A 71,148-nucleotide genomic window follows, 5' to 3' on the forward strand; every position below is an offset into this window, starting at 1 on the left:
AAGATCTACCAATTGAGTAAATAATTTTTGTAAGGTAAGTATATATATTTTTTTATTAATCAACTTATACTTCATCTTCTTCTATCAATTTTTTTTCTTTTGCTTGGCCTGAAGCCAAATTTCCAACCTAAAAGTATCCTTCTGCTCCTGAAGTGGCGGTGGATATTTGGAAATCCTTCTAATTAATTTAAGAATTCATTTGTTTTGCAAGAATTATGGCAAATATTGAAAAGCCCAAATTCCACATCCTCGAAGTGAGTGGAAATAATTATCTATCCTGGTGCCTTGACATGGAAACGCACCTCCAAGGGCAAGATTTTGCTAATGCAATTACAGAAGACGGAACCTCAAATGCAAAAGATAAAGCAAATGCACTGATTTTTATTCGTCGTCATTTGCATGAGAGCCTGCAGACTCAATATTTATCCGTTCGAGACCCTCAGACCTTGTGGAAGAGGTTGAAGGATAGGTATGATCATACCAAGACTGTTATCCTTCCTCAAGCACAATATGACTGGCAAAATCTCAGACTACAAGATTTTAAATCAGTGTCTGACTATAACTCCGCTTTATTTGATATTGTTTCTCGGCTTGAGTTATGCGGTATCAAGCTCACTGATGCGGAACTGTTAGAGAAAACTTTCTCCACCTTCCATGCTTTGAATATTGTATTGCAACAGCAATACCGGCAGCGTCAATTTGACACATACTCTGAATTAATTTCTGTGCTCCTCACTACTGAGCAAACTAATGAATTGCTGCTCAAAAATCATGATCTTAGACCTGCTGGCTCAAAAGCATTGCCTGAAGCACATGCTAACTCTGAGAAAATTACTGGCCATTTTAAGGGCTACAAGCGCAGGCAAGAATATAATCCTCGAAGGGGTGGTAGAAAATTTAACCGTCCTAGGAAATCTAACTTTGGCCCGAATCATGACAAAGAAAAGAAGCCAAAGAAGGTGACTAATGAAAGTATTTGCCATCGTTGTGGCATGACTGGGCATTGGTTACGTACTTGTCGTACGCCAAAGCACTTTGTTGATCTATACCAGGCATCTTTAAAAAATACGGGCAAACGTGGTGAATCTCACGCCATTGAAATTAATCCTGCTGCCATAACCACTGTTGAGGCCAACAATATCTCTGTTGGTGGGACTCCTCTTGCTCCTGAAGTAGCAAATGCATCCCTGGATGTCTTTGATTTCTTTGAGGACCTCTGATTACTTTGATGAAGCATCAGACTGGTGGATGACATCTTAGACTTCGAATTTTATGATTCTAATAATTTCTTTTCTAGTTGTTTTTCTTTAAATGTATTACCTTTTATTGTTCTTTAATATGGTTATGCAATGAAATGCTTATGAACTTGACATAATATTTATTATTTTGAAATTTTATTTGACCCTATAACTAATATGAAAATTTTATGATACTTGACACCTGAAGTTGTCAACATAAATGCAAATGGAAAACACCGAGAAAAAGGAAGATGTTTGTTTGCTTGATAGTGCATCAACGCATACCATATTTCGTAGTAGACACTTTTTCTCGAGTATGACATTGCGTAAGACACATGTCCATACAATATCTGGTCCTATTCCGATTATTGATGGTTTTGGGAATGCCACAATTGTTTTGCCAAAAGGCACCATCCTGCATATTAAGAATACATTTCTAAGCAGTAGATCAAAAAGGAATCTGCTTAGCTTCAAAGATGTACGCCGTAATGGGTACCATGTTGAGACTATTTATGAGCAAAATAAAAAATATATTGGCATTACCTCTTATAAGATGGGCCTGAAGACCATCCATGAGAAGCTAGAAGCTTCTTCTATGGGTTTGTATTGTGTCATGATTAAGGCCGTTGAAACCTACTCCACCATATCCTGGAGATTGGTAAACCCTGATCAGTTTGGATTATGGCATGATCGCCTTAGTCACCCTGGCGTTTCAATGATGCGTAGAATAATTCAAAATACAAAAGGGCACCCTTTAAACGATACAAAGGTATTATTGTCCAAAGATTATAATTGTGAAGCTTGTTCACAAGGAAAACTCATTATCAAACCTTCTATAACAAAGGTTGATCTTGAATCCCCTTTATTCCTGCAAAGAATTCAGGGTGATATTTGTGGACCAATACAACCACCAAGTGGACCGTTTCGATATTTTATGGTACTAGTGGACGCATCCTGTAGATGGTCCCATGTTTGTCTATTATCTACGCGCAATGTCACCTTTGCACGTTTACTTGCGCAGATTATAAAGCTCCGGGCACAATTCCCTGATTATCCAATTAAAAGCATAAGGATGGATAATGCTGGTGAATTTACATCAAAGAGTTTTGATACGTATTGTACTTCACTCGGAATCGAGGTCGAGCACCCGGTCGCATATGTTCATACTCAAAATGGATTGGCAGAATCATTGATTAAATATATCCAAATCATTGCCCGCACTCTATTATTGAGAACGAATCTCAACGATACAGCATGGGGTCATGCAGTTTTGCATGCGGCAGCCCTAATAAGATTGCGCCCCACTACTAGTCTCTTACAATCTCCCCTTCAAATGGTTCTTGGTTATGAACCTGATATTTCACATTTACGCACCTTTGGTTGTGCAGTGCAGGTGCCTGTAGCACCGCCAAAAAGAATGAAAATGGGTCCCCAACGCCGTTTGGGCATTTATGTTGGGTTTAATTCACCGTCCATCATTAGGTTCTTGGAACCAACTACGGTGATCTTTTTTACCGCGATTCTGATTGTCATTTCAATGAGACTATGTTTCCATCGATTGGGACACCTAAAACTGACATGGCTGCGAAACAAAAACCAGTTAAGGTTTTCTCCTGGAATGAGAAAAAATTATCTCAATTAGACCCAAGAACTCCTGAGTGTGAAAATGAGGTGCAGCGCATAATCCATTTACAGGCTATAGCCAATAGACTTCCTGACGCATTTAATGATGCTACTAAAGTAACGAAGTCTCATATTCCAGCTGCAAATGCTCCAGCTAGGATAGCTGTTCCCGAAGGACAAGCTAAAATGGATCAAAATCCCCCACATTTGAAGCGTGGTAGACCGATAGGATCAAAAGACACTGTTCCTCGAAAACGAAGGGGAAAGAATCAGGAATCCGCTCAAGAAGAGCCCGGTGTTGTGCTTACTCCTAAAGAGCTTAATGCCCCTGAAGAGGCACAAACCCCTGAAGAGGCACAAACCCATGAAAAGATCACCAACCCTAGGAATATTGAGAATTCCATTACATATTGTAATGAGATTTGGGATCGGAATGAAATCATCATTGATGATGTTTTTGCATTCTCAGTTGCTCATAAAATTATGGATGATGATTGTGAGCCGCAATCTATTATTGAATGCCGTCAAAGGCAAGATTGGTCTAAGTGGGAGGAAGCAATTAAGGCTGAATTAGCTTCCCTAGCTAAACGAGAGGTTTTTGGACCCATAACTCGCATCCCCGATAATGTAAAGCCCGTTGGATATAAATGGGTATTTATCAGGAAACGAAATGAGAAAAACGAGGTTGTCAGGTATAAAGCCCGACTCGTTGCCCAAGGATTCTCCCAGAGACCTGGGATTGATTATGATGAGACATATTCACCTGTGATGGATATGATTACATTTCGTTTTCTCATTAGTCTGGTACTCTCTGAAAGATTGGAAATGCGTCTTATGGACGTTGTGACGGCATATCTATATGGCTCATTAGACTCGGATATTTATATGAAAATTCCCGAGGGATTCAAAATGCCTGATGCATGCACTCCCCGCAACTTATTCTCAATAAAATTGCAAAGATCTTTGTACGGGTTAAAGCAATCCGGTCGCATGTGGTATCAACGCCTAAGTGAGTACCTAATTAAGGAAATGTACAAGAATGATCCTATCTGCCCATGCGTGTTTGTTAAGAAATCAGAAACCGGATTTGCTATTGTAGCAGTTTATGTCAACGATATAAATTTAATTGGAACTCCAGAAGAGTTAGCTAAAACTGCTGAGTATTTGAAAAAGGAATTTGAAGTTAAAGATTTGGGTAAAACCAAACTTTGTCTTGGTCTAGAGCTTGAGCATAAAGTAAATGGAATAATCGTCCATCAATCAGCATACATTGAAAGATTACTTAAACGCTTCAACATGGACAATGCTCACCCATTGAGCACTCCTATGGTTGTAAGGTCTCTAGATCCTCAAAAGGATCCGTTTCGTCCTGGAGAATCTGATGAAGAGATACTTGGTCCTGAAGTACCATATCTCCATGCAATTGGGGCTTTGATGTACTTGGCACAATGTACGAGACCAGATATCGCTTTTGCGGTAAATTTATTGGCACGTTTTAGTTCTGAGCCAACTCGGAGACACTGGAATGGAGTTAAACATATTTTTCGTTATCTTCGAGGAACCATAGATTTGGGATTATATTATTCCAAGAATTTCACTACCTCTGGTTCAGTTGGATATGCTGATGCTGGATATAGATCTGATCCACATAAAGCTCGCTCTCAAACTGGTTATTTATTTTGTTATAATGGCACCGCCATTTCTTGGCGTTCTACGAAGCAATCGCTAGTAGCTACATCTTCCAACCACTTTGAGATTATTGATTTATATGAAGCTGGAAGAGAGTGAGTTTGGTTAAGATCCGTTATAACACATATTCACAATTCTTGTTGCTTAACACCGGTTACAAATTCTCCCACTATAATTTATGAAGATAATGATGCTTGTGTTGCACAAGTTAGGGGAGGATATATCAAAGGTGATAGGACCAAGCATATCTCGCCGAAATTTTTCTATACTCACGAACTCCAAGAAAGTCGACAAATTGATATTAAGCAGATTCAATCCATAAACAATCTTGCAGATCTTTTTACCAAATCATTGCCAACGTCAACTTTTGAGAAATTAGTATATGGCATTGGTATGCGGCGAGTTCATAAGATGCAAGATTAACTAGCCCCAGCAGTGGCTATATAGCTCAAATTGAGGGGGAGATATTGTGAACTATGCATTGCACTCTTTTTCCCTTTTGTCCGGTTTTTGTCCCACTGGGTTTTTCCGGCTTAAGGTTTTTAATGAGGCAATTAATGCATCCATAAAAGGGAGAGATCATAAAATTTGTGCCCTGTACTCTTTTTCCCTTTTGTCTGGTTTTTGTCCCACTGGGTTTTTCCGGCTTAAGGTTTTTAATGAGGCAGTATCATTCAATGCACATTCATGAATACAATGAATATTCAAGGGGGAGTGTTATGAAATACATGAATGAATATTCATTATATTCAATGTACCTATTATGGCACATTCGTAACCTACATACATGAATGAATATTCAATGTACCTATTATGGCACATTTGTAACCTACATTCTACGTATGAATGCCCATCTCCCTATTCAATGTATAAATTCAATACATTGACATTAATGATATGTGCATCCTTGTTTCCTTATAAATAGGAGCTTATTTTTGGTCATTGGGTAAGAAATCAGATCAGAAGAAGAGAATGAAAGAGGAAAATATACAGTGAAAATAAAATTTCTCCTCTAACTTTCTCTACCATATTTGGTGTTTATCTACTTTCTCTACTTAATCTCTCTCTATTCTCTCTATTATATTCTTGCAACGCCCATTTATTTTGACAAGTCTGGCATTATTCTTTTTAGATCGTGAGACAGTTATAGAGTTCCCCACGAAAGAAGTTCATCTGCTGCACAATTGCATCCGAGCCAATAGATCAAAATTGATCGTCAAACTTTTACGCGTATTTGATCTCATGCTACCCATTAGATTTATATTTATGGCTATTGAATTGGCAAAGAAGTCTCCATAACCTCAAATGGGCCCGGCTTGTGTTGCAGAGAATAGTTGGACATCTAAAGGAAGTTTTAGACACTCGACAATGGACGTGAAACCGCTTTCCACAATCATTCGCTTGAAGTGTCACTCTTAAGTCTCTCTGTTCTTGAACACCACACTTGAAACACAACCCTCTCCAGAGCCCAAAAATTAACCTAAAATGAAGCCAATTGATTTGCAGTCGGGAGGCAACATAGATGCTGGCACAAAGACTAAACGTCAAAAGCTTGCCGGGAAGTCTGTGCTTCCTACAAATCACCGGGACTTGAAGGTGTCTGCCAGCTGCAAAGTTGGGAAGAAGTTTCGGGTGTGACCCAGAACTCTTCAAGGAGATGGGCGACAAGGATCCGTGACTTGAAGCGACGTGTACGTCAATGGTTGGGCACATACGATACGGCTGAGGAGGTCGGGCGTACAACAAAGCATCGAGAGAGCTGCACGGAATGGATGCGATCACCAACTTCCTCTCCGACCAATAAGAGCATCACATGATGCTTTTATTAGTTAATGATTGCAAATTCAAAAGACTCCTTATCTTCTTGATATATCTAGTACATTAACTCCTAAACAAATATAATCCATTTTCTTGCTAATTACAAGACTATAATGTGATGCAATTTAAATATTTAACTCGTGCAACATACGTGCATTGCATGAGTCTTCGTGTGAACATCCCCTCCGAGCACTATCAGCATCACATGATGCTTTTATTAGTTAATGATTGGGAATTCGGAAGGCTCCTTTTAACTTCTCAATAAATCTAGTACATTAACTCCTTAACAAATATAATCCCCTTCTCTTACTAATTACAAGACTATGACATGATGCAATTTAAATATCTAACTCGTGCAACACACATGCATTGTATGGGTCTTCTAGTGCAACACACGTGTAATGCATGGGTAGATTAACCGTGGCTCCCTACGCCTACGGGACTTTCCGCATAGTGACAGCGCATTTGGACCAAAATGCAAGCCACTTGAAGTCAAAGAGATTTCGCCGACACTAGGGAAATATTGGATGTGTTTCTATGAAAGTCGGCCTTGTCTAGCCTTTTGAATTAAATTACTTTGCTTTTATTAAACTACGATGTTTGATCAGAAATTACTATTATATTTTCTGGTTAGAAGAACAATAGTAGTTACTAAGTGCGCCCATCATTATGAATGTTTTCTATTTGACCAAAAATTTTCTGTTTTACTCTCTCTCTTACATTTATAGTAGCCTCGGAATTGACCACATGTATAATCTCGAATTTTAAACCTTCATTTCAAGAAATAGCAAAAAAAAATCATTCAAGAAGACTTTGTATTTAAAATATGGGTCTATTATGCATATGTCACGAGTGAGAGGTTTTCGTGTGCCAAAGACCATGCAACATCAATAAGGACACGTCCAAACCCTAATGGAGCTTGCGGAACATTTTCAGGGACGGGCGAAATAGTAATTGCGCCGGGTTCTAGAGAGTTCTCGGCATAAATGCCGGTGATTGGTGAACGGGAAGGTGCGATCTCGGGCACCCGTTTAAAAATCGATCAATGGTTGTAATCCGAGACCCTCTACTATATAAAGGGATGTCCTCTTTCTCATTTGATCATCCAAACAATAAGAAGCATTTTCCCAAGTTTCCCAATGGAATATGCTGTGGGGCCGGCAATGCTCCTACCAACCCAAACCCTCCGGCAGCGGCTAGGCTGCCGCGCAAATAGCAGCCGCCTCCCGCTCTTCCTCCTGGTTTAGTTATCTATTGCTTCCTCCTCTACTAGTTATCTATTGCTTTTTCTAAATAAGGCTCACTACCGGTGCCACCGCCGTTGCCTCCACCACTGCCATCTCCACCTCCGCCTCCGCCATCTCCCCTCCGCCATCTCCGCGTGCGGCATGCGCCATACGATGATTTCTTTTCCAACGATCCAAAGAAGCCTAAGTTGCCGCACAGATCATTCCCAAACTATCGGCCCGTGACACATGCATGCACATGTACCTGTACAAATGTGATACCCCTTGTCCCTCTATCCCTTTCTCTCTCCACCTTCAAAGCAAATGTCACGAAATCAGAAAAATTGTGTATGATCAAGACCACCAATCCAAAACTTCTTCACGAACCCTCTCTCCTATCTCTCTACCAATTTTGGATATACCATTCTTGAAGAAATGGCCATGTCACACCTTACCAAAAAAAAAAAAAAGAAATGGCCATGTGAGAGAGATGGACTGCTCGCTCCCTTTTGAGCAATTTCACTGCGCTTGAAGGGTTCTTTCTCTCAGTTCCTTGAACACCACACTTGAGACATAATCCTCTTCATAGCCCAAAAGCTAACCTAAAATGAACCTTAGTCAAGTGTCAACGGATGCAGGCGCGAAGACTAAATGCCAGAAGCCTGCTAGAAGTCCGCGCTTCTCGTGAGTTGCCGTGACTTGAAGGTGTTTGCCAGTTGCTGTGGCTGGAAGAAGTTCCGAGGTGTGAGTCAAAACCCGTTAGGGAGATGGGCGGCAATAATTCAAGACTCAAAGCGACACGTATGGTAGTGGCTGGGCACATACGATACAGCTGACGAGATCACGAGGGTGTACGACAAAGCAGCAAGAGAGTTGCACGGAACGGACGCGATTACCAACTTCCCCTCTTAGCGCTAAGAGCTATCACATGGTGCTTTTATTAGTTTATGATTGCGAATTTGAAAGGCTCTTTTAATTTCTTGACAAATCTAGTACATTAACTCCTTAACAAATACTTAACTTGTGTATACGGGTAGGTTAATCTCACGGCTCTTCTTGTGCAACACGCGTGCAATGCACGTGCAAGTCACGTGTAATGCACAAATTGATTAATCTCTCCGTATCTCCTAGGCTTGCAAGACTTTCCATGAGAAATGATAGCGCATTTGGACCAAAATGCCAGACACTTGAAGCTCTTCTTTGGTGCCAATAGGCATGCGGCCTTGTTGGTAAAGAGATTAGAGGTGGGGACGTTAGTATCACAGGTACAACATGCGGCCCTGCTGGAAAAGGGAGAGATTGGGAGTGAGAACGCTACTATCACAAGTGCGGAGTTCGACTCTTGCGCTATGTAAGAGGCAAGGCAAAAGTCTGATAGTGAGGAAAACTAGAGATAGGACAGATCAAAAAAAAAAAAGAAGAAGCTCTTCCGTGGTCGTTTCTGCCACGGCTTCTTTCTTCTTCTTTTTCTGAGTGATTCAAGCGGACCAAAATGCCAGCCATTGGAGAGAGTTTGGTTTGGCAAAGAGACAGTGAGTGGGAAGGCGGGAGAGAGAATAGAGCCGATGTTTTATTTAGGTTCTTCACTTTTTCGTTTTGAGGATTTTTTTTTGCTCTTTTTCCTTATAATCCCTTCTCTTGTTTACCAAGACCGATCACCATTTTCGAATGGTCTTGCAATTACCATCCAAAGAAGTGACGCAATTTAAATTAAGGCCATTTGGTGTCAGGTGGGACTTGACGGAATTTTTTTGTTTTTCACTTGAGACTTCTTTTTCTGATCATAATGTTGCCGAAGAATGGACACTAATAAGACCGTCTTGTTTTAGGAGGAGGATGGGTTGAAATTAAGGCAATTTGGTGTTAATTGGGATTTGATTAAGAAAGCGGGCGATTCGTGGTTAGCATATTTATTTTATTAGGGCCTCATTCACAAATCTTCTACGCTAAACATTTATATAGTGCCTTTGATCACACTAGCGATCGATATTTTGGCACCGTGCATGAGGTTTAGAGAGTCCTTTGCACAACAAATAAAGCTAAAAAAATAACAACAAAAGATGACTAATTTTAACAAGTTGCCCTTGAATTTTGATAGCCGAGATATTGCAATGATCATTCATATTTATGAGCAAAAAAATGAGATATTGATGGAACTAATGGTAAACAATGAGATATTTACGGCTCAAGGGGATTATGATTTTCTGGGCATATTTTGATACTAGAGCAGATTTTACCTTTCCTCGCATGTGAAGGATGTAACCGAATAGATCCTAAAAAATTTAGGGTAATTTTTAGGGTTAATACTACAAAAAATCCTAAATCGGTGCACATATGATAAATTTACCCCAAATTAATTTTTTGGCCATAAAAAATCCAAAACTGGTATTCCTGTGATAAATTTATCCTCCGTTAAATTTTCTTGTCAAATTGCCGAGTTGATTGATACGTGACAGCTGACAAGTGTACCAGTTTAGAATTTTACCCCTCCATTTGTCACAGATTTACCAATTTATGATTTTTTATGGCATTAATCCAATTTAACGGATGATAAATTTGCCACATGTGTACACCCGTTTGGGATTTTCGGTAGTCAAAAAATTAGTTTTGGGTAAATTTGTCACAGGTATATCGATTTGAGGTTTTTCGTAGTTAAAAAATTAGTTCGAAGTAAATTTGTCACATGCAAACCAGTTTGTGGTTTTTTGTGGTATTAACCCTAATTTTAACATAGAATATCTCTAAATTAGGCAAATAAGTTTGAGACTATATTGCTCTTGGAAATAAGTTAATGAAGTGGGCTCACTTGGGGAACAAACTCAGATAATGGCTACCCCAGAAAAGAAATGTCTGCATTCTTGGCCTTGACATGCTTAATCAAGGAATTGGAAGTAGATTAAGTTTAGGATAAGAACAAGGGTGGGTGAGATTAAGTTTGTTCAAGCATTCTCACATCTTATGTTGCATCCGAATGAAGAATATCATTGAATTAGAGCTTATATTAATTAAGTTATAAAGTACCCAAATAGGACCAACTAGATTCTAATTGCTGGCGCTCCTTAAAAAATTCGATCCTTAATGCAGATTCTCTTGGATTATGAGAGACAATCAATAATGGGACTTTTGTTGGTTGGGCCCCCCCCCCAAAAAAAAAAAGAATGAGAGAGAAAAGATAGTGATTCTTTGAACAAAACCTGTATTTTAATGGCCTAATTCCTTAGAAAATCCCCAACTTTAGATCAAGTCCCAAATTTATCTCGAACTTCTTTTTTTCAACAAAAATCCCAAATTTTAGGTCCAGTCCCAATCTGCCTTGAACATCTTTTTGTCTCAGAAAAAACTCCAAACTTTAAGTCTAGTCCAAAATCTATCATGAATTTTATTTTGTGTAAAAAAAATTACCAAAATTCAATTTATTTTAAAAAATATACCTCCGTGATCCAATCTCAATCAGATGTGGCACTTCCACATCGATAACAAATCCACATCAACAAAATAATGGGCTTTTTTTTAGACAAAGAAAAGTTCGGAGCAAATTTGGACTGAACAAAAAAATTAGGTTTCGTTTTAAATTAAAAAAAGTTTTTTGAGGTGGATTTGTTATCGTTCCTAACTTTCATATCATAGAATGATTTTTATTTTGGAGAATTTCAACAATTTTTATTGGGTTGAATTTGTTATCGAAGTGAAAATACAACGTCGGTATGTACCTATCGCCCCATTACTTTGTTGATGTGGATTTGTTATCGACATGGAAGTGCTACATCAAGTTGAGACTGGATCACGGGGGTATATTTTTGAAAATAAATTGAAAATTGCTGATTTTTTCTACACAAAACAAAATTCAAGGTAGATTTGGGACTAAACTGAAAGTTTGGGGTTTTTTCTGAGACAAAAAAAAGTTCGGGGTAGATTTGGGACTTGACCTAAAGTTGGAGTTTTTTTAAGAAATTCACCCGTATTTTAATTGAAACTTGAAGAGAGCAATTAAGATCTTCAATTGCCCAAAAAGAGAAAGTAATTAGCAGCAACTTCTGCCATTAATGATCCTTTCTAGAGAGTAATCCTTTCTTTTAATCCTTTTTGGACCAGCAAGATAGTTATTAGAGTTTTGTATGAAAGAAGTTTGTTCTGAGTCAATCCATCAAAATCGATCGTCAAACTTTTACACGTACTTGATCTCACATGAACCATACAGTCTACATTTCTGGCCGTCGAATTGGCAAAAAAGCCTCGCAATACCTCAAATCGGCACGGCAAGTGTCGTGGAAATCGCCAGACATCAAAAGCAAGTTTCAGATGCTCGACAACCGATCAATGTCGGTTGAATTCTCCAAATGGTTTTGGTTCCAACTTGCAGTGAGCACACAGCTTCTAAACCAGTGTCTTATGATTGTGATATTTGGCTAAAGCTCGAGGGAAGCAATTAGATATTCTAAAGTTGCCTAAATATCCAGCATGAAGATGACAACGATCTCTTTCTTTAAAATAAATAAATAAATTAGTGCGCAAAGACAATATACTTAACTTAGCGTGGGCTCCACCGACCAACGAGTGGTAAACTAGCATTTGGTGTAGAGGGCCCCACCAAAAGACCTTGCTGACGACGTCGTATGCGATTCCATTCTTGTTGAGACATTATTCTCGTGTACGGTTTCCCTAAAGCTATGCGAAAGACAAATTGTTTATAGTCTTCGAAATAGAATAAAAAAAAAAATCAAATACATTGTATTTGTTTTGTCGGTAGGCCAAGTATATCTTCTGATTGCCATGAGCATCAAAGTCGTAAATTCACTGTCGTAAAGTATTTCATCAATCATATTTTGTACAATGACAATTTGGAAACGTCTCGAGTTATTTTACAGAAAATCGATGATTTAGAAAATTCTGCGGGACAGTTGAAAAACCGGGAAATAGATGTAGATCTTGCCCATAGATTACAGGCGGGACAGATGAAGGGATAAGATTAAAAACGAAACTAACAAAAGAGAATAATAGTCGTTACTCCAATTGTGGATAAGACGGCCGTCTGAGATAATTTGACCATATTGAACGAAAGCCTTCAAATGTCTCAGTGAAACGATGTGAACGTGAATTGGACATGTTAGTCAAAAAGGATGGGGGGGCTAGAAAAGATCAGGGAAGGAAACCGTAAGAAACTATACGGAACATTTAAAACTCATGTAAAAAACCTCACAAAGGATCAAGTCCAATGGCACGGTAATACTCATACAACCGATTTGATTTAGCATAATAAGCTTTGATTGTTGTTGTTATTGTTGCTGCCGCCACCGCCGTGATTAATCCCCAAAGTTCCATTTTTTGCCTTCTCAACTCGAACGCGCCCTAAATTTGCACCCTCGACAGTCGCTCTCGGCTCGTCCAAACGCAAGAAATGCGCCAAGAAGTAGAAGATTCTAACAAGCCTACGACTAGGGGTGAGCGGTTCCCGGTCCGGTCCGGTTCCGAGGTGGAACGAGGAGCTTAGGACCGAGAAAACCCGGTTCCCAATTTTGGGAAGCGGGTGAGCAGGTTAGTTCTAGGACCGAGCGGACCGGGCCGTTCTAGGACCGATGGAGCCAGGTTACTTAGAGTTTAGGATTTTTTTTTTGTCAAACACTTAAGGTTTGGTTCACATTTTATTTTATGTCAATGAAGTTCACTTAGGGTTTAATTTACATTTTACTATTTTTTATCAATGAATTTATGATAATGAAGTTCACCCAGAGTTTAGTTCACATTTTATTAATTTTTTTAAAGAAAAAAATTACAAAAATATATATTAAATAGTCGGTCAGGTCAGGTCAGGTTCCCTGGATGAAGGAGACCGACCTGGAACTGTTCCGCTTTTAGGAGCAGGGAACCTGACCGATAGTCCCAAGAACCGGACCAAACTCGTCGGTCCGATCCGGTCCTGTCCGGTCCCGGTTTGGGCGGTCCAAGTTGCTCACCCCTACCTACGACATGAACAAAAAGAAGAGACAAAAACAAGCCCATGACATTTCACATCACAAACTCAACCACTCCCCTGCACTCTCGCCAGCATCTTTCCACGTCCCAAAACGTGAATCGACTACCCACAACATTGAAATCGAAAAATCCTCTTGTCCCTTTCCGGGCGAAGATTTTTCCTCAACGGTAATACGGCTTGCCCCCCCAAAAAAACACACACGCCTGCTTAATGATGATGGAAAGGCGGGTGGTTGCAATAGCTCGAGTCAAATTGATCTGACCACCTTTAATGATGGGGGGGGGGGGGGGGGGTGGCCTAATTGCCCTAGTGGAAAATGCAAGTCACCCAACACTTTGTCCTAATCATTCAATGTTTCCTCAAAGCCACCGATGGCATCCGATGCAATGCAAATCGCGACACATGTCCAACTTCTCCCCGTCCTTGATGATCAGTAAAACGGGTCTTTTTCAGCTAGTATTGCGTATGACATTTGAGTCGGCAAATCATACTAATTATATACGGAACGGGGAAACAATGCGTTAAAAATCGAGTCTTTCGTTGCTTGAACGTTCGAATCGCCCTCTATTGTCCAAGTTTAGTCATGATACATCATCATGAATATGCTCGAGATTTTTAACAAGCACGCTTTGCTCTCGATCGATGAAAGAACGAGCCGCGTAATTACCAGAGTCTCTCGAACTGTGACGAAGGAGTGGTGTGGGACAGATTCCAAAAGGTCCCATCAATGCCAGCTTTGCTCCCTTTCTCCTGGTACTTCCCCCTCCCCCTCACTCTCTCCTCCGTCATGGCTTCATCTTCGCTCCCTCTCTTCTCCTGAGCCTCTCGCTCCCATGCAAGTCCCTCCCTCCTCCGCCGCCGTTCTTGAACCCGACCCACCTCGCGCTATCCCTCCGCCGCGTGACCGCCGGGAGGCGGGTGCCGCCGCCGCCGAGCTCGAACCCATGAGCGACCAGGTGTCCAAGGCCACCACCTCCGTCTTCGGGCTCAACCTATGGGTGGTGGTCGGCATCTGCGTCGGCGTCGCCATCGTCCTCCTCCTCTTCTTCATCTCCCTCTGGCTCACCTCCCGGAAATCAAGAACCGCCCGCCCGACGCCCGGCAACCTCACCTCCATCCCGGTCGTCTCCAAGGAGATCCAAGAAATCCAAATCCCGCACTCCCAGGTCCAGCCCGACCCGTTCCCCGACCCGGAACCGCTGCCCGAGGAGGAGAGCCTAATTGGGTACAACCGGATTCACATTGAGATCGGCAAGGACCACCGGATATCGTACCCGGAGAGGTACTACGGGTCGTCCTCGCACGGGAGTGGCGGGGACGGCTGTCCGAGGAGTGGCGACCAGGCGGCGGCGGTCGTGCCGGAGGTCTCGCACTTGGGCTGGGGGCATTGGTATACTCTCAGAGAGCTCAAGGCCTCTACGAACGAGTTCGCTGATGAAAATGTGATTGGTGAAGGAGGGTATGGGATTGTATACTATGGTCTTTTGGAGGACAAAGCTCAGGTTGCTGTCAAGAACTTGCTTAATAACAGGTGCATTTTAATTTTATCTCTGTTAGTTTTTTTTTATGTGAAATTCGATCTTGCCTTTGGGGCAGTTGTGTTGTTTGTGGAATCGTGGGGTTTGGGTTTTTGCTGGGGAAATGCGGATGTTTTGTCTTGTTTTTGAACGTCAGAGGAAGTGGTTGATCCTGGACTTTTGTGTGTGCGTGTGTTCCTATGTTAGGGGGCAAGCTGAGAAGGAGTTCAAAGTCGAAGTTGAAGCGATCGGCCGCGTTCGGCATAAGAACTTAGTCAGGTTGCTTGGCTACTGTGCTGAAGGAGCTCATAGGTATATTGCGCTCCCTTTGTTTCCTTTGGTTAAATTGTTCGCGTTGAGCACAAGAAAATGTGCCGCAATAGCGGGGTTCGGCGTGTGCGTTCATTGTTGAACGTATTTGATTTGTTATTATTCGAACTTTGGTGCGAGGTTCCCAAGTAATTTTCAAATAACATCTTGGTTCTTGTCATACAGGATGCTTGTGTATGAGTATGTCAATAATGGGAATTTAGAGCAGTGGCTTCATGGGGATGTCGGTCCTCGTAGTCCTTTGACTTGGGAGATACGGATGAAAATTATCTTGGGAACTGCCAAAGGGTAAGCTTCATCAGCATACACAATTTGTTTAGCATCTGTCTCGTCCGCACTCCTGGTTCTAACGATTTACTCTCCTCTTGCTACGGATACAGGTTGACTTACCTTCACGAGGGACTTGAACCGAAAGTGGTACACCGTGATATTAAATCGAGTAATATATTACTCGACAAGCAGTGGAATCCTAAAGTCTCAGACTTTGGCCTTGCCAAGCTGCTCTGTTCAGATAGTAGTTATATCACAACTCGTGTGATGGGAACATTCGGGTCTGTATAACTTCTCACACTCTTTTACCAACCTTTCTATCTCTCTCTTGAAGCCAAAATGAACTCAATGTCATTATTGCTGGTTTTGCAGCTACGTAGCCCCTGAATATGCGAGTACGGGCATGCTCAATGAAAGAAGTGATATATACAGTTTTGGTATTCTGATCATGGAGATAATTTCTGGGAGAAACCCTGTTGATTATAGCCGCCCTCCGGAAGAGGTATGCATTATCTTGTGACTTATCTTTATCTAGTTCCCATCGAACAAAAAAAACTTCTGTGAAAATCTTTTCTTTTTGCCAGTTAACTAGACTTCATCCATTTCCCACCCTCTCTCTTTTGCTAAAAGTTGAAAGAAATTGACAGGTGAATTTAGTTGATTGGCTCAAGAAGATGGTTACCGACAAGAACCTAGAGGGAGTGTTGGACCCCAAGTTGCCTGAGAAGCCTATTTCAAGGGCATTGAAGCGGGTACTTCTTGTAGCTCTAAAATGCGTTGACCCTACTGCACAGAAGCGCCCGAAGATGGGGCACATAGTGCACATGCTTGAAGCTGAGGAGTCTCCTTTCAAAGATGTATGTCTCGGTTTCATTGGAATATTTGGCTTTTCTCACATGTGCATATGCTAACATACATGAATTAGCTTTTTGTTGTTTTCCCAGTCTTCAGAATTTACTCTAGTTTTCACAATAAGGTGGGGGTAATGCTGAGTGATGTCTTAGTGTATAATTGAGTAGCACAAGATTGATGATCCATGTAGGTGGGGTAACTGTTGTTGTTCCCTCGTGTTTGTGTCAGATGATAAGGTCGACAGCCCAAATAGTTTGTTACAAATACTCAATAATTATGATTGATCTGATAATGCTGGTGGTTTCTAACTTCCCCTTGGTCGATTTGTTTTCTGTTATCTCTTCATGGGTCTGCGAGATTTACTTTAGATTTGCACTCTTAATTTGTACTCCCAAGATTTGACACTTGATCTTCACTTAAAGCATTTCCTATCTAGCTATGCTCATCTTACTTTACATGCTTTGTTAATAATTCTCTTAACATTTACTCAGGATCGTAGAGCTGGAAGGGACGCGGGACGTGTAAATGGCGACAGGTCGCAGGTTGGGTCGATAGAGACTAAAGCGACAGAAACAGGTGGCAGTGACCAAGAAAATGTTACTTCTACTAATGAGGAGCCTACACATCAAGAATCTGAAGAGCAGAACCTGTAAATTCCAATGTCCTTCCGAAGAAAAATTCTTGTGGTTAATATAATAATGCTCCATTCAGAAGATGTCATTCTTTGGTGACGGGGGCTTTCAGATAAGTTCATATACAATCGTGTTTCAATCCATTACGTTTTATATAGTCAGTTTTCATGTAAGCCCTTCCGATCGAAGCTATCATAGTAGCTTCAGCATGTATTATATACAATGTAGCGGCTGAGCTTGATTAAATTTTTTCTTCTCACGCAATATCTATCGAATACTGCAATTGCAGCAATTGCTGTTGCTGCAGAGAATTACCTGCAACTGTCTTGAATTTGAGAGAATGTCTTGTAGATGATTATTACAATAGTGAAACGGTACCCCAAAGGAACAGAGGAGGGACCAAGTTTTCAATGATACAAGTCCCAAAATTTAATGGCGTTGCTCAGAGTCAGGTTGGTTGGATCGAGAACTGGCAGGGTCCCTCCACTAACATGGCCTTGTTAGTCCACAAAGCTGCATGAGTGCATGAAAAGGCCACGGTCTGGACATATTGAGAGTTTTTCACAGCTGGGTTTGTTTTGTGGCTCTTTCTCTTTGGAATCTCTCAGCTTTCTAGCCCCCCCACCTCATTGATGGTGAGGGTGGTCCATTGCTTTTTGTATAATAGCTATGAGGAGGTCCATTTTAGGGTTTTGGCTCTTCTTGTGTTATTATAAAAAGGCCCACATGGTGCAACAATTTCAGCAGCATCTTCGATAGGTGCTGGAACTTCAATGATTCAGTTATGGGGCATTTGCAGCTCCATACTCTAGAGCTTGGGTTTTGTAGTTTAGTGACTTTTAGTTCCTAGTTCTTCAAAACTCTGAGGTTTCGGTCTGTGAACTTCTGTTTTTGTCCGACGTTGAATCGGTGACGGTCTTGGTGGGTTCAATCCCATAGACTAATCTAATCTTTCTTCTTCCAACTTGAGAGAGAGAGAGAGAGAGAGAGAGAGAGAGAGAGAGAGAGAGAGAGAGAGAGTGTGTCCATTGCTCCTTGTGTAGGTCATAAATGTGAGTGCATGAGCTGTGCATTTAAAAATTGCCACTTTGTTTGTACTTCTACAAGTCCATTGCTACTTGTGCAGGTCATAAATGTGAGTGCATGAGCTGTGCATTTAAAAATTGCCACTTTGTTTGTACTTCTACAAGCCAAGAGCAAGTAGCTTTTTTTAATTTTTTTAATCATTTAGGAAAATGGTCTCGGAGACTCGGCTCTTTGGAGATTCATGAAAAACTCTACAACCCCATGAATCGATTAAGTCCATACCTTTGACTTATGCAGTTGGCCTAACTCAAAACAATTTGTGCACAATTATTTGTATTAGAACGAATGACCTTTGATTCATGAATCAGAGGATTCAAAATAGTCAAGCTTCACACGTGGACTACTGTATTGCATTTGCATTATTCAATATCTTTCCTCGTTGCTTTAATTCCACACTATCACGATAGATTATTCTTTGGATTTTCCAAATTTAAGTGTCATATTTAATCTGTGATCAAGGATTGATTTTACATTTTTAGGGTGGAATTTATATCATAAATCTTTTCTTCTTCTTCTTCTTTCTTTTCCTGTTGTGACATGCTTTCTCGGCTGGGCCTCTCACTTGAAATTAGGGTTCGAGTGAGTTCATTACTACCACGAATCACTGTAGTTTTATTATAAATACATATTAAGTAGTTAAAATTAAATCTAACACAAAGTCCTACATAAGATTATCATCAATCAAACAAAATTCTTACGTTAAAAGGCTCTTCATATGAGAATGATTGGGTAATATCCGTTGTAAAATATTTTTTGACAACCTTTCTTAAAATTAACATATATAGTTAGATTAAGTGAATAACCTAGTGGTAAAATACTAAGGATTAATACCACGAAAAATCCTAAATCGGTACACCTATAACAAATTTACTTATAACTAATTTTTTGACCATAAAAAACCTAAACTGGGCCTATTTCACCCCCTCTTCAGCTCGATATAGGTGTTTTTTTTTTTTTGTGGAAAAAAAACCTTTTCTGTTACGAAATAAGATCAATCACCCATTCACCCTAATTTTTTCTCTCTCATCTCTTTTCTTCGCCTTCTATCTCTATTGTTGACTGATTAAAACATCCATTTATGCTTGCAAATCAATTGATCCTAAATTAAGCATACCTTTCTCTCTTGTGTTTTGCTTCCTCACTGCCGCCGCTGTTTCTCCCATCTTCTTTTTTAAATTATGACCGATTAAATATCGTAATAGTTTTAGGTTTGAACTTTCGTTCGTAAAATCTTACTTTGCTTTTACCCGCCTCATCTTGCTTCGCCTGTTGCCCTACTAGATGCCCTGCAGCGCATTCTTTACGGAGAAAATTTGCCTCATTCGGGGTAGGGGTCTCGTGCCGTCCTGCTGCTATCAAGATGAATACTTAACAGTTTAAGCAAAGTTGTATTTTCTCGACCAAAGTTTTAAACTTAAGAATACCACAAAATTTAATTGATCATAGTTTAAAAAGAAGATGGGAGAAGCAACGGTGATAGTGAGAAACAAAACACGAGAGAGATAATGTTGGTTAATCATTCTTCAAAGTAGAAGGATATTTTACTCAGTTAGCAATAAAAATAGAAGGTGAAGAATAGCGATGGACGGGAGACATAAAAGTAGGGTGAATGGGTGATTGATCTTGTTACCTAACATAGAAGGTTATTTTTGTCAATTGAAAATAAAATTTTTATATCACTAAACTCTTATTTTCTTATAATTGATATACTTTCGTTGGAAATCGACCAATTTTCCGGTAAACTATTATCTTGGAGGACACATGGTCACTTTTCAAGACCCTACGTTATCGCACACCAAATGTTTGTTTGAAATCAATCAAAGTCCCGGCCAAAATGTACTTTGCCCTAAAATTTTGTACCATCTTCCTAATGCTTTTGTCATATGAATGGTTTAAGAACACTATTAAACCTACATTCACTATAATTTGGCGATAAATTAGATTTACTCGGATACCTTGTTACATGCGAGATCACCGCACTTCATTCACGTTCGATGCCTCGAAAACATGAACAAACTATGCAAATGATTAGTTTAATGAGTGTCTCAAAACTAATAAATAAGCTCATTAATAAGATCCGTTTTCCCCTTCTATACTCCCCCAAGTAAATACTAAATTTAAGAAGCTTAATTGAATCTTGAAGTAAGTACAAGATTTTTATTTGCTTAAGAAATTAATATTAAATGAAGGAGCAGACATGGATCCAAGTTTTCCTGTGCTTGTGCTGCACTCCCGCCTTTCCTCTTATTTTTTTGTTATTTAATTTCATTTTTCACTTTGTTTTGTCTCATAAAACAAAAAAAAAAGAAAAACTAGGTTTGAATCGTTTATATAGTAGAAAAAAATACAAAACCCATTACAATATTCATCAAGTGGCATCAACCACTGTCAACCCCACCGCCTTCCATTAATTACCTTCGTAAAGCACACGCTATTCCCCCAAAAAAATCAATAAACATATCGAAACCCTAACTCTGCATGTACGTGTACGTTCTACAGAGAGAGTAAACAATCAATTTCACCAAAAAATGAAAAAAAATAAATTGATGAATTTCTTCATTATGTAACCTTTGTCGATCTTGGAATTAGATTTCTCTTTTGCTCGATTATAGTCGGAGACATTATTTAATGCATGGATTTGGTTTAGTGATTATATGCAAAATCCAACATTTTGTCCTCGTGCTCCGTCTCTAGTGCTAGTTCCCAAAGCCCATCCTCTCTCTCGAGCTCTGATCAAACGGGGGGTCAAGAAAACGAGCGATGTCGACCCACCCGTCGAAGACCGACTCGGAGGTGAGCAGCCTCACCCCGTCCTCGCCCGGCCGCTCCCCGCCGCGCCGCCCCCACCCGGCGTACTACGTCCAGAGCCCCTCCCGGGACTCCTCCTCCCACGACGGGGAGAAGACCACCAACTCCTTCCACTCCTCGCCCGCGCTGCTCAGCCCCTCGGGCTCCCCTTCCCACCCCTCCCACCACTCCTCCCTCGGCCCGCCATCCCGCGGCTCCTCCTCCTCCACCCGATACTCGGGCTCCCTCAAGCCTGCTCACCGGAAGGCCCACCCTGGCGAGGAGCGGGGCGGGAGGGCCCGGCGGGGCAAGGGGTTCGATGCGATCGAGGAAGAGGGGCTGCTCAATGACGGGGAGGGCGGCGGGGCCGGTGGGGTGCCGCGCCGGTGCTACGCGGTGGTGTTCGTGCTGGGGTTCTTCGTGATGTTCTCCTTCTTCGCGTTGATTCTGTGGGGGGCGAGTCGGCCCCAGAAGCCCAGCATCGCCATGAAGGTGCGTGTGCTTTGACTGCGCGATTATTTCTCTCTTTCCCTGATATTCTGTCCAGCCTTCAATGTGATCAGTTTTCTTTTCGTCTTTGTTCGTGAACGGTTCTTGTTGCAGAGCATAGTGTTCGATCAGTTCGTGGTTCAAGCCGGGACGGACTTCACCGGGGTGGCGACGGACATGGTGTCGATCAACTCCACGGTGAAGCTCACGTTCCGGAACACGGCCACCTTCTTCGGCCTCCACGTCACCGCCACCCCTCTCGACCTCTCCTATTCCCAGCTCAGCCTCGCCACCGGAAGCGTAAGTGCATCATGCCTTCCCCGATCATCTTTCCATCGACTTTAGCTCGAAAAAATCTCGATCCGACGTCATTAATTACTCGCGTTGCGGTTTAGCATTAGACCATGCACACATATCAGAACGGTAGGTGCACCTAATCAACATAGATGAATCGAAAATCGATAACGAAGATCAACTCATTCATCACGACCCTAATTTAATCACGAGAACTGTTCTTAATCGAGAGGAAGAAGAGTAGAATACAACTATCGTTTCACTATCTAAGAGGGCATCGATTTTTTTCCCTCGTCGATAGATAAACAAGTTCTACCAGTCGAGGAAGAGCCAGAGATCGATCACGGTGACGCTGAAGGGGGACAGCATCCCGTTATACGGCGGCGGGGCCGATCTGAGCAGCGTGAACGGGGCGCCGACCCAGCCGGTGCTGCTCTCGCTGGCGTTCCTGGTCCGGTCGAAGGGGTACGTCCTGGGGAAGCTGGTGAAGGCCCGGTTCAACCGGAGGATCCGGTGCTGGGTCACCATGGATCCCAAGAAGATGAGCGTCGTCGTTCCCTTGAAGGACAAGTGCACTTACCAGTAAAAGAGCGAGAGGGATGCATGTGATTGGATCGTTATTATGTGTAAGTATAGGTCCTATTGTTTCCATTTCTTCTATTCTTTTTCTTCTTATTTTCAAAATTTTTGTTGTTTCCATTTCTTTTATGCGAGATATATATGAAATTAGAAAATAAATATTTTGGGTTCTTTATGTGTATTTTAGTTTAATGCTATATGCCTTTTCTAGATGAGTACTATATATGTTAGCACCCGTTTAAGAGGAATTGATCCATTGTGCTACAAGTGAATACCTCAAAGGTTTAGAGAATAAAGAAAAATGTTTGCGGCGAGATTTCATACTGGAAATGAACACATTGGCGACGCTCATTTGATCCGATTGGGTTCGAAATGCCGATGAAATGAACTTACCGGCAACTATACAACTCGTTCTAGAGGAACATGACCTTGATGATCGGATATAAGACATAGACTAAGGTAGAAGACAATAGCAAAATAGAATAACGTGAACACGTATATTATTAGACTAAACATACTATAGTTTTATATTTTGAATTGCAGCATCGATGCACTCCACGCAAGGACATTTTGTGTTTCATTAGTATTTTCTCTCTCGATATATTTACTATTATAAAGCTTAATTTCATCGCAATTTCTCATTTTGCAAAATAATGACAAAATAGAATAATGAAAAATTTAAATTGCTAAGATTTTTTTTTCTAAAGCAAATATATTAACTCTATGATAGAATTTGTCAAAATGTGTCCGATGAATTGGGGAAATAACTGCAATATGTGTCTATATTCATTAATATATGCATGGGCATGTTTATGTATTAAAATTTTCCACTAAAAGAAGGGAAAAATATAAAAAAAGTCCTAAACCTATTGCATTTGTGCCAATTTAGTCGTAAACCTTTTGGCATAGTGCCAATTCAGTCATTGCGGCTAACTTTGGCCAATATTGCTAACGTGGACGTCGATCAACCTATGTGGTACCATCGGTGCTGATGTGAATAATTTTTAATAATACTTTAATATTTATTTGATTTTTTGTTATTTTTCTTTGATTTTTTTTCTTTCTTCCTCCTTTTGCTGGTGATCGGCAATGGCCAGGCAGGCTGGCCTCGCCTAAGTGAGGGTCACCATCGACTGCCACAAGCAAGGCCCGGCCGGGCAAAGGTGAGCCTTGTTGAGGGCTCCCATCGCCAGATCTGGGAGGCCGACCCTTGCCTTGGCCACGACGGCCTTGCCAGATTTGGTGAGGGGATCCCTCGCCTAGGCGAGGCCCGACGAGGGTCGGCCTCACCTGGGCCAAATTTGGCGAGGCCGACCTAGCCCCGGCAAAGACTCCCCTTGCCTGGCGGGGACTTGTTTGAGGTGCTAGACGGCGACTCTGGCACATGCGAGGCCGGCCCGCCTGGTCATGGCCGGCAAAAGGAGGAAGAAATTAAAAAAAGAAACAATCGAAATAATATTAAAATATTTTTAAAAATTGTCTATGTCAATGCTAACGGTGCCATGCAACTCGGCTGACATCCACCTTAGCAATATTCGGCCAAAATTAGCCAGAATGTTTGAATTGGCACTATGTCAAAAGGTTTAGGACTAAATTGGCATCAATATAAAATGTTTTGGACTTTTCTGACACTTTTTCCTTCATAGAATATAGGATAACTACAAATCACTGTATACGTAGCTACAATCAATTTCGCTTTGATTCGATTGCCACCAATACACAATTCATGTTCATCTTGTTCATCTTCCTAAGTGTTCTATGAGAATAAGATCCATAAATTGGAATATCTATGTAGTATGCGCCGAAGAAAATGCTAATGATCCAAAATATCTTTATATTCATGTAATATTCCTCCACCTATTAACTTAAGTTTTCGAGTTTGACTTTCTAACAGATTATGTGATGATTTGACGTAACTAAATGTGAATTCTCTATCCCGTATCATACGTCATTCTATGTCTAAATCAATCTCAATTAATGACAGATTTATCAAAAATTAAGATTTGTCGAGATACCGATGATTACTGGACGGAATAGAAGATCTGCCTTTTGTATGTATATTTGGTTCGATTAAAAAGGTCATTCATGCCAAAAGTAATGAATTAGAACGCTGGTCGTGCTTCCTCTTATATGAATCCGACTTAAAGGAATCAAGCACTTGCAAAAATATATAGGAATTAACATTCGCGAGTAATTACCTAATCAAGAAAATGAAAATTGCCGTCGTCAATCTCATCAAAAATATTCCAGATCATCGATTTTGTTCACTAAAAGGGACAGGTACATCCACACAAAAGAAATCAATCGATCGAGATTACTGTTATGCCACGGGTCCTTCTAACGGGCGTTCCGATGAGTCCTTGTTCCAAGGAAAGCAAAGACTGTACCGACCAGTTTTGTCCTCAAATGCGCACGGACCGTTCGGCAGGGTACTCCACAAGCAATTTGTATCGCACCGATTTAATTCTCTGTTTTCTTCGTATATGTTAAAGTAATGAAACTGATCAGACCACGAGAAGCTGCAGAAGTACAGAGTCTCCCCGACCAATACTAACGGGCGGAATTGAAAGGACCAGGACAAGTTGGGCGCCAGCACCTTGTCACCGAAATCATCGTCCTTGGATTTGCAATGGACGGTGAGTTCCGTTCCGCCAGGCAAATTGTTGGTGATCTGAACTGTGGTCTTTCTGACAGCTTGGCACACCCGACCTAACAACATGAGAGCACACACTGACCCCAAAAAAACATTTGAAAGTGCACCCATTTTTCTAGCCATTTCTTTGTTTCAGACAACAGTGACAAAGATCATGCTTCTAGGGTTGGCGCTATTTAAGGAGGAACGAGACTAGTTGTTTAGTCAAGTGAAAGTGTCTAATTGGTATGTGGTGATTTTACGGTAAGAAGGATCTTCCTTGGATAGCGGTGGCAAGGAAACCGTTTGTATTTCGATTTGTTGGATAAGGAGGGGAAGAACCTGTTTGTCAGGATGATTCTCTTCCCAAAATGTCAATCCTAAGCAGTGATGATCGCTATAATTTTTTCCTTCCCTTGGAGTAAGAATACGACACTGTTGGTATAATATTTTAATGAAATTACATCAAATGGAAACGAGATAATGTACAAAATGGCATGAGAAATGGAAGCAACCGGTATTACAAGTTCCATATATGTTCGGTTGTCGAGGGGAAGTGGTGCGGAAAAATTATGATGATTCTTTTATCTTGTGATTGGAAATTCTTCGGCCAGAATACAATTATGTTCCCAACAAAATAAAATATTCCTAGTAAAATGGGTGCATGAAGATTAGGCATAAATTGAGACTAGTTGTCATTGGATGAATCTAATATTACTATAGTTGTCATTCGATGAATCTAATATTACTATAGAGATGATGTATGTTCATATAGATTAATTGATACGTGATTCCCATTTCATTTCTAAATTGGGTATCTTTTGCTGAGCTGGCTACTAGATTTCGAAGAGGTCGCCAGCTTAGCATCTATGCTTATGATTTATCTATATACGCACTAATTAATAGATAGTAATAGTACTAATATGATATGTGATACAATGGACGCTGGAGGTATTTTATAGTAATATAAGCAGTCTAATATGATCCAATAATTAATTAGGTTGTCGACAGTAAAAATAAAATGAAAATCAGGAGATATGCAGGACAACAGAGATAAATGCATAGGATTATCGATGAGAAATGACATAAGCTATAGGTTTAGTTGTAGAAGTGACAGTAGCAGACAGCTGGCAATCATTAGAATATGCCAGCGGCAAATTTTGAGTATTTGAAAATTTGAAAAGATTGGGATCGAATGTGGAACAGTTGCCACCCAAGGATTTGTCTCGTAAATTATCGATGAAACTATCAGTACGCAAAGACTAGGACATCGAAGCTATCGATAAGAAAAGATAAACATGGCTTTATATACGAACAATGGCAGTTACCTAACCTAGAAGGACAAGTGTCGAGATAAAAACATGATCGGTGACGATTACCTTATGGAAAGGGCCAAGTGTCGAGACAAAAATGGATTGACTATGGTTGCTGTACATAAAAAGACAGGTGTCAAAGTAAAGACAAGGACAAATAGCAGTTACTTGAGATAAATTGACAAATGTAAAAAAGACAAAGACAAAATAAGATCGATGACAGTTATTTAACAAGTGTCATAAGGACAAATGGCAAAGATAAGATTAACGACGGTTATCTAATATAAACTGACAGACGGCATTAGAGGACGGTTATCATGTTCACAGTATAAATACTATACGGTAACCAGCAAAATCCCCCCTCCTGCCCGCCGAACACACAATAAAAAATGCTATCTTTTTGTCTTTAATTTTTCGCATGGTACTTTCAATTTCCTTAACTCTAGCCATCTATGTTTCAATTCTAGTAGTTGTGTAGCACTTTACCAAAATTACTTATAAGTATTGTTCTGTTTGTTCCGTTTACTCGAAAGGACTATATTATCATTGGCGTAGAAATTTCTATCATCCGTAGTAAACTCTTCAATAAAATTATCTCGACTTCCCACCCGACACTCTCTTTTTTGTCACTTTAATATGTTTTGCTATGGATGTTATTCAATTCTATAGTGAAGATCACGAGACAGAAACAAGCGAAAGAAGTGGCGGAAAAAGAAGCAACAAGTTAACAACATATCGATCACATTTCGAAGCCGGGTGTCAAAAGAGCATAGTCGAGGTAAGTTGCCTATTTCGTGAACAACGTATTCATTATATTTCAGTTTAATAAGTTGATCGAAACGTGAATCGTGAGGGACTTGGGGGCCAAACACACGAAGGATTGAACGAAGAAACGGACAAGAAAATCAAGAATCTGAAAGAATCGGCTTCAAGGATCTCCAAGGATATGCTTGACATGTTAAATTGAGCATGCCACGATGATCAATGTGTGGAGAGTGACTTCTTTTAATGTAAAATTAGTTCTATGGTCAGTTTTCTGTGAAATTCTGCACAAACAGATGAAAAAAGAAGATAACAAGAGAAGGTGCAAATACCCCACTTTTCTTGTACACCGTAGCGATTTTCTTCCATGCTGGGACTTCGATCGTCTGCTCCTCCTCCTTCTTTGTCACGGTCCGGTAGTTCCTTGACCGCAGAATAACCCGCCTTCTAATTCAAAGAAGGAGGAGGAGCGGAGGACCGAGACATTGAGACTTCCTTCCAATCTTCCATGCGATTTTTGGGACCTCCTTCGAGAAGATGAAATTGTGAATTTTAGAATCGTAACAGAGACGAAAAATAGATGGTATGAGCTAGGAAAAGATCTTCAGAGGAGAAAGAAAGTTCTGACTAACCCAACAAGAAGAGCAAGATGAAGTTATTTCTTTACTTACGTTGGACTGGACGAAAGCAATGGACTTCCAACGTCAACGAGGGCCTGGAAAATTCGTAGTGGAGACGAAGAGATTGGCCATAGGGCTTCATGGGGGATGCTATTTATAGGAACTGGAAGAGACTGTTGGTTTTCTTTCTAAGCAAGATATTCCAAATCTCTCTCTTTGGTTTTTTCTTGTTAATGTCAAATTTGAATATTCCATAAAGAGATAAAGGCTAATTCATTATGGGATTTTTAGAAGTCTTGAATTAACGGGGGAGTTGTGGAATTCCAAAAGTTTTCTACTCTACTTCCCTAAAAAAACCTATGAAAAGATGAGAATCACTTTGAAAGATTGCTGAAATTCCTTAAAAAGGAACATCCAAACAACGTTTATAACTTATCATTAACTCTAAAACCCCTAATGATGATGATGATGATGATGATAAGATACTTTAATGACAAACACTAATTGCAAAATCTCCCACATTATTAATGAACAAAAGTCCTCTTATGTATATGTCACGGGCCAGTAGTTCCTCAGTCGCGGAATAGCTCGTGCAACGCCTGACGAGTCAAGAAGACCTTAGGCCAGCCTTCCTTCTATAATTGTTCCTAAGAACAGTATGGCAAATAACGTCCTTGTATCGGGTCGTACCCTTCCCAGCTTAGCTCAGGCATGCAGTCCCTCGAGTGAAACACACAAAACACTCTAGGCACAACAATTGGTTTCGGCCTCCCATAACCTCATGAGAGCGGCATCAGCTTCCGACCAATACCACTCTTAAGAACCAGTTGTATTTATCTCTTCTGCATCACTCGCTCTTCACGACGCCACCAAATCCACTCACAAGGACACACGAGTACGGGAGAACTCCAGTGCCACTTCGATCCGCGACATATACATATACTAGAGAAAAGCCCAGCCTTTGCCCGACGCTGTAAAGCTTGAAATCTTAGTGTTGACAAAATATCAAGTTGTAATTCTCTATTTCGATTGGAAGCTTTGATGTATCGGCATTATATTATTAAATTTCTTTCTTCCCTATCCATCATTTAAAAAACAAATCTGGATAAGTGTAGTTCGTATGACCATGTAATTATCTTTAACGAAATTAATCAAATTAACTAGTTACCTAGCCCACGCTTCACATGGGCATGTCCAATGCATATTTTTGAACCAATAATAATTCATTAATATGAGATGTGATGTCAGAGAAAAAGATGAGATTTCGTATGATCTATTTTATAGTTCTGTAGAAGAGTATCATACTTTATGTATGTAGGCCTAAGATTAGTACGTGGCCAAATAAACGCTGCAATTTTAAGTTTCCTAGAGCACATAATATATAAATACAACTGATTTTTTGTTGTACAATAAGGAGCACTATATTTGAAGTATGTTGTTCAAAAAGTAATAAGTAAGTAAAAGTAAAAAAATATGAGTGACCTTTTTTTTTTGTTTAAATATTTTATTGCGAGTTAAAAATAAATATTAGTGTTTACGTATTATTAACGTAACGTGGGGTTATTTGTTCCGTGAATTTTCCGAATCAACCACCGTGTCGCGGCCGCCGCCGCCGCCTCCTTCGACGGCGGAATCAGGTCTGAACCGAAACGCTCATGGTCCGACCACGCCTTCTCTCCAATCACTCCCCTGTTTCGACGATTCGACGGTGAAGCTAACACCAAGTCAACCTTATTTGATTGCGCTCGCTGAACAAGGCCTCAATTAGCAGATACAGTGGACAATTCGACGCATGGGGATACTGCATGAAGCTCTACGCATCGTTCCGGTGCACCCGAATGGCCCTTTCGACCATAGCTTCTACATGAAAATTTTGCACCTCTGCATAGCTAGGAATGCCTTTACTTGTGGGCGCCAGGTGCATGGTCACATCGTCGCAAGTGGGTTCCCGTCGAATGTCCACCTGCGAACGAAATTGCTCGTGTTTTATGCCAAATGCATGGAATTGAAAAGTGCCCGCAAGGTGTTTGGTGAAATGCGTGAAAGAAGTGTTGTGTCTTGGTCTGCTATGGTTTCTGGGTGCTGCCAGAATGGGCACTTTGAAGATGCTTTGACGACATTTGTAGAAATGCGCAGGGAGGGTGTTAAGGCCAATCAGTTCACTTACGGGAGTGTGTTGCGGGCATGTACTAGCATTAGGTGTTTCAATGTGGGGGTGCAGGTACAGGGGTGTGTAGAAAAGGGAAGGCTGGTGGGTAACTTGTTCGTGCAGAGTGCTCTCATTGATTTTCACTCTAAATGCGGAAAGATGGAGGATGCAGACCGCTTGTTCGAGAGAATGACTGATCGGGACATTGTTTCATGGAATACCATCATTGGAGGATACGCAGTTCATGGTCTTCTTGCTAATTCTTTCCAACTGTTTTGCTTAATGATGAGAGAAGGTATTAGTAGCTAAAAGAACGTTTGCTGCAGTTTCTTGACCTTACGGTAATGAACTTTGTACAGTGTACTTAGAAAACTAAGACGTTGTATAGTGTAGATTGCATATGTTTCAGGGAGTACTTGATCTTGTTAGTCCTTTGATATTATGCAGCCTAGAAAAATCACTGGGGTAAAACTTTAAATAATATGATCTAGATGAGATTACTTGTGGTACAACATTAAATAGTAAAAGTGTTTGCAAAGCAGAAGCGGAGCGAGTTTTGAGAGGCAATTACGGCTTGCAGTACTGAACCAGAATGAGCAAGAATGCGTTGCATTAACTCTCTCTCTCTCTCTCTCTCTCCCCCATATCCTTTCTATTGAATGCATGGGTGGTTGGAATCTAATATTATTGAAGTTTAACAATCAAACATAGTTGCTAATATTCTGTGTCAAACTCATTAGGCATGGCCCCTGATCGCTTCACACTTGGAAGTGTTTTACAAGCCTGTGCTGCTGGTGGCACTCTTCTCCAAGTAAGCCAAGTTCATAAATTTATAGTAGAATGGGGCTTCTTATATTACAAAGATTTGACTGGATCCTTGATTGATGCTTATGCAAAATGTGGGAGTGTCCAAACTGCTCATCATTTATATAGGAGTATGGCAGAAAAGGATTTAATATCATACACTGCCCTTGTTAATGCATATGCTCGGGAAGGTAAATATGGCAATGATTTCCTGGATATCTTGAAGGAATTAGTATGTATGCAATTGGAAGTTGATGATATTACACTCTGTTCTATACTTCATATATGCGCTGATATAGCATCATTGATCTTGGGACGACAAATACATGTCCTTGTTCTGAAACGTCTAGCCAGTAAAGATGTGGCCATTGGCAATGCTCTAGTTGACATGTACGGGAAATGTGGCGAGATCAAAGATGCTACTTGTGCTTTTGTTGAGATACAAGTGAAAAATGTCATATCATGGACTTCTTTGATTGCTGCCTATGGTAGGCATGGCTTCGGAAACGAGGCGGTTGCTCTTTATAGGCAGATGGAATCTAAAGGGCTGAAGCCAAATGATGTTACATTTTTATCTCTCCTCTTTGCTTGCAGCCATAGTGGATTGACCAGTGAAGGATGGGATTGCTTTACTAGCATGATCAGTAAATACAGCATCATTCCAAGAGCAGAACATTTTTCCTGTTTGGTAGATTTATCTGCACGTAGTGGCCAATTAGAAGAAGCATGTAAGTTAATACAAGAGATGGATATCAAACCAAATGCTTCTCTTTGGGCTTCTATATTGGGGGCATGTCGCATTTATGGCAATACATCACTTGGAAAAATAGCAGCTAGACATCTTGTCAGGTTAGATCCAAAAAATTGCACAAATTATGTTCTTCTAGCAAGCGTATATGCTGAAACTGGAGCATGGAAATATGCTCAAGACACTTGGTCCTGTATGGAAAAGATGGGCTTAAAGAAAGATCCAGGATACAGCCTTTTATTACCCACAAAGAAGAGAATTGCACTTCTGCAGCATGGTTAATGATGTTCTTGTGCTGTTATTCCTTCAGACATTTTGGAATCTCTTAAATGTCTGCTCCCTCAGAAAATAAGAGGGTAGATTTTCTCAAGTTTTCCTTCCCTATCGATAGCCACAAATGGTGCCATTCATGAATGACCATTCTCACATCGTCAATGTAAGGTGGTCTATCTTTCTAAACTTGATGTTTTTGTTGGTTGTGATTTATTGTTTCATTTTCCTACAAATTCTTTTGTAGTAATTTCTGGAGCATGTAACCTCAAAGGTAGCTGATTGTCTCAACAAGATTCTTGAAGCTTGAGCAAAGTCAAGAATTGAGATGAGAAAGAGTGGTTTCTTGTCAAATTTTTCATGCAAATAACTACTTGCACAGGTATTCCCGATGAAAACGATTGCTGGATATACTCTGTTTCAGCATTTTGAATATGTTTTGAATAATTGCAACAGGCAGATATGAATACTCTAGCATTCTCTCCCTTGAGTGGCTTCTTTGTCAAAAACCTCCCAAACATTGTGTGTCTGTGTATGTCCATTACATATACTTGTAATTACATATTATTGTCTGGCCCAGGGCTGCAGGAAAAAATGAAACCCATATTATTTAGAGTTCTGCAAAACAAGGATGTTGTTACTAAGCCTATGGACTTGATTTTGATTTAGGGGAAACATTTAACTTGTAATTTTAAGCTTTAGAAGTAATATCTCATGTCACTCGTGTGCCTCTTTCTGGTTTTCTTTTTTACATCCATTTCATTGCGTCAGTTTTCAATTACTTCTGCTGTCGCAAGTTCATCAAATGCACTGTCATAGTTGCTGTTACTTTTATATTATAGTAAAGCGCTCTCAATAGATCTGCTTGCAAAAAATGTGATTTGTTGTAGGGGTGTTCATAAAAAACTGAAAACCGATATACTGAGTTGAACCAAATCGATAAGTTCGGTTTTTTTTTATTCGTTTATGGGTTTGTTTTGGTTTATAACTTAGGAAACCGATGAATCCGAACCAAACCGATAGATTTTGTAATTTATTTTCTTCCTAACTAATAAATCTTGCAGTTTAACTTAACCAAATAAATTCTTCCAATCTAAGATTGCTCTCTACTATTAAATGAAAAATTTCTACTTCTCAGGTTGGCCATTATTGATTGATTTTTCATCTCAAATAATACACACGAAAGAGTTTTCCGTGATCTTTGGTGTTCTTACATTTAGTTCTTTTTTTTTTTCACTCAGTTTGTAGAAATTAGGTGCTTGTTGTGTTACTTTTAATTTCACGTTGAAGTTAGATAGTCTAGGTATGTATGAAACTTCCTACTCATAAATTGGCTTGATGGTATCGTTTGAAACCGAACCAGACCGATAACAAACGACGTTATTGGCTGGGGTTGTGTTGTAATTTTATTGGTTTTGATTTGGGTTGAGATTCTCCCAAACTGATATTCGTTACCTCCCAACCGAACCAAACCGAACCATGAACACCCCTAATTTGCTGTTAATGTGTTCATCTATCACTATCACTGATCCGTATTACTGTAACTGTAGAAACCCATGCCCATCATACAACTAGTGAGGGAAACTGAAGCTGTCATATAAGAGTTTACTCAGTCGGGGTAAATTGAGCTACATCATAGAATGGGGCAGTTGGTAGGACTAACTTATTTTGTATCTGTAAGTGGAATTTAACTTCATTGGCTAGCTGGTTTTATTACTTTAAAATGAGAGAAAAAGCATTTGCAATCTTTTCTATACTTCAGAATTAGAAAAGCTACCTTTGCAGTTATTTTTAACCTTGCACAACTGGTTTTATGCTCAATCAAAATAAAGCAGGACTTATCCAGGATCCCGCATTCAGAAATGTTCCAGCTAGAGAAGTTAAACATGTCAGATCAAGCCAGTGCTCCAATTTATTAGGTGAAGATGGGACCTTTTAATTGGGTAGTTAATGGGTGCAGTAATGTTTATGACATTTAAATGAGCTGTTTGATAGTGCAATGGCACTTATACGTGGTTGAATGTAATGTTTGGAAAAAGCCAAGACATATGGGATCTGTTTGCGATGTATGCTTTGACTGTTAATAGATGGTGACTGAAAATTCTGGTTTAATAGGATATGTACCTTAAATATGGTTTGCAGGGACAAGTAAAATCAGCCAAAATAAATTTGGCATAAGATGAGAAATTTTAATGGCTCGCATTAGTTGCTTAACAAAGTTGTACATGTTAAAGGCAATGACAGTTGCCATCACAGATTCATAGTGCCAGATTAGAACAGCAAGCTGCAACAGTTCCTGTTGAATCGGTTCTTGGAAATCTTTCATTTACCATGCATCCCTCTGGCTTCCTTCCCACTGTTCTTGGAACTTCTGCTGTGCCACTGGACCTCGCTTGTTAAGTTTCAATTTGCAGCAAGTATTGACATTGCACCCTTTTTTTTATTGTGAAATACAGATTTGAAGGTCAAATTTCAGGAAAGAACATTGAAATTGGAATGATTGGCCTTGACTGGAAATTCAGGTAACACTTTATCGGAACTTTTGTGAAGTTTTCTGGGCGAAATCTTCTAGATTTTATTAAATCTTGGTGATTAAGTTTCTCCACAATTGCCTACACTTCATTTTGTTACGTTTCTTTACCATGAGGGTGAAAGCAGCATGAACTTGCATATCCTCGAAGAATTTACTCCTTTCAAAAAGATTTCTAACTAGTTTTATCTGTTGGAATTTTCTTGACCGAATATAAACTAGAAACAGCCGTTTTTGGTTTTTGATATGATTTTGAACGAAACACAAGCTTTTCAAAGCATATAAGCATCTTTAGTCTGCTAGAACAATGGTCATTGACCTTACTGCTCTATCAGAACATATGCCAAATTGCCAACACCTCAGAGGATGAAATGGCCACAGAATCTTATATTGAATTTCTCAGCCAGGAGCATAGCAGCTCAACATGTGAAGGCGGTTCTAGCAAGATTTTTCAGGCAGACACAAGGATTGGAAGCTGAACCAGCCACTTGAGTTGGGAAGGAAGAGGCCAATGGGTGAAAACTTGAACAAAACATATATGGCAATGAGATTTTGCAGTTGGGGAACTTACTTTTTACTTCTAACTGTAGAAAAGGGCATAATTCATTTGTAATATAGCAGCAATTTTCTTCCTCAAAACTTGAAGAAATTGTGTTTTTCTGTTTTTGTATTTCTCATCTTCTCTTGTATTGTACAAGTGTATTGTATATATAGATATTACAAGAGCCCTAAATTAGGGATGATTGAGGATGATTAAGGTAAGTAGAGATTATGGGAGCAATATTCTTAAATTAGATACAAGAGATAAGATTGCTGACTAGGAACGTTATCACCCTCCCGCAAGCGAAGCATTGTCAACAATGTGAAGCTTGGACCGTAAAAGACGAACTTGTGCTGATGACAGTCCTTTGGTGAAGATGTCCGCGATTTGATCACAGGTGTTGATGTAATGGATGTCAAGTAACTGACGACCCACTAGTTCACGAACATAGCGATAATCTATTTCAATGTGTTTAGTGCGACTATGAAAAACGGGATTCCGAGGTAGGGCAATGGTAGAGATGTTGTCGCACCGCAATACAGGAGTGCGGGGAAGCGAGATCCATAGTTCTTGGAGAAGAGAGAGGAGCCATTGAATTTCAGCAGCTGTTTGAGCAAGACAATGATACTCGGCCTCTGTAGAAGAACGGGCAACAATAGGTTGCTTCTTTGCTTGGCCCCGAGAAATAAACAATAGCCACTAGTAGAGCAGCAATCATCGGGACAACCGGTCCAATCAGCGTCACAATAGGCATGTAAAGAAATAGGACCAAGCTGAAGTTGCATGCCATAAGAGATTGTGCCTTTCAGGTATCGAAGGATACGCTTTACAGCTCGCCAATGGTGTTCTTCGGGTGCTTTAAGAAATTGACAAGCCTGGTTAACAGCGTAGTTAACGTCAGGACGATTGAGAGTAACATATTGAAGTGCTCCAACCACACTCTTGTATAGAGTAGGATCTGAGACAGGGTCACTGCGTGAATGATCAAGTTTATCCGAGGTAGCAGGGCTGGAAACAGGCTTGCAATCCAGCATATTGGTGCGATATAAGAGGTCATGAATGTACTTTGCCTGATTAAGGAAGATGTGATGGGGGCTTTGTCGAACGAGTTGAATGCCCAAGAAATAAGTCAAAGGGCCTAAGTCCTTCATCTTGAATGAGGGGCGAAGTTCCTCAATGATAGCAGAGATAGCGGTGGAATCATTTCCTGTTAAAATAATGTCGTCAACATATGATAATAGATAGAAAATGGTAGAGCCATGATTGTAAATGAAGAGCAACAGATCCGAGATAGTGGTTAAAAAACCAATGTCTTCGAGCCGAGCTGTAAATTTTTCAAACCAAGCGTGAGGTGCTTGTCGTAGGCCATAGATGGATTTGTGCATTAAGCAAACAGAATGAGGAGCAGCAGGATCAACATAGCCTGGTGGTTGAGCCATATATACAGTTTCCCGGAGATCGCTGTGTAAAAATGCACATTCGACATCAAGTTGTTGAATCCAGTGACAGCCAGTTTGAGAATGCACATACAGTTTCCATAAGTGACAGCCAGTGTGAGAATGACCCGAATAGTAGTATGCTTTACGACAGGACTAAAAGTGTCCACAAAGTCAATGCCAGGCTATTGGTGAAATCCTTTCGCTACAAGGCGAGCTTTGTAGCGATTGATGGTGCCGTCTGGGTTATGTTTTATTCGGTAAACCCATCTGCAGCCAACGACATTCATGGTCGGATTAAATGGCACAAGCGACCAGGTGTGTTGTTCCTATAAGGAATTAAATTCCTCATCCATAGCTTTTCGCCATTCAAGTGATTTGGAAGTTTGAGTGTAGCACGTCGGCTCCAAGGGAAGAGAAGAAGTAAGAGCAATGGGGTAACGAGCAGTAAAGGTTTTTGGTTTGAAAATATCATGTTGAGAACATGTGATCATGGGATGAGTGCGGGTGGGAGGTGGTGGGGGAGGGGGTGGTAGGGTGGTAGCTGGTATAGGGGAAGGTAAAAGGGGAGATGGGGGGTCATCTATAGTTAGCGGAGCGGAAGCAGCACCGTCGGCAGGGTTGATGGTGGGCTCAACCCGTGTGGTATCCGTAGGGGCGGAGGTTGATGGTAGCCAGATGGAGAGAGGATCAAATGAGGGCAAAGTGGTAGGAGATGGTGGAGAGTTAGAGTTTGTGATAAACGGGTAAACAGATTCGTCAAATTTGACATGACGAGATATGTAAACTTGGTGACTTTGCATGTCATAGCAGCGATACCCTTTATGAAAGGTACTATAGCCTAGAAAACAACATAAAGAAGAGCGAAACTCCAATTTGTTAGAACAATAGGGACGGAACCAGGGATAACAAAAGCATCCAAAGGCTCGTAAATGAGAATAATCGGGAATTTGTTGAAACAATTGTTGATATGAAGAAATTTGAGAAATAATAGGCATGCGGTTGATGAGATATATAGCCATATTGAAGGCTTCAAACCAAAAGAGAGAGGGCATGCCAGCTTGAGCTAGAAGAGCGAGACCAGTTTCAACTACGTGGCGATATTTTCGCTCAACGACACCATTTTGTTCAGGCGTATGTGGGCAGGAAAATTGATGACGAATGCCATGAGTGTGAAAATAAGATTCGAGTGCATCACTAGTGAATTCGCCACCAGCATCGGAGCGGAAAAATTTAATTCGATGGTTAAATTGAGTTTCAACTTACGGTTTGAAAGCTAGAAAAATTTCGTAAAAATCAGATTTATGGCGCATAGGAAATATCCAGCTGTAAGGAGAGAAATCATCAACAAACAGTACATAGTAGGAAAATTTTGAAATAGAAGATACTGGGGTTGGTCCCCATACATCACAATGAATCAATTCAAGTGGAAATTGAGTGTGTGTGAGACAACGAAAAGGGTAACTTGCAACTTTTGCCTAACTGGCATGCAGAACAGAGAGAGTTGTCACGCTTATTTGATATTCGAAGTTGTTTAAAAATAAGATTTTGAATAGCTGCAGAAGGGTGGCCGAGACGATGATGCCAGGTGGAGGAGTCAATGCGAGAAGAAAATGAAACTTGAGATTTGAAGCAAGGTTTGGGGAACCGCATAGGATAAAGCCCATTCTCAGTCCACCCGTGGTGTAGAATTTGCCACGTTAGCTTGTCCTCCACAACAAATTGAGAATCATTAAATAGAAAATAGCAGTGGTTGTCTTTAGCAAAACGGCTAACTGAAATTAAATTGGTAGATGCTAGAGGACAACGAAGTATATTAGTTAATTGCATGGAAGAAACGGGATGTGAGAGAGAAGTGGAACCAACATGAGTAATAGACAAACCTTGGTCATTTCCAACCTGAGCTTCATCAGAATCACTATAGGGAGCTGAGATGGAGAGATTACCCAGATCGGCTGTAATATGATGGCTAGCCCCAATATCAGTATACCAAGTGCCATCGTCAGTAGGTGGTGCAATAGCCATGGCAGCAAGATTTTCAAGAGGATTATGACTGTGGTATGCATAGTTCATGCGATGATAGCAGTCAATGGCACTATGGCTGTGGTTGTTGCAAATCTGACAGATCAGGCGACCAGTATTCAGTTGACGACCTTGAGGTCGAAATGATGGAGTAGGGAGAAGTCCGGCTTGATTGGAATGACCCCTGTTGCGTCCCCTATAACCAGTGCCACCCCTATAGGGACGAGGTGTGAATGAGTGTTGCCTAGGAGAGAGAGTTCGAGGTTGTCAGTTTGCAACGAAGGCAGAAGTAGTTTTGGATATTGAATCATCAATGATGCTTAGTTCTTCAGAGAGTAGGAGATTGTGTAAATCTTCAATGGTGATGGAAGTTTGACGAGCACAAACACGAACAGAAGATGCAAAGGAGCAGTAAGCAGCAGGCAATCCATCGAGAATGCAAATTAGGAGATCATCATCACTTACTGAGGATCCGCAAATTGCGAGTTTATCAGCTAAAGTTTTGAATTGTTGGAGATATTCTTGCATGGTGAGGTTGCCCTTCTTGAGTTGATGTAATTGTCTTTTGAGAGACATTACATGAGCAGGAGTGAGAGAGGCATAGCGACGAGCAAGGACATCCCACGCGGCTTTTGCAGAAGTAGCGCCAACGACATATGGAAGTGCAGATTCAGAGAGAGTAGTGTTGATTCAGGAGAGTAGCATCTGATCTTTTTCGATCCATGTCTTGTAATTTTCATCAGTTGAAGCAAGTGCTTGGGAGGTTCCATCAATGTAAGACATGAGGTTGTGGCCTTTGAGAATTGGTTCGAAAAGAGAGCGCCAGAGAAGATAGTTTGAGCTGTTCAATTTGATGGGTATCAAGTTGGATATGTTTGAGATAACGAGTGAGGGAGATACGACAGATGAAGATGACTAAGATGATGGATTAGGGCCTGTCGACATTTTCTTTGGGAAGAAGGAAGACGATGAGGAATGAGATGAGAAAGAAACTTCAGGATCATAAGGCAGATTATGCCAAATACGGCTCTGATACCATGAAGAAATTGTGTTTTTCTGTTTTTGTATTTCTCATCTTCTCTTGTATTGTACAAGTGTATTGTATATATAGATATTACCAGAGCCCTAAATTAGGGATGATTGAGGATGATTAAGGTAAGTAGAGATTATGGGAGTAATATTCTTAAATTAGATACAAGAGATGAGATTGCTGACTAGGAACATTATCAAAACTGACGTCTCTTTTCTGCTCCGATTCGAAATGCCAGATGGAAGAAACGAGGAGTGAAAATATAATTAACTGATCTAATTAGATAATGATGAAAACGATAGCATCCAAGTAATCATGAGATGATACCCAAATAACTCCACTGTGGCCATACGCACACATAAGAAGTATACCGGTGTCTTGTCAACAATTGCTCTCGGAACCCTTGTCAAACATCCTTGCGAAAAAATATATCATTTTTAACTTTTTTAAGATATCGGTTATGTATGTTGTGAGGATTGTCATTGCGTTAAGAATTATAGTGTCTCCTTATTTAGTCGCTTAATAAGCATCCGGGAACAATGTATAATAAAATCACTAGAAAGTATTAGAATTCAAACGATTAGAACGCGTTTCCTGTTATTCGTTCGGTTGCAAAAAGTTTGAGAGGGGCAAAAATTTCGGACCAGAATATCTCATCGCTCGGGTATATTTTCCGGGGAATCTTTTTTTTATAGTTCAGCAAAGTGTAGAATTGTGTAACTTATTTGATAAATGCTCTTAGTCTCAAAACTTCAACAACCATCGATAAGATTGTCATGCTCAAATTAGACAAAAATAAATAATTCCACGGCACAATCGCCGATCCAAATTATTTTATGCACGCTCAAGTAATAAGCAGTTAGGCAAACTTGAGTTCGAAATCATAACATGTTCGACAGTACTAATTATGCATGACACGAGAATAGTGAGACTTTCCTAATCGAGGCAGGTGAGCAAGATCCGCAATTTAAAAAATCTGCTTGCACCTTTTGTCAAATCACATTATATTAAATCTCATAAAGTTCTTCATGCATCGATATCATATGCTTCTCAACTCAGGTTGAAATACAGCTCTAAAGTAGATCTCGAGTCCCCCGACACAACACAGATTTACACACATTTTCCGCAGCAACGATCCGCCGGAGCACAGACGACAGCAAGAACAGCTGGCGACTTCTTCTCCGGCGAGATCAGAAACAGAGCATCCACACAACTACGTGAATGCAGAACACCCAAATGAAAAAAGAACACAGTGTCGGCCACAACCGGACCATCTTCTTCACCGCCGGCAACGGGTGATTATGGAGCAGCCTCGGCTGTACGGGTGGACGGGCCCTATGGCCTTGAAGCAGTTGTGGGTGTAGTACGACCTCCCCGACCGGGGAGGGCAGGGGACTCTGTTCGCCGACAGCGCCCCGTACGATATGTAGTACCTCATTATGGTGTGCCAGAACAGGGACCGGCGGCCCCCCTCTCCCTCCACCTCCTCGCCCTCGCCCTCGCCCTCGCCGTCGCCGGCAGAGAAGCCGTCGTACAGAGAGATCGCGCCCGGCCACTCCATTGTCGGGTCGGACGTCATCAGCTTCAGGCTCGCCTCGTCGGCCGCCGCCGCCGCCTGGGCTCGCACGAGGTGGCGAGCGGCGAAGAGGGAGTGGAGGAGGAGGAGGGAGGCGAGGAGGAGGAGGTTGAAGGCGGAGGAGGAGGCCATGAGAGAGAGGTGAAGTGAATGGGCGATGGAAAGTGAGCGAGCGTTCGAGTTGATCTTGAGGGAAAAGCTAGCGGAGTGGATTTAGCAAAAGGAAGTATTTACCTGTCTCTAGTAATTTCTTCTTCTTCTTCTTCTTCTTTGCAATAAAGGACCGCGTGATATTGTGCATTCACATTTTTGACCCGTGATCAAGAGTGAGTGAGCATTGGTATTGATAAAAAGGGAGTTTACTATTTTCCGGAAAAGATAAAGAAAAGCCATCATTGAGTCATGGAAATGTTCCAATTACAAAAGTCATGTCTCCTACACGGATGATTTTTTCGATTTTTCCACGTCATTGCCGGTTGGAAAAATAATTGCATGAACCCGATCGATCGGAGACCGGTGATCATCGTTTGATCCGATGGACCCATGTTGTCGGTGTATCGAAATTGCTTGATCCATGGAGTAGGGAATCCGATCTTACGCCTTTGTGCTAGTTGTGAAAGGGAGACTAGAAAGAACGATCAAGATCGGTATATAGGGCACTTATTCCTCCACAAGATCCGAGAAGATTAGGGATGCGACAAGGTCGATCAGCGACTATTGGATTTGAGCAGAGCTTCGTGATTGAACTTTTGGCGATTGGCCTAGGTAATGATTCAACATGAGCGAGATCCTCCATTCAACAGTCAGCAAAAAGCGATTCAAACCATAAGAGTCAACACAAGAGAACCTTTTCCATGAAAGCAATTCACAAATTGGACCAAAACATTTTCTCAGCGGGCTCGGTTGTGTAATCCTCTGACTATCAATTAAAAGTCACAACCAAATCGTAAATAAATCTGAAGTATCTCAAGCGCTAGGCAAGCAGTTGGGATCTTCATGTTTAAGGACGAAGCTCCAAACGTTTTCTTTAATGGGCTTGTAAAGCTAACAAGACTTATCAAGAAAATGAAGAACCAATGAAGCAGATGATTCAAACTCGATTCATCGAACCGGAGCGTACAAAAGCAATCCGCTCCGGTTCGACTTCGTGTAACTCCACCCCCACCAAACTTCGCAAACATTAATTTCAAGGGAGAATGACACAAACGGTCCTCCAAATTTAGCTTAATGTATAATTTGGTTCTTGAGTTTATGATTTGTTTAATGTTGTCCATGAATTGTAACCCGATATGCAATGTAGTCCATAAATTTTTTATTTGTTCAATGCGATTCCTGAACATATGGAAACTTTCAATATTCGTCTCTGAACTTGAATCAATAGAAGGACAACATGAACATTTTTATATAATTCGTGGACTAAATTGAATACGTCCTAAAAGTCTGGAAATTATACCGAGCAAACTAGACATTCAAGAATCACATTATTTATGTCGCTGTACCTAATTCCAGCTGTCTCTGTTCCTGCGGCAAATAATTTATTATTTTTTTTATTTTTTCATTTTTTTGGGGGGATCGGCTTTTAAGAGGGGGTGAGTTGACGGGTAAGACAAATCATTATTGCAGAGGAAGAACGGTTCACATGCACCAACAGAGGCGTGATTGGATTCCAGCTATCGCGATCCGCCCCACGATCGACACGTGTCGCGATCTGCCGCGCCCGGCTCCGTCCCTTCTCCGGCGATTGGGTGCGGTGAGGTGCAGGGGGCCCGGGCTCCTCCTGGTCCTGTCGAGCGTCGACCGTCCCGGAACTGCGGTGCGGCAGGGGATGGATATGACGTGTCGGGACATGATTGGGTGGTGCAGGGAAGATTGGGTGTCCGTCGAAGCACCGAAGTGCAGGAGGGACGGAGACCGCGACGTGTCGGATGCAACTTTTAAGACGCGGATGGTCGCCTGGGGCCAGCGGCTGGGGCCCACCTATCCTGCGCCACGAATTTATTTTTTCTTTTTTTTGAAAAATATCACCAAAAATTTCAAACTATGCGACTTATGAAAAATTTATCTTGAAATTTTTTTTTTGACACGAAATACCCCAAACTATGTTACTTGTGACAAATTTATTATGAATTTTTTTTGTGACACGAAAAACCCTAAATTATGCCACTTATGACACATTTACCCTTCAATACTTTAACCCATAGGCATTTTCATCTTTTTTCTTTTTCTATTTTTTTTCTTTTCTTCTCTCTTCCCTCCGCCGGCCATGGCGGAGGGAAGCCGACAAGGCAGCCCTCGCCGGCGTCGGGCGACCCTCGCCCAGCGCCGCCCTCACCGGCTTCCCTCCGTCATGGCCGGCGGAGGGAAGAGAGAAGAAAAAAAAAGAAAAACAGAAAAGGAAAAAGACGAAAATGCCTATGGGCCAAAATGTAGGGTAAATGCACATGGCAAGATATGAGATTTTTCGTGTCACAAAAAAAGTTCGAGTAAATTTGTCACAAGTGTATAGTTTGGGTTTTCGTGTTACATAAAAAAGTTTAGCAGAAATTGTCGCAAGGACATAATTTGGGGCTTTGATAGTACTTTCCTTCTTTGTTTCTTTTGAGTTTATTTCTGAGATTGTCATTTTCTAAAATTCTAGGGTGTACGTCGATATGAATTAAAAAGGTTTCATGGTATGTCGACCGTCTAACTTCATCATATAAAGATAATGATGCTCTTTATACCAAACGTTAACTAACGCGAATCGCACACACACAAGTTTGATATTTACAATTTGAATCAATTGGACATACTCCTTTTGCTTCCGCACATGATGTCAAGAAAAAGGCGAAATTTTTTTTTTTGTCGCGAAAGACAATAAAAGGCTTTCAAAAAATTTCAAGTATATCATTTTGCATCTTCTGAATCAATTTTGCACCATGCTGCGAAGCTTGTATTATGCAGAAAAAGGAAAAAGACGAAAATGCCCATGGGCCAAAGTATTGTAGGGTAAATGTGTCACAAGTGGCATAGTTTAGGATTTTTTGGTGTCACAAAAAAATTTAGGGTAAATTTGTCACAAGTGGTATAGTTTGGGGTTTTTATGTTACAAAAAAGTTTAGGGTAAATTTGTCACAAGTGACATAGTTTTGGGTTTTTGATAGTATTTTCCCTTCTTTGTTTCTTTTGAGTTTATCTGTGAGATTATCGTTTTCTGAAATTCTGGGGTGTACGTCGATATGAATCAAAAAGGATTCATGGTATGTCCATCGTCTAACTTCATTAGATAAAGATAATGATTCTCTTTATACCAAACGTTAACTAACGCGAATCGCACACACACAAGTTTGATATTTACAATTTGAATCAATTGGACATACTCCTTTTGCTTCCGCACGTGATGTCAAGAAAAAGGCGGAAAATTTTTTTGTCGCGAAAGACAAAAAAACGCTTTCAAAAAATTTCAAGTATATCATTTTGCATCTTCTGAATCAATTTTGCACCATGCTGCGAATCTTGTATTATGCAGTTCTAGTAAATTAAGGCACATTAGCATCATCTACTTCTTCTTGGTTTGAATCTAGCTTAATATCCAACCTTTCCTTGAGAGGATAAATGATGCCTCTTTGGTACAAATATTCTTCAATCTCGACGTGGATGTTCTTATTTGGATATCTTATTTTGGACTGCTGGATTTATGTTTACGATACGCATTTTGGCAGGAATCAACATAAAACTTTGGGCCAGTCGAATTTTTGGCACTCTTGAATTGAGTGGAGAAGTTGAAGAATTGAGCAAATGTTTGGGGTGCAGATATCAGCTTCTTTCTCTTACAACTTTCGATTCAAAAATTGAAAATGGAATGAAAAATGTGCAACCCTAAATGTCAATTTGTTCAAAGAAATATGTGAAGGCTGTGTCCCCAATAAAAAAAAAGGAAAAACAAACGTGAAGAAAGAAACGTAAATGTGGTAAAATGACGATGCACGATGGCACGCCTGGTGGGACTCGAACCCACAATCGTCTGATTAGAAGTCAGACGCCTTATCCATTAGGCCACAGGCGCTACCTTGACAGTCACTTTCCATAATTATTTTAATTATTGAATATTGAAACCAAATACGAAAATGGGCCGGCCTGTCCGGCCCATCTAGCCCTTGCGACGATAAAATATGTCGACTATTTTATCTCGAGAGAGGCTTTTTCTTGGGCCCAAACTGGGAATGAGTTTGGGCTTTGTGGATTTTCTGGATTGAATATGATAGGCCCAACAGCGGGGGAAAAAAAAGCGCACAGAAGATTGACCATGAAGCAGCAAAGAAGTGTTTGGTCTCTCAACTCACACGGGGCATCAAAGGCTAACAAAAAAGAAAAAAAAAAGATAGAAAGAAAAAAAAACGGACCGAGATCAGCGGCGGACCAAAAATATACATTAAAGACCGCGAGATACGAGCCGTTATGTGGGAATTTCGAATGGATTGTACTTATGGTTACTGAAATTTGCCCCGAATGATAACGAGCGCTGGGAAGGATGTCGATCGGTGCTAGCTTCCCACCCCGGTCCATCAATGGTTCGGGTCTTCGAGACGCTCGACACACGAGCTTTAGTTCGATGGTGCCAACCGTACAATTGGGTATCTCCCAATTGGATGCCTTCCATCGATTTCAACCCTTTTAAAGTTGTGTTTTTTTTTAAAAATCTTTTTTTGGCTCCTTTTCTGATCACGGAAAAGGAGGATAAGGATAGACGACTTTTTTGGCTCCACAATATGTCCATATTTGCAAGTAATTCACAAGGAAAGGACCACAAACAATTTCTCTCTTTTTTTATTTAAGTCGTGTCTCTCTCTTTCTCGACCTTACTCTCTAAGATGTTGGACGCCTCGAAGCTTCATTGGCTAACTGGCTTAGTTACTCCAGTAATGATCAGAAAAAAAAAGAAATTTTATGGCCAGGGCCATAATAAATAAATAGCTCAAGAACACTCCAAGTTGTGTGGTCCAACACTTTGTGGCTCAATTTTCCTTTGGATTCCTTTTACCATGTGAGTTTTTCTTATTTTTGCAAAGAAGACCCTGCAAATCTTTTGTTTTGGAAAATTATGTCACATTCTTATACCAAAAAGGAGATGCATCATCTTTATTTAATTTTAATTCTTGAATTTAGCATCTTTTCTCACTGTTAATGCGTCGATTACGATCAATAGATCAAAGGGTACTTGCAAAGAACCTAATTGGTTCTCATTATGTGGGTGGTGTTTGTGATAATGAAATTTAGTTTCTGAATAATTGGAGAAAATTATAAATGACTTCAGATATTAAAAAATACCAAACATATTTCGCGCGTCTTTACTCACATCCCAGATTTTTGGAACAAAATATCACATACTTAGATAACTTCAAATGGATTTATCGATATTTATCTGTTCTAAAAATGAAGATTATCATTCTCCCATGCTTATGCGACAACTTTTATAGGTTTACGAAGTGCTTCCATATAGATTTATCTCACAAGAATAGCCAAAACTCTTTTGAAATGCGAAACAAAAATCAAATCTCAAAATTAACGTTGCATATAAAAATCATCGCGAGGCGCTTTGACTGACGTAAAGATGACATAAGAAACTATTTTCCGGAAATTAAATTTTGAAGACCCAAAAAAAAAACACATATTTTCCTCGAAAAGCACCGCCAGACTTGAATACGAGAGCTGACCATGCACTGTATTCCAAGTGCAGTGGGCATCGATGGAAACGAAGCTGTCGTTTTTGTGCTAACTGCGTTTCGAGTTACAGCCTCCTTGCGCACCCCATAACTTCATCCACCGAAATGCACGAAAATGGCAAAGAAAAATAAAATAAAAAATCTATTTATTTACTGTCGTAATTAATTAAAAAACCCACATCAGAACCTACCCGAACACGCCATTAATTTTCTTTTTTTGGCAGGCCTGAGAGCGTGAAAAATCTTTTCTTTTTCTGTCTTCCTGCAAGAAATAATTTCTAAATAATTAAAGCAAAAAATGGACAGACAAATCTGAACAGACAGGATTTACAGTGACCCTTTGGTATTTGCCTATTTAAGGTAAGAATTGAGGAGTGGACCCAAAAAGGGAAAAATAAAAATTTGTCGAATTTTCGACGTAATGATGGAAAGAGACTTTAGAATTTGGACCGCTTCCTGGAGATTTTTTTTTTTAATTTTTATTATTTTGCAGTGATAATTTTGTTTATTGTATGATTTTTTGGGTGGCATTAAATTTTGTTATCTTCTGCTCGCTAAACGGGCCCCGTTAGCAGGACGCGATAAGGGGGGAGATTTTTTGAATTTGCTATTAAATTTTCTAATTTTCCCACAGCTCGGAAGAATTATTATTTGAGTATAATAATTTTGGGAAATATTCTGACAGCAGCACTCATTTCTTCATGTGCACAAACGAACATGTTACTTTACACAAGTTGAAATTAAATTTATGGGGCGGAATAAGCTTCGGTTTTTTTTTTTAACAAGGGGTTATATTTATAAGTTTGAGCATAATATATACTCGTATTTACTTCGAATATTCGATAAATGATTTGTGTAATTCGGTGGGCTGAGTCTAGGCGAGTGTTTGCTTTCGTAGAGAGATGGACCGTCGGCTTAGAGCATGAAGATAAAGGCTTAAAGTTACATCGAGTTACAAAAGATTGATTGGAAACTTTCATGGGAAAACTTGATCCTATATGTTCTTCCCCATAGTCAACAGTTTGCCACAAGGGCAAGCCCCATATCTGAAAGTCAATGTGACAGAATAATGTGCAATAGCTACCAAACTCTATCTCGAGAAAATATAAAAAAAATATACCCCACTTTTGATTTAATGGCTATTAACATATTCTCTATTTTTTTCCCGATTATTATTCACACATCTCTAAGCAAAATCTGACATTGAAAAGAACTCATTGTAACATCATGCTTAGGGATTGAGTGGTTTGATTTTGAATGTTTTGATAAGTAGAATTTACGATTTGTGAAGGAGCGTTTTTTAAAAGAAAAATTGCATTTCATAAATAGAGACATAAGATAATTGATGTGAAAGTGCAAACTGCAAAGGGGTCTTTGAAGATAAAAATTAGGTGTATATTCGGTATTTTTAACCGTAAAGGTGTATAAGTGATAACTGGGTGAAAGGTGAGTTATATATATATTTCTTATATTTTCCAATTATCAATTATAATAAGCAATTTATCCTTACCAAAAAAAAAATTATAATAAGCAATTTCCCATCATATTAGATATGTCTCGATGAAGTGCTTCAGCTGAAATTTTCATGGCATCCATTATAGGGATAAGCTTCTCTTTTTGCTAATCCCAAAACCCCAAATTAGCCAATGGTCAAAATCCATCACTTCTTCTCTGTATCGACGATGGCATCATTGATGCTTCTTCGTAGCATCGAGTGTTAGTAACATTGATGATGAGAGGTGTTCACTGTTTGGTGCACTGCACCACAAACCATGGTACTTTTTTTTTTTTTGGGTCAGATAAACCATGGTACTTGAGAGATTGAAATTTTGAGCTTTAACTTTTCTGGCCCCCCTTTTTCTTTTTTGGTTTGTATTTCTTTTCTGGTTTTTCTTTTGTCATTTTTGATATTTTTTCTAATGTATGCTAAGCGGACGCCGAGTGCAGTTAAAAATAAGAAATAAGAAGAGTCACGTCAGTATATTTTTGACATCCAAATTTGACGGAGTGAGCATAAGCCGTTGATTACACTGATTGAACATGTTTTAGGACCCAATTACACTATTTGGAAGTTTTAGAAATTTGTTTTGGTCATATAAATTTTAGGATTTTGATCACACTTTCTTGTCAAGTTTTAGAATACTTAGGGCCCGTTTGCTAACCATAATGTTTTTCTATTTTTTTGTTCTTTTGTTCTCCGGAACATAAAAAGAACATAAATTCGTTTGGTAACGTCAGTTAATTTTTCTATTCCCCAAAATAGAAAAGTGGCTAGAGAATAGATTTGGAACAAAAACAAGAAGTAAAAAAAAATCTACGTCTTTGTTCCTGGGAACAATTTATGAATCAAGTCCATTTTTTTCCTTTCTTTTTTTCCTTCCTTCTTCTTCCTCCTCTAGCCGGTTGCCGGGCCTCGGTGATGGCCGATGGCTAGGCTTGGCCGACCTCATCTAGCCACCGTGAGGCTCACTCGAGGCCGGCTCTTGTCTCTGGACGGTCACCAGTCATCGTCGAGGCCTGGTGACTGGCTAGAGGAGGAAGAAGAAGAGAGGAAAAAAAGAAAAGAAAAAAATTCAAAAAATTTCTTGTCACAAAAAAAATTTAGGGTCATACCAAACACTTTTCTGTTCTCTTTCTATGTCGAGAATAGAAATTTTGTGTAGTTACCAAACACGTTATTTTGCTTAGAAACTCATCCTGTGTATATAAATAGAAAAAACTATTTCTGAAAAGAAATTGTTCCTATAAACATAAATGTTATGTTTTCTTTATTTCACTAGCTTGCTATAAAACACTTTATAATTGCTATTGGAAACATTTTCTAGTATCAATTTTGGGGTAGTTGAGACTTCTTAAACACCCGACAACTGACAACATTGGAAAATATAATAATCCCATCACATAGACTTCAAACCTTGTATACAAAACAATCGAGACTTCTCGAGGGATTAAGAAACATGTCATTCCGCTTTAATTCCAATACAAATTTTCTTAAAAGCACAAACCTTTAAATGTGTACTTTTCAATAGAAGATGATGTCTATATATATTTATTTATGATTCGATAGGAGTACAAGTATTTGAGGAAATGATCGGCAAAAGCAACACGTAGATGAGTGTCCTGTCCACCTAACATCTCAAACTAATAAAATTTCACCATAATATCTCCGTGCATCTTGACATTATTCAAAATGCACTTGTGCACTCTCATTTGCATTCTTAGGTACCACATTTCATCTCACCGCAAGCACATTTTTTTTAGCAAATCGTCATTTTCTTTTCAAAAGTATCCTCTATCACTTTTTTCTAGCGATTAGTTTTGATTTGAGATGCAAAGATACGTATTTTTTAAAAAGACAAGACGCAAAATGGTAATGATAAGATATTTTAAGATGATTTTTTTCCTGTTTGCCCAAACTTCATTGGCGTGGACAGATTGACAATCGGTGGGTTGTTCTCGAATTGTCAAAGGCCATCAAGATCCACACCTCCCATAAAACCTTTCACAAGTTGCTGCAAACTGAAAAAGGCTTATCAAGAATTTAAAAAAAAAAACTGAATAGACAGATAGAGAAGAGTCAGTCACAGATTGCTGCTGGTTCTGCTGCTACTTGGTAACCAATCGGAGGAGGCTTCGCCAGTTCGAAAAGGGTAAAAGGACGTAAAAACTGGTAAAAACTGACGAAAAAGTGCACATCGCTTCTACTAAAATTTGGGGCTGGCATCACCGTCGCTGTCAGGAAGTGGAGTCCTCAGTGAACTCGATTCATGTGAGCTCAGCTCATCTGGGCCGTTGGATGAGATGGACTTCGTACGAGATCTGCCTATCTTGACGGCAGATGTGAGTTGAGCTCAGTGCAGACAATATTTGCTCCACCGTCAATCCCCCTGATCCGCCTTGAAGGGCGTGCCACAAAAGTTCTTTGCAGATAATAACGTCAACTTGGGTGTTATTACCAGTGGTCTGCGCGTGTCATATACGTCCCCAACCCACCAAAAGCACTTTACCTTTACTACAAAGCCAAAGGGAGACAAAAAAAAACTTGAAACTTATTTTCCATATTCATCTTTGTGTAAAGTATTCATCATCATGACTTTCTATAAGAGGGAATAATCCATGTTCTAAATTCGTGGTTATAAGCGAAGATGTATGATTAACATTTTGACACTGGGTGTTATCTATTACGTTCCCATCGTCATGTGTTAGCACATATACCCATCTCCTATCGAATAACATGAGCAATACGGAAACACGTCTAGACCTAACAAAGAGTCGCCGGAGTTTCCGCTGCGGGTGGTCATGAAATCGGCGGTCCAAAGCTGAGATAGATGGGGGGTGGTTCGTCTGACAAAGTTCATGTGATTGTGGGGTTTTGTAGTAATGTTTCCGGCTTGAAAGGTGAATTGTTTCTAAGGCATAAAGTGTACTTTCTTTATAAAATTTGTCAAAAGAAAAGGGTTCTCTTTGTGAGAAAGCAAATGGGGTTCATGCACCTTTCCTTCTACTGTCATTCTCTTTAACCCCAGCCATCCAATCGTCAGCCTTTTTCCAGATGAGTTGTACTTGCCCTAGATTCATGACTTGATATCCAAAATTAGATCGACAAGTTGATGTATATGTGCACATGTATATGTATATATTTCCAGTTTAAGTGAGAACTGATTGATTTTACATTTTTCTGCAAATTTCACATCCAGCTTCCATTTTCATCATATGGTTGACCTTTGTGTATTTGTGTTCAAACCCATATTATACCTTGAATTTTTTTTCCTACTTTCATAGGAAAAAAATTATTTTTCCTACAAACTGACATGTATTTTTCAAATTCACTCAAACGGTTACTATGGTCTTCTATATTCAAGTGACGCATGTGAAGCCCTGCTGATTTAGCTGATCCGACCGATGAGGCATTTAAATTTCAAATCTAATTATTCTGTCATGTTCGAGGCAAGAAATTCATTTTTGTATTGCCTAGAGTAATTGATACCCCCATTTCATGTCGACACACGTGATGAAACCAGAGTTTCAGACCCCAGAGTCACTCTTTAAGATATTTAGGGTTTTTCTTTTTAGTGGTAGCCCCACATAATTGGAGCTTAAATCATAGGCTCATCGTAAATGAGAGAGAAGAACTTCTTTTTCCTTTCTTTGTTCTTATTTTTTCTTTTTACTTTCTGGGTTTATTTACCAGTAAATTATATTATATTGCCAACAACTTGCTATATAAAGCTACCCCCGTCCACTTTCCACCTTCGCTGCTCGATTTTGATGGTCGGTCTATTAGATATAATCCATCCCCACAGAGCTTTTAACCTCCATTGTTGTGTACATCCTTTTCGTTTTCTTCCTCTCACATCCTTATTCCTGCAGAGAAATCTTTACCTTTGACCCTCTCTTTCGCTTCCATCTCATCTCTTATCCCTGAAAAGAGCCCTAATAATCAAACTCCCTCTCGCGCTCTCTCCTCTTCTCATGGATGTTGGTATGATCAAGTTGTCGCCGGAAGATCACATGGACATCATGAAGATATTGATGCAGCCCGGGAAGTATCCCGACCTCTACGACGCCTCGCATCACGACCCGTCTGATTTCTCCGGCCCGACGGGCCCCGCGGCGGGGAGGTACCCTTCGCCGCTCCACCAACGAAGCCCCGTCGCGCCAATATCTCAAAGTCCTGCCACCGTCTCGTTCATCGGCAACCACCCGGTTCATGACCCGGCCTCCGCCCCCCTGCCGCCTAATTTTTTCAAGAGCGGAGGTGGCCCGGCGCCGGCGGGCGGGTTGATGGGCGCGTATTTGTCCGGTAGTTCGTCGCACGAGAAGAGGAATTCGATGGCGGCGATGAGGGAGATGATATTCCGGATCGCGGCGATGCAACCGATCCACATCGATCCGGAGTCGATCAAGCCACCCAAGCGGAGGAACGTGAAGATATCGAAGGACCCGCAGAGCGTGGCGGCGCGGCACCGGAGGGAGAGGATCAGCGAGAGGATAAGGATACTCCAGAGACTCGTCCCCGGTGGCACGAAGATGGACACGGCCTCGATGTTGGACGAGGCGATTCACTACGTCAAGTTCTTGAAGAAGCAAGTGCAGTGTCTAGAGGAAGCTGCCGTGAACAACAATAGCAAGCAAATGGGCATCGGCTTTCCGGCGACGGCGGAAGCGGCGGCGGCAACGACAGCGATGGGGAATTTGAATTATTCACATTTAGGGAAGGATTTCCAGAGTGGGCAAGTGGTGGGGTCAATGCAGATATTTTAATGATAATTTGAAATGGGTTTTCTTTTTTCTCAACCCCTTTTTTTGGCCTTTTCTTTTTGGATAGCTAGTGATGAATGGTGATGTTCTTCAAACAATTGTGATGAGTGGAGTGTTACCCTTCTTCCCATAATGTAAGCAGAAGATTGTGCTTTGATGATTTATTTGTATCAAACAGATAAAAAGAACTACTCACGTTTTTGCATTCTTTATAGAAGATGTCTCGTTGGCCAAAACAAGGACGTTGAAAATGACTACGCATGAATTCTTCTGTATACATGAAGGTAGTACTTTATAATATCTTGTTTTGGACCGTCCCCACAATTTGCAACAACATATATATAGTTTATGCACTTTTATTTCGTCCTCACGCGGTGAAAAAACCCTTAATTTTCAGCAGCAGTCAAGCAGGAAATTATGTGTGTTTTTCATTTTTAGTAATTTTATATTCATTCTATCAATGGAACCGTCATTTCTTTCTAAGACTATATTAGTGTATCCTACGGACATTGGACATAACAAAGATCCTTGGATCGACAGGAAAAGCCTGTGTTTGTGGAACCACGTCTTGAAAAGGAAACAAGTCATCCCACATTTGAATGAAGAAAATAGACGGATGATGTGTAAGTAAAGGATTTATATATATGAGTCTTTTTGTTGGTCCAACAATGATGGCAAGGTTCCTTTCTACAGGGTGGGGGCACGAACTTAAGTTTAGATGGACATTGGAAAATAAAGAAGTATCATTGTTGGTTCACTGTTTACCATTTACATGCCAATGTGCAATCTTATGTCTATAGTTTGTCAAGTTAAATCATCTGGGATTGGCTAAATAGTTAAGGAACTAACACATATTCAATTCTTCGTATTACCAATGCAAATGATTTCGTATTTGGGTTACTTACTTGGGTTTGGGCTTGCGTCTTAACCGGATAATGAGGTTAGTAGAATATTTCATAGATTCAAGATTTACCTAATTAAAGTGGGCTTTCTAAATTAACGTACTCGGTTGCATAAGATCGGACCTCGTTTGAATTTAAGGAAGGGCTGGCTAGCAAAAATCTAGTCCCTCAACTTTTACCCTTATTACAATTTGGTCCTTCGACTTTCTTTCTTTCTTTCTTAGGGTAAATTTTAGGGTGCGCATGGCAACGATTCTATGCCCGGCAACTGATTTTACTCAGAAATGATTCTTTTTGATTCTGTGCCCGGGAACAATTTCTAAGCATTTGAAGGTATTTGATAACTGTCCAATATTTCTATTCTTAGAATAGAAAATGAATAGAAATGTGTTTGGTAATTACACAAAATTTCTTTTTATTAATAATATTTTGAATTTTTAAATATTTCTTTCTTTATTTTTCCTTTTTTTTCTTTTTTTTTCTTCCCTTCCTTGGCCGTGGCCAGTTGCCGGTGCCAGCGATTGGCCACAGGCCAAGGCCGACGAGGGAGTCGCGGCCCTCACCGGTCGCGACAGCGAGGTTGGCCTTGCAAGATCTGGGCGAGGTCGAGCCTCGCCCGGCCATGGCGAGGCCGCGAGCTGCCCTCGCTGGCCCTAGCCAGTGGCAGACCGGGAAGAAGAAGAAGAAGAACAAATCAAAAAGGAAAAAGAAAATCAAGAAGAAGCATAAATGGAAAAATTGTTCCAGAATCAAGAAACTATTTTTTTTTGCTTATTGATTCTGTTCCAAAACTGATTCTGAGAATAAAAGAACAGAAATTTTCATTATTTGGCAATTTGCCGAACGCCCCCTTAGTCCCCAACTTGTATGCACAAATGGTTTTGGTCCCGTTCTCGTGGACAATAAGATTGTTCGAGGCGCTCACTTTTCCAACGTAGCCACATGGGGAGCTCTTGTTGGCGAATGCTTGACTCGGAAATAGAAAAGTCAAAATGGCGACATGTTAGATGCTGAAGAAATTATCCCAAATTCAATTGAAATAGCAAAGTGGGAGATTAAGACCTACATTCAAATAGGAATTAAAGTATATTGTTTCCATTTTGAATTTAGCAATTTAGTTAGGACATATCAATTCATGTTTTTGGTAGGACATGTCATATATTTAAGAGAATTGACTCTCATTATTATCAAAAGGGAATACATCAAAAAGTGAAACCCTGTCTTACACCATTTCAATTAGGTGCAATTAAGGCCTAAATCTTATCACTAAAAAAAAATCCATAAACACAGTCTAATTAAGTCTTAATTTTTTTTAACAAGCTGATAATTTTTTTGGTCATGTAGGTGAAATAATTGACTAAATGGTAGTTGCTTCAACTTCAGCCACTCAAAATTTCAAGAACCCTTCAGTTGTTGCGGACGCCTACGATCGCTTCACTACCGATGGTCTAGGGATTTGATTGCATCAACAGTTTAGAACTTGACCGCACAAATCAAAATGTTTAGTGGTTGATTATATATGGTACATCGAATATGGGACCTTTTTTGAACTTTTTCTAGCTGAGAGACTTAGGATTGCACTGCCCAGATCACTATATGATGCCAGAATTAGTGTTTAGTTGATTTATGTCTTTTAAATTTATTTTATTGGCTTAAGAATCTATGAATTGAAACATATATTCTCCATTTGGAACTTGACGTTCAAGGATGCTATACGTTCTATATTTTGGAACATATCAAAATGATTCTAGTTTGAAAACTTCAAAGGTATTTTTAAATTATTACCTAAAGCTGTTTCTTTGAGAATTTGTTACTTGTTATTCTTTTCTTTATTCTCTATCTTTCCCGGGGAATCGTGGGGTTTGTGAGCTATCAAAAGAGTTGTACATATCATTCGAGCGACCGGCTTACTAAGACGGTGATTCGAGTAATTGAAGATCTAGATTATTGGGGTCTCTACCCTTTTTACTATTGGTATCAGTAACGTGTGGGCTATTAATCTCACTGTCTCAGCAAAGAGGGGAACATCAAAATTTCAGAAAAATTGCGCATCAGTCTATCAACTTTTTGAACCGATACCAATTTAATTCTAAACGTTTCAATTTAACTAATTTAGTCCTAAAAATTTGTGTGTAAATTATATAATCATTTTGGTTAATTTTCACTGGAAATCACTAATGTAGAGGTCTAATCATTTCTGGCCGTCCTATGTAGCACATCACTACATCAATGATTTTTGGCGGAAATTGGCCGAAAGGACTACATAGGAATTTCGTGCAAAGGTTTAATACTAAATTGATCAAATTGTAAAGTCTAGAACTAAATTGATATCCATTCTAGGGGTGAGCATCGATCTAGGGTAGACCTTGGAACTGGACCGGACTGGGACTGTGTAGTTCAGTTTCGCGGGGAACCTGTCCTCAGTCCCAAAAATTGGGAACCAGCATTGTGCAGTTCGGTTCCAGGATCAAGGTGCTGAATCAGATTGGCAGACTAACCTTGGACGGATTCTGGTCCGACCCGACCCGCCCTAGACCGAGTCCAATTTAATTATGTTTTATTTGTTTGTTTTGAAGTGGTTAGAATTGGAGCAATTTTTTATGGATGAATGAAGAATGAAGTTCTATAATTCATGTTTTATGTTTCATGTTTAGAACTTATTTTATTTTACGTGTTCATCTTTTATGGGTTGTTATTTTGGCGAGTGGAGATTTCTCTTGTTGCTTTATCTACCGTTTTGCTTGATTATAAGGATGAGTTGGATAATTCCCTATTACCTTATATTTCTATTTGGCTTCTACCAGTGTTCTACTTCTCGCCTTTTGTTACTAAGTATCATAGTTATAAATATTGAGTGTTCATAGTTATGTACTTTGTTTTTTGTTTGGTCTGTCCTACTCTAACTATCAACTCACTTTCAGACTTTTACCCTGCCTTTTGTAGGGCGTGGGAGTCGAAAACTCATATTTGAAACTACAATTCCCCAACCCTAGCCCCCCTGAGAAGGTGGGGATTCGAACTCTCCACCTCCCCCTTCTCAAGTAAGAAGGGTTGCTATTGGGGCAAACCTCAATGATTATGGTTATGTGCTTTGAAGGGGTAAGTTTGTCCTTTCAAAGAATGAAAAAAAAGAAAGAAAGAATTGGCCGGTTCTCTAGATTGACCCTAGAACCAAACTGGACAAGTAGGATTGGTCCAAGGTTGATTCCGGGGTCTACGAATTGGTTTCAAGTTCCAAAATCTAGGAACTTTGTGCGAATAGGTTCCGGGTTTGGCGACTCAACCCTAAAATAAATCACCCCGAGTCCGTACGGTAAGTTTAAGATTGTTGGACAATGTCTCCTCAAAATTTCCATGAACGCATCCTAACGACACATGCAATGTCAAAAATTATTAAGAGGACATGTTTGAGAGTTGATTCAACGAGCACTGAGTGACCCAATCTGAGGTCGATGTGATTGACAATCACTGGACCACTCACCCAAACAGATGAACAAAGTGAGGTTGTTAACTATTCACTCTCTTTTTATCTGAATAGATGAATAGTTGTTTACCTATAAATCAAACAGAGGTTGTTAACTATCTAATACATACTCTCTACCACTCTCTATTCCCCCAAGAGCAAGAACTGTATGAGCTTAACTAGTTGTTTATCTAATTGCACTTAAATGGAGGCCCACGTGCCGATAACATGCTTATTATATTAACATGGGGACATAAGCCTTTCTAATATGATATTAACATATTTGTTATGTTGCATTAGTATATTGACTACAAAATCATTCACTTTCTTGTGTACGATTAGTATATATTGTGTATGACCCTGAATAGCCAAGAGGGTCGGTTGCTCCCCAAGACAAAAGTGAGTGGAATGAGAGGGTTCCTGTCTTGAGGATCATTTTAATCTCATTTATTATACCCAAAAGACAAAGCACATACAAATAAAATTCATGGGATTATTTTTTTTTGGAAGAAAAAAGAGAGTCAAACCTGATCTAGCAAATAGACACCATGTGGGATATCACACAAAGGTCCCAACATTACAATAAAGGACATAGATATAGATTCTATATTATTATTATTAGGGTTTTGGGGGGTGACCCCTTTTCATGAATTTAGGAAACACCACCCCAAAAGCATAAATACATTGCATCTCTGACACATTCCATATCCTTTATTAAAGAAAATGTTTATCGTTTCTTTCCCACATTGGGATAAGTTCTCATGTTCTCGGTGACAGGACTTGTTGATGGAAATTTATGTTTTACGCATTGGGGTGACCTAACACAATTGCATGATTGATGCACCTTGCGCATATACATTGGTCATAGGAAGCTCTCTTCACAATCAATATGCCTTGTCCTTTTCTCCCAACAAAATTTATTATTTCGCAGAAACTCATAACTATGTAGCCTAACAATATGAGTTAATGAAAGATGTTTTCCTTATCAACGAAAATATATAGACAAAGACTATTATTGATAACATAAATATATTTTATCGACTAATTATTATAAGCAGTACAAATGGTTATTGTTAGAAAAATACTTTTTAAATGATGAATTTTTCCATAAACAGCAAACCATAAGTTCTTGTAAACATCAATTGTATGAACTTATTTGTCTATGGTGTAGCTAGATTTAATGATGACCTCTCATGGTACCCTTTAAGGTTTGAAGTACTTTGGTCCTAGGTGATTATTTACTTGAGGTGTGGAATTGGATTATTGGGAAGGTCATCAAGACCCTCTTGGCTTAAAACCCAAAAAAAAAAAAAAAAACTAACCCCTATGACTTCTAGATGTGGAGATGTTTTCATCGGGGAAGATATGATCATGTGACCAAGATCTTCGAGTCAGTTCCAGTATTTTCTTCTTCTTCTTCTTCTTCCATATATGGCCTTGTAATAGTTATAATGCCATCTGCAGCTATAAATATATATATGAATTTATAGGTTGGTTGGATTATGTTTTGGCAGGATTTCCTCACTTGAAGGACAGGTGTGAGGAGGAATTTTCTTTTTTGACCGAAATTCTTCGTTGCTTTGTCCCTTAGCGAAGGTGAGATGTGTTCTAACTGGAACAAGATCTAAGATAGATACAAGCATATATTATAAAGATAACGTATAAATGCTGGTGCGTTGTATTGCAGGTCCTAATATTTAATTTGTTCACCGCTTCATGGCCATCATGGGCCTCCCGGTTCCGGATGCTTCCACTACGATTTTGCTAATAATAATTATTTTATGCGTTTTGAAATGGATTTTGGCAAGTGGGTTTCTCTACACTGCATTATTCTATTAAGAGATTTTATCTTTAAACTGTCCAAACAACAGTTTTAGTCCAGTTAAATGGAGGGAAAATAAATTATAAAAGTGTCCACCTCATGGGAAGTTCCGAAGTATGATTTTTATTAGGTCCATTGCCATTGTAAAGATTTTTTTTTTTTACATTTTCACCGTTGGATGGGCGACATTTGCATTTAAAGATTGTTGTGTAAACGAACTTATCCACATGTCACCCATCCAACTGTCAATGTATAAAATTTTTTTTACACTAGTAGTGAACACAATAACTATATAAAATGATAACATACGTACACATACAATAGAGAGTTTTTGTGCATTAATGATGTGCAGTTAATTAGTCAATATTTAGGTTTTTAAATAAAAATCATTAGGTTCACTTTCACACACACATATATATAGCCAGTAGCACTGTGTGGATGTCAAACATGTGATTTGACTTATTGCTAGTCTCTCCACCATCGAAGAAGGTATTGAAAGTCATCACAATTTTTTCGGGATCTCTCTGATTGTAATAAACAGGCACTCTCTACCCTTGTCAGACAAGGTTGCTACGATAGTCGTCTTATGGCACTACACATAAAAGAACCTTGATGGATGGTTCGGGGCGCGAAAAACTCAGCCTTCTTTAGCTAGAGCTTGGAATCTCAGATATCAGCTATTTGATTATCAACGTGTAGTGTAAGCATAATGCAGGCATTGTTTAGCTTACTACTATTTAAGCTAAGTGAACTCAACCTCAGCTTAGAGGATGGAATGCAATGAAATAAATTTATTTGGTTGATACATCGACAACCATTCGGGATCAAGCATCAAACACCAGAAACAAAAGTCTTTTGGCCAGAGACAAACCTTGAATTAGGCTCAATTTTGCACATCATGAACCGTGCCAACCGGACAGGTAACACAGTTCATGCAAATGCCTTTGCATGGCCGGGCTTAGGTTGTATCTTAAGATTTTGAGTCCATGGAATTTCAATTACAAGCCCAAGTATGCTATGTGGTGCTAACATATCATCCAATCTTATGGGCCAACGGTCCATATTCACTCATCCAAATAAAAATCTCCAAACTAAAACTTCTAATGGGGGATTGATTTCCATGGTCTACACGTCCTGCAGTGAATGCATGGCTAGCAAATTTGATCCCGTAGACTAAAAAGGGTGTGAAAATAGCCCCATCCCTACTTGCAAGCATTAAGCGCATAGTCAGTATATGTTTGTCAAAGGATTACATATTGAGCGACCTCAATAACAGACTCGTTTAGGTACATTTTATCTATTCGACGATGGAGAAAAACTTCATCTCTTCCTTTCTCTTTCTACGGGCTTTTTCTTTTGGTCATGTCTCTGTTCAGCCATGGCGGCCGCACCATCACAATGCTACACCCTGCCGTTATGTCCATGCCAAGTGATCGTATAACACCACCATGTAGGACCGTCGGCGCTAATTAGACTGTCACGTAAGCGATTTCCGGAAAAAAATGACTTGAGGAACTCAATTGGTAAATTTTTAAAAGGTTTAGGACTAAATTGTTACAATTGAACGGTTTATGACTAAATTGACAGATTGTTAAAAGGTTTAGGACTAAATTAAGGTTTATGATTGAATTGGCTGCCGTATAATAGATTTAAGACTTTTTGGATAATTTCCCTTTTCGCAAGGGATTGTAAGACTAAACATAGTGAGATTATTGTGTGTAATTGGAGACTTCGAAACATTGAGAGTGTTTGAATAACTCAAGTATGATTGTAATATTTGTTGTATTGCTTGATATATAGTGGAATCTTGTGTTGCTCTTCTAGTGAAATAGGTCACACAAATCGAATCACATAAAATGGTATCGATTTATTTCCTCGTTCTGGTTTATTATTGTGTTCATCGCTTGTTTTCACAACACCATACATGCTGAAAATATCTTAAGAAAAAAGATGAAAAGTTTGGTTAAAAATCGCATTTAACCCACTAATACCCCTAAGAACAATGATCCAAATACCAATTGCGTACATTGGATGCATGGGGTAAAATTACCAAAAAAGTCCTAAACCTATTACAATTGTGTCAATGTAGTCCTCAACCTTTTTTGTTTTGCCAATTCAATCCTAAATTTTTTTTTTTGTCAATTGATGTTCATTTTCTAAAATGAAATTTGTACAAGTTCAAAGTGAACGATTCATACCGTCTTGTATGTCAAAGTAGCAATTGTATGCAGCATGACGGAGTACAATTCACAAGCAATATATGTCCACTGAATCCCGTTTGGAAGTGAAGGAATGAATCACATGACCTAATATTAAAGTGCAATGCGGAGTTTTCCATAAACAAATCAAGACATGTCGTTATCACCTTTCTTAAACGAATTTAAGACATGTCGTTACCACCTTCGAAATGCAGAAATGCCGGTCGAATAAATAGTGACCCCACCTCCACAACCCTTTTAGCTTCCCCTTCACGAATTCATCGAAAGTCGATCAGCTTTCATACCAGAGAGTGATTAGTCGAATAAAACCTCAGAAAGAGACCCCACCTCCACAATCCTTTTAGCTTTCCCTTCACGAATCCATCGAAAGTCGATCAGCTTTCATACCAAAGAGTGATATTTTTCTTTCTTGAGTAATCTTAAGTGCACTGACACTTATCTACAGATCGATATATTTAATGGGTACTTCAAATATGATAGATTGTAGGCGGACATTTAAGCAATTGGACCACACTCACAACACCTAATCAGAAATTACGTCTATGATTATTATATCAATTGGCCTGCAAATCGACTTTAGTACACACCAGGAAGACAGAGAAACCTAGCTATCATCTATTCTTAAGCCTATATAAATAAGCCTTCGAAGCCCAGTTCAAGAAGTCAGTACGAGTCTCATCCAAAACAGTGGGTACACACACCCTCAAATCGAAAAAGAAACCTAGCTATCATCTCCCTCTTCTTTGCCTCAAAGCCATGGCTTGTGACAAGAGTTTCTCCAGCAGTTACTTGCTGTTGAGCCCAGAGAAAGCCGGTGTCATCGATCTCTTTCGCATTTTGATCTACAGTGATGTGCACAGGCGAGGATTTGTGGACTCCTCCGAGGAAGGAGAGGAGAGCTTCGAGCAAAGGTGGATCATGTTTATATCCATTCTCGTGCAGAAGATCCTGCTTCTTGTGGCCAAACCCCTGTCTTGGATCGGGTCGGTGTTTGAGTATTGGTTGAATCTCTTGTCGAGCAATCGGAACTTTGGAAGGCTTCTTGTTAACTGCTTTCGAGGTTGGTCTGCATATATAGGTTCCGTTTGTTTCCTGAAAATAATTTCCAAGAAAAGGTTTTTCGGATTTTCCGGCGTTTGGTTCACAAAAAATAAACAAGTAAAAAAAAACATTTTCCGTCAATGGGAAAAACACCTTTAAAAGTGGGCAAAATGATTTCCTTTTTCTGAAAAGTAGAAATCACTTTTCCTCCTCTTTCTTTCATCTAGACCGAGCATGTTTTCCTCCGTGCACTCCTTTTAATAATTTTTATTTTAATTTTTCCCTTTTTAATTTTTTTCTTTTCTTTCTTTATTTTCTTCCTTCTTCTTCGGCCGGTCACCCACCATTGTCGCCGGTGACCGGCCATAGGCGAGGGACGAGCTCGCCCAAGGCTAGTGAGCTCGAAGCTCGTCGATCTGGCGAGGCTCGAGCTCGCCGGCCTCGGGCAAGCTCAGCCTCGTCGGATCTGGTGAGTCTAGTGGGTCGAGCCTCGCCAGCCATGGGTGAGGCTTGAGCTTGCCTGTGGCTAGTGATTGGACGAAGAAGAAGGAAAAAGAAAAGAAAAAAAAGAAAAAACTATTAAAAGGAGCACACGGATTCTATACTAAACAGCAGAAAAATATTTTCTAATTCATTTTCAGATTTCAGTTAAAATATTGTCATTTTCCTGAAAAAAGACTTATTCAATTTTTTTTTTCAGAAATGTTACGTTTTACACAAAATAAACAAAGTCATAGTTATTACAATAAGGCACAACAAGGCTTTATTAAAACAATTCGAAATGAGTCTTTGCAGTTATATTGTTGCTTCCTTAGTAACGACGGTTACTTCAAAGATTTTACTTACTTTTGTTTTTAGCGTTAGAACTCTAATTTTTTTTTTACTAATTATTGAGCATGTACAATGTTGAGGTTCACACACGTGCAATTAATATATCCTAGTTGCTTCACAATTTATTAATTACTTTTGTGGTGAACGTGGATCTAATTTGATATAATAATTAACGAATCATTTAAATTCAATTGTTTTAGAGTTTTTAACAACTATTTAACATAAAAATACATTATTTAAAGTAATTGTTTTTCAATTGGACTAAGTGAAAACAAAGGGACGTTGCGTATATCTTTTTAACCCTAGATTCGATTTCGAAGGCATAGATGGCAAGTTCATCGAGCTTTGATAATCTTCCTTTAAGTTTCCCCACATAAAAACACATTGGCCGCGGGAGCTATCCACAAACTAAAAAATGTTGGTAACCCATTAGACTTCATTATCAGTCCACAGGATAGAGTTGATCATGAATCTAGCGGTCTACTGAGTTCATCTAGACTGGAAGTATAAATGGCTGAGTTTTGATATATTATATCCTTTCGGATCTGGCTCACTCATCAATTTCCTAAAAGAAATTTAACTAAGAATGGCCGGGCTTATCCGGTACCATATTAGACTCATCGACGCCGGTCTATTGATAATGTCTTCATGAGAACAACTTCTTATGACTTAAGATTACCAAACAACTGTAGTCGAAGGTATCGATCCAGCGGTGACATGCTAAAAAAAGTAGGATTAGTCTCCCTAATCTTTTGACTTTCCACTTAGAAAGAAGTCGACTCACTGTGTGGGGCTGTGAACAGGGAAGGTAGTGATGCCGGACAGAGAGTCGGGGAGCTTCATATCCATCGTCGGCAATTTGGACAAGAGAGTGGAACTGGACAACCGCATCAGGCCCGGTGACGGCGAGTACTGTGCGGCTCTCTCCATGATGGCTTCGAAAGCATCCTATGAGAACGAGGCCTACCTTCAAACGACGGTTGCCCGGCACTGGTAGGTCAAACAAGAGAGAGAGAGAGAGAGAGAGAGAGAGAGAGAGAGAGAGAGAGAGAGAGAGAGAGAGAGAGAGAGAGTCTAAATCAGAAATAAACACTACCTAGCTCGGGGTTAATCTATAAATGAAAGCATGGATCATGTCGTGACCACATCAAGACATAAGAAATAAGAAATCAAAATGCCGATCTGTTCGAAGCACACTCCGTTTAACTTAATTAGTCAGGGACAATTGAACTTTAAAGGTGTAAAAAATTGATCATAATTTATACTAAAGAACTTAATTGACTAACTGAACCTGGCCATACCATCCAAAGAAGAGGTGCCATACATTTCTGAAAATAATTGAATTAGTCCTTTATGACAATTATGTCCGCTCATTTGTGCAGATGGAATTCTTGGGGTTCTACAACTTTTGGAATGGTAAGGAGCTTTACCGTCATCTCTAAAGCTGTTGAGAATATACCAAGACAACAATTGACAGATAAATATTCGTTTGTTTTTTTGGCAGATTATGAAAGGAAAGAAACCACACAAGCCTTCATGCTACGTGACCGCGACACCATCTTGGTTGCCTTCCGAGGCACGAAACCTTTCAATGCTGACGAATGGTGCTCGGACATTGACCTCTCGTGGTACGAGTTACCAGGGGTTGGGAAAATCCACGGCGGTTTCATGAAAACCCTAGGGCTCCAAAAGAGCCTAGGTTGGCCGAAAAAGCTCGACCCGCGTCTAAAAACTTCCGCGCCATTGGCTTACTATGCCATAAGGGAGAAGCTAAGGTCGCTGCTCGGTGAGAACGACAAAGCGAAGTACGTGGTGATGGGCAACAGCTTGGGAGGCACGTTGGCAATCCTCTTCCCAGCGATCTTGGCCGTGCACGGGGAGACGTGGCTGATGGAGAGATTGCAGGGGGTCTGCCCATTTGGTCAACCTAGGGTTGGAGATGAGAAGTTTGGGGAGTTCATGGAGAGGGTCTTGAAGGAGCATCAGATTGAGTACTTTCGATTCGTTTATGGGAATGACATTGTGCCTAGGTTGCCTTACGATGATTCAGCTCTCATGTTCAAGCATTTTGGGGGGTGTTGCTACTTCAATAACAAATATGAAGGGAAGGTGAGGAACCCTCTCTCTCTCTCTCTCTCTCTCTCTCTCTCTCTCTCTCTCTCTCTCTCTCTCTCTCTCTCTAGCTTTAGTTAAATGATAAGTATATGCAATGCATACTTCACTGAATTGAGATGTGGATAAAGCATATAAATATTGGATTAGCACTTCAAGAAAAAGAATTTGCCATCCATAGTGTCTATGCGATAAAATTCCTCCAAAGTGAAAAAAAAAAAACATTGTCACGTCCATGAACTTCATGAATTGGCTTTGCAGGGTTGAAAAGGCGAAAAAACGGTAGGCAAAAGAAAGAGTTAACCTTGCATGGAATGTTGTAATTGGATGAGACTGGTCATTCAATTATCTTGGTTGCTCAATTTTTTATAAGCAGATTGTCCGGGCTGAACCGAACAAGAACTACTTCTCGCCTCTACTGGTGATAGTGATGAAGATGAACGCGTGGTATGAGCTCATGAGAAGCTTCGTGATTACTCGCGAGAAGGGACCAAGCTACAGAGAAGGATCGCTGCTGAGGATTCTTAGAGTGATCGGCCTACTAATTCCAGGGATACCTGCTCATGCTCCTTAGGATTATATAAATTCTACAAGGTAAGGAGCGTCGCGGCTATTGCTACACCAACAGTGACTATGAATAGTTATAGCTTTCTAGAACGTGATATTGTCTCATAAGAATGGATCACCAAGATTCATCAATTGTGTTGCAAGAAAATGACAGAAATTAAGACGCAACTACACGGCGGATTTCATTGGGGCCGTATGTAGTAGTCCGTTTTAGGCCGTATATATGTTGTTTGCGCATATATGGTATTGAAGTACGTGTCAATGAGGTCAAAATGTAGCATTGCATCTAATGTTTATCCAATTGCATATTGTGTGGGGGAAAGAGATGTATATATAAATTATTGAAGTACGTAAAAGAACATACAAATTTAATTGTACAAGCAACGATGGATCCAATAGAGGCTGGCGAGAATCTTTATCTCCTAATTATCTGTTTTCTAGTGTAAATTTAATTGATCAAATATCGTAACCTATAAAATTTCGATATCATGCCTCTTTTTCGGTACTTCTTTGATATCTCATTAAATTAGGTAAAAATACACGTGCCTTACTAATTTGACTTTTATTGTATCTATGATAGGTTAAAATGCTTTTGCGAGTACACTACAGAAGAATTGAGTTTTACATTTAAGTAGTAATTCAAAGTGTTAACAAAAAGTTATCAACCAGTAATTATATTTCCTTCTTATTGAGGAAAAAGAAATGTTATCCAATATTTGAGATTTTTTTTTGTCTAGATTCTTTTTCAAATTGGCTCCATGCCGGTTTATCGTGTATGACTTGGGTTGCCAATTCCATCATTTGTGGTAAAAAAAAGGCATAGCAGAACTTTATTAAATATATGTCCAAATTTTGTAATCACACAAGAAAAAGAAAATAAAACCAAGAGATAATTATGGTGGAAGTTAAAGATAAAATATAACAATTTGATCTAAATAGCTATTAAAATAAAATAACAAATCAGAAAATAAAATCTCCAATTGATCAACTCGTGGATACTATTTGCCTCCCCTATTATATTTCCATGCGTTAGTCTTGAGTAGAGGTGTCAAAATGGGTTTTAAACCCATATATGACCCATTTAAATATAAATGGGTCATATATGGGTCACTTTAATTTTAAAGAGTCAACCTTAAATGGGTTTTAAATTTTAAAGCTTAAAGGTAAATGGGTCTAAATGGGTTGAGTTTGGAACCCATGTCCAACCCACCTACTAGACCCATCCACACACTCTCTCCCTCTTTACAAATTTTTTTTAAAAAAATCGAAATTTAATTATTTTTTTCCCTTTTCTTTTATTTTTTATTTTTTCTTTTCTCTTCTTTCTTTTTCTTTTTTTTTATTCCAGCCGGTGGTCGGCCACGGCGACCGGCCACAGGGGCGGGACGACCTCGCCGGAGGCCGGCGAAGCTCGAGCTCGCCGGCCTCGGGCGAGGCTCGAGCTCGCCCGATTCCGGCGACCTTGAGGCTCGCCCGATCCCGGCGAGGCTGAGCCTCGCCGACCTGTGGCGAGGCTCCAGCCTCGCCTATCTGGCGAGACTCAAGCTCGCCGGCCTCAGGCGAGCTCGAGCTCGCCGGATCTGGCGAGGTGGAGCCTCGCCCGAGGCTGGCGAGACTCGAGCTTCGCCGGCCTCCGGCGAGGCTCCACCTTGCCAGATCCGGCGAGCTCGAGTCTCGCCAGATCCGGCGAGGTCGAGCTCGCCCGAGGCCGGCGAGCTCGAGTCTCGCCATATCGGCGAGGCTGGAGCGTCGCCTGAGGCCGGCGAGCTCGTCCTCGCCTGTGGTCGGTCGCCGGCCACGGCGGCCGGCGATCAGCCAAAAATAAAGGAAAAAGAAAAAGAAAAAAATAAAATAAAATAAAATAATTAAAAATTCGATTTAAAAAATAAAAAAAATATTAATTTTTTTTTATTTTCTTGGATAATGACTTTATGGAAAATATTTTCTAGAAATGTCGCATTTTTTGTAAAACAAACAAAACCTCAATTTTGAAAAAAATTATAAAAAATTTCCACTAGCTTTGTATTGCATAAAATGTTTTGGCAGTATAATTTAAAAAAAAAATCATAAGAAACAAGTATTCCTAGATTAGGTTAAATATAAAAGTGTTTTAGCAATATGGGTCGGGTCGGGTCGGGTATGGGTCGAGATATTTACACTATGAATAAATGGGTCATAAACGGGTTAATGGGTCAATTTGGGTCGGACCATTAATGACCCGACCCAAACCCGACCCGACCCACCCGTTTAACAGGTCTAGTCTTGAGTCAAAGTCTAGCCTACTCGTGAGGGGGAGTGTTAATAATATTTAAATATTAAAATCATGCCTTTATCTAACAGTTTAGGTTTTTAGAATAGTTGACAATGGTCTCATAAAATCTCACATGGTATCAGCGCAGGATGTCTCGAGTTCGAATTTTTCCAGACCGCTATTGTCTCTGCTATTATATATTTCCACGCTTTAGTCTTAAGCCAAACTCTAGCCTCAGCATGAGGATGAGTGTTAATAATATTTAAATATTAAAAAATTATGAATTCATATAACAACTTAAACTTTAAAAACAGTTGACAGTAGTCTCACAAAATCTTACAATATGGAGCTACTTTGAGAACGTGTCCTTACATCCACACTTTTGCTTTTGGGACATCTAACCGGATGATCAAGCAAGTACTTTGTCTCTTGCCTACTCTCTTCCACAAGTTGCCTCCCACAATAGTTACACACCGGTTTATCTTTTCCATCTACTTTAATCTTGTGAAATGCTCCCAAGTAGGAGTAGTCCTTCTACCTTTTTTAGCATTTGCTGGTTCAACATCAACTTGATCAAGAGGTGGAATTGGCAATGGTGACTCATTTGCGAGCAAATTAGTTTGTGCAATAGGAGAACCCTACAAGCTATGTTTGGTCATATGAATTTTCAGTCAGGACAAGACTGGATATGATAGAATATAAAATCTAGAGATTTTGTTATATCATATTCGTTGTTTGATGAATTACTATAATAAAGCTACACTTTTTTTATATCATATCATGTTCATTATTTGGTAGAAAATGCATATCAATGTTAATTAAAAATGTTCTTAGGTATATCCTATGAAAAAAAAACCATTTTATTATCAGTCAACTCCCAAAGCCAATACACAGAAAAGAAAAAACTCCCAAATCTAACTACTTTAAAATACTGGCATATAAATTATTAAAAAATATGTTGTCAGTCAAGACAAATACAAAAAAAAAATTAATAATAGCACAATATGATTTTGTGGCAATTACAAAGCATTACTTGAACTTATTGCAAAGCTAATCGCTCTCTTTACAAAGTAGACCTACTATTGACACCTACATTTTAGTGATCCAATTAGTCATTCAATACATAGAAAATTGGGGATTGATCTCGAACCCTAAACATAAATATTATTAATTTGCATTTGCATATTATGAACATTTAATAGCATTAGGCCCACATAGATTTCATTTTAATTGGACTGGTGATAAATGGACTTAAGTAGGGAGGTTCTGATCTTAATAGAATTTTTGGGACTAAGCCCGCAGGAGCATGAAATTCGTCCAACCCATTGAATATCCCTTATGGCCGAAAATTGCATGTGCTTAGCACATAGGCATGCCAAACTAGGAAAAATTGCATTATCTAAGTAAATTTGGAGGAAATAAAAAAATATTATCTTCGAGGATTTTAATTATATGAAGATAATTAAAAAGTGATATCATAATTTCTTAAGATGAGGGAGTCGATGCATTGATCGGGATCTTGAGATAACCCTAATCCTATGCCTATATAAGCATTCTTTTCTCTCAAAATTGAAGGCAGACGATATGGATTAGAAGTCACACATACACAAACAATGCAATAGAGGGACTGCAGAAAAAATTCAGCGGGCAATTTCACAAAAACGACGAGTGCGTACTTGTTAACTGTTGAATCATACTGAAATTTTGTGGGGAGTAAAATAAGACATTCTTCTTGAGCTTGTCCAGTGGAATTGAGGAGAAAATATCTGGAAGTGTGTCTTTGACGGAAAAAGTCGAACCGTCGGGCAGTTGGATCAAGAGAGGAGAGCTCAACGTTTTGAGCCGGAATGTGTTGAAATTTTTAGGAGATTTCTACAATACCTAGTTCTTCAACCCGAATCGAGCATCAAAGATATGGAGACCTAGAGATTCGACCAAGAGCTACCAACTCTCAGTAAGCCCAATCCTTGGTTGTGATTCACACCAACTCCGGTGGTCAAACCCACATTCAACAACTCCAACGTCGTCCAAAGAAATCACCAACTCCAAATATGATTCTTGTCTACATTTAAAGTGGCGCTTTAGGTTCTATTAAATGATCTCGAGACCTAATATATTTGCACATTGCATACCATGGATCTATTTATATTCTTTTGAACTTACTGCAAATTATAGTATTTTATGGATTTTAGTAATAAACACACGGAAATGATTGAGGTTTCAGACACTTAAAGACAAATCACACTTCATGAAGATTCATTTCAATTTATAAGGTTCAATACCGCTAAAAATCCCAAATCGGTATACCCCCGACAAATTTATCATTATCTTTCGTCCAGTATTCTTGTCCAATTGCCGACGTTGGAAAGCGTGTGGCAAGAAACTCGGATGATGAAAGCGCAACACGGATCCAACATGGAAATTCAATATCCTTATTGAATTCGGTGCATTTCATTCAAACCCTAACTTGACAATTCTCTTTCTCGAATACGTATGCAAAATTCCCAAAAGAATGCGTGAGATGAGGATGAGGGCCCACTTATCAACAACATACCTAATCCAAGAAAAACTCGGGAACAATGTTGTTTTCAGGACGAAAATATCGAGGTTCCAAGTTTAGGAAATAAATAGAAAGAATACATGTAAATGCCAATAATTGCTAGGATCATTTTGGTCGTCGCTTCGTCGCTGTCCAGCTTCAATAATTGTGAAGCACGAGGGTCCGACACTGAAAACACAACAACTCACAGCGATATTCCTATGAATATGGTCAGAGAAACAGCAAAAATAACACTAACCCTTTAACACGTGATATTCTCTTTTGTTTTTTGGTCAACTAACACATGATATTCACTTTGACGGAAAATGGACGAAAGTCGTGTGAAAATGTTCTTCTTTTTGGAAAAACAAGGGTCATTTTTGGTCGGCGGCCTGTCAAATGCAAAGTAGGAAATATGATTAACTATATGATGGTACGCATATAGATTTTCTTGGATTTTGTCGGTTGCCTACCAAGTCCCATTTGATTAAGCAATTCTACTTCTAATTGCCCCCAGAGTCAAATCTTTGGGTGTGGATAAGTCCTCTCGTCTCAATGATTCGAGGAGAAGTGCATCAAAATTCTTAAAACTTTGTTATAAAAG

At 39.7% G+C, this 71,148-nt stretch overlaps 6 protein-coding genes, 1 non-coding gene and 1 pseudogene across 14 annotated transcripts; 6 read left to right on the forward strand and 2 right to left on the reverse strand.

Annotated features, from left to right (window-relative positions):
- Positions 1 to 215: 215 nt before the first annotated feature.
- On the forward strand, positions 216 to 1,220 carry LOC115692545 (uncharacterized). The gene has a single exon (XM_030619430.2). The coding sequence runs from the start codon at positions 216 to 218 to the stop codon at positions 1,218 to 1,220; it is 1,005 nt and encodes a 334-aa protein (XP_030475290.2).
- A 13,025-nt stretch (positions 1,221 to 14,245) lies between these two features.
- LOC115692546 (probable serine/threonine-protein kinase At1g01540) lies at positions 14,246 to 17,487 on the forward strand. Its single transcript, XM_030619431.2, has 7 exons — positions 14,246 to 15,096; positions 15,290 to 15,394; positions 15,578 to 15,700; positions 15,793 to 15,963; positions 16,055 to 16,184; positions 16,330 to 16,539; positions 17,026 to 17,487. The coding sequence occupies exons 1-7, from the start codon at positions 14,399 to 14,401 to the stop codon at positions 17,185 to 17,187; spliced, it is 1,599 nt and encodes a 532-aa protein (XP_030475291.2). The 5' UTR covers positions 14,246 to 14,398; the 3' UTR covers positions 17,188 to 17,487.
- Positions 17,488 to 20,947: 3,460 nt separating this feature from the next.
- Positions 20,948 to 22,572, forward strand: LOC115692547 (uncharacterized). The gene is made up of 3 exons (XM_030619433.2): positions 20,948 to 21,531; positions 21,643 to 21,828; positions 22,124 to 22,572. Exons 1-3 carry the CDS (start codon positions 21,013 to 21,015, stop codon positions 22,406 to 22,408), a joined length of 990 nt encoding a protein of 329 aa, XP_030475293.2. The 5' UTR covers positions 20,948 to 21,012; the 3' UTR covers positions 22,409 to 22,572.
- A 6,715-nt stretch (positions 22,573 to 29,287) lies between these two features.
- Positions 29,288 to 35,006, forward strand: LOC115692565 (pentatricopeptide repeat-containing protein At3g20730-like). Of its 8 annotated transcripts, none has more exons than XM_056303056.1 (7): positions 29,288 to 30,172; positions 30,618 to 31,865; positions 31,947 to 32,081; positions 33,250 to 33,375; positions 33,535 to 33,618; positions 34,156 to 34,221; positions 34,565 to 35,006. In XM_056303056.1, the coding sequence occupies exons 1-2, from the start codon at positions 29,521 to 29,523 to the stop codon at positions 31,709 to 31,711; spliced, it is 1,746 nt and encodes a 581-aa protein (XP_056159031.1). In that variant the 5' UTR covers positions 29,288 to 29,520; the 3' UTR covers positions 31,712 to 31,865; positions 31,947 to 32,081; positions 33,250 to 33,375; positions 33,535 to 33,618; positions 34,156 to 34,221; positions 34,565 to 35,006. The 8 variants fall into 8 exon arrangements, with proteins under 8 accessions (XP_056159031.1, XP_056159045.1, XP_056159051.1 ...); XM_056303070.1 differs by having other exon boundaries at positions 34,633 to 35,006; XM_056303076.1 differs by having other exon boundaries at positions 34,637 to 35,006.
- A 5,239-nt stretch (positions 35,007 to 40,245) lies between these two features.
- On the reverse strand, positions 40,246 to 41,056 carry LOC115692527 (protein RALF-like 34). Its single transcript, XM_030619403.2, has one exon. It carries the CDS (start codon positions 40,964 to 40,966, stop codon positions 40,538 to 40,540), a length of 429 nt encoding a protein of 142 aa, XP_030475263.1. The 5' UTR covers positions 40,967 to 41,056; the 3' UTR covers positions 40,246 to 40,537.
- Positions 41,057 to 44,806: 3,750 nt separating this feature from the next.
- TRNAR-UCU (transfer RNA arginine (anticodon UCU)) lies at positions 44,807 to 44,879 on the reverse strand. Its single transcript has one exon. It is a non-coding gene; the product is annotated as a tRNA-Arg (tRNA).
- A 6,882-nt stretch (positions 44,880 to 51,761) lies between these two features.
- LOC115692555 (transcription factor HEC2) lies at positions 51,762 to 52,952 on the forward strand. The gene has a single exon (XM_030619437.2). The coding sequence runs from the start codon at positions 52,009 to 52,011 to the stop codon at positions 52,798 to 52,800; it is 792 nt and encodes a 263-aa protein (XP_030475297.1). The 5' UTR covers positions 51,762 to 52,008; the 3' UTR covers positions 52,801 to 52,952.
- An 8,775-nt stretch (positions 52,953 to 61,727) lies between these two features.
- Positions 61,728 to 65,818, forward strand: LOC115692550 (triacylglycerol lipase OBL1-like; annotated as a pseudogene).
- The last annotated feature ends 5,330 nt before the right edge of the window (positions 65,819 to 71,148 follow it).

This window comes from Syzygium oleosum, unplaced genomic scaffold (assembly GCF_021117445.2).
Source record: "Syzygium oleosum isolate NSW1041296 unplaced genomic scaffold, Sole_v2.1 Sole_v2.01, whole genome shotgun sequence".
Lineage (NCBI taxonomy): Eukaryota > Viridiplantae > Streptophyta > Magnoliopsida > Myrtales > Myrtaceae > Syzygium > Syzygium oleosum.

Excerpts from the sequence above, each read along its gene's own strand:
- LOC115692545 (XM_030619430.2), top strand. The coding sequence starts at position 216 with ATGGCAAATATTGAAAAGCCCAAATTCCACATCCTCGAAGTGAGTGGA.
- LOC115692546 (XM_030619431.2), top strand. The coding sequence starts at position 14,399 with ATGCAAGTCCCTCCCTCCTCCGCCGCCGTTCTTGAACCCGACCCACCT. Across the intron at positions 15,097-15,289 it reads AAGAACTTGCTTAATAACAG|GGGGCAAGCTGAGAAGGAGT; the intron begins GTGCATTTTAAT and ends TTCCTATGTTAG. Across the intron at positions 15,964-16,054 it reads CGTGTGATGGGAACATTCGG|CTACGTAGCCCCTGAATATG; the intron begins GTCTGTATAACT and ends CTGGTTTTGCAG.
- LOC115692547 (XM_030619433.2), top strand. The coding sequence starts at position 21,013 with ATGTCGACCCACCCGTCGAAGACCGACTCGGAGGTGAGCAGCCTCACC. Across the intron at positions 21,532-21,642 it reads AGCCCAGCATCGCCATGAAG|AGCATAGTGTTCGATCAGTT; the intron begins GTGCGTGTGCTT and ends TTCTTGTTGCAG. Across the intron at positions 21,829-22,123 it reads TCAGCCTCGCCACCGGAAGC|ATAAACAAGTTCTACCAGTC; the intron begins GTAAGTGCATCA and ends CCTCGTCGATAG.
- LOC115692565 (XM_056303048.1), top strand. The coding sequence starts at position 29,521 with ATGGGGATACTGCATGAAGCTCTACGCATCGTTCCGGTGCACCCGAAT. Across the intron at positions 30,173-30,617 it reads TTGCTTAATGATGAGAGAAG|GCATGGCCCCTGATCGCTTC; the intron begins GTATTAGTAGCT and ends CAAACTCATTAG.
- LOC115692527 (XM_030619403.2), bottom strand. The coding sequence starts at position 40,966 with ATGGCCTCCTCCTCCGCCTTCAACCTCCTCCTCCTCGCCTCCCTCCTC.
- LOC115692555 (XM_030619437.2), top strand. The coding sequence starts at position 52,009 with ATGGATGTTGGTATGATCAAGTTGTCGCCGGAAGATCACATGGACATC.